Here is a 72,089-nt window from a genome sequence, read left to right as displayed (position 1 = left end):
ATATAATGGGGTCATTTGTACTATGTTGATCCCGTCAACAAAACAAACTTGAAGCTACTTCAAAATAAAAAGATTTTCTTTTAGAAGAAAATATGAGACCATCTTTATCACCTAAGGGTACAGAAACCTTTCTTAGACACAATTCAAAGGGTGATCATATAAAGGAAAATATTGACAAAATAAATTAGATTAAAATAACTACTGTTCATTAAAAGATATAAAGAGAGTGAAAAATAAATACGTCATCAACTGAAAGAGAATATTTGCCATGCACAAAACTGACAAAGAATTAATATCATGAATATATAAAGAACTGCTAGAGTATAGTTCTTTATATATTCAAAAATACATTCATATTTCTTATGTGCTAAACTTTATTAAAATTAATAATGCAATAGAAAAACAGGCAAAAAATAATGAACATATATTTTACAAAAGAAGGAAATCAAATATTAATAAACATTCAAAGATGCTCAACTTATTTATAATAAAAAATGCTAATTAGGCCCTGGCCGGTTGGCTCAGCGGTAGAGCGTCGGCCTGGCGTGCAGGGGACCCGGGTTCAATTCCCGGCCAGGGTACATAGGAGAGGCGCCCATTTGCTTCTCTACCCTCACCCCCTCCTTCCTCTCTGTCTATCTCTTCCGCTCCCGCAGCCGGGGCTCCATTGGAGCAAGGATGGCCCGGGCGCTGGGGATGGTTCCTTGGCCTCTGCCCCAGGCGCTGGAGTGGCTCTGGTCGCGACTGAGCGACGCCTCAAAGGGGCAGAGCATCGCCCCCTGGTGGGCAGAGCGTCGCCCCTGGTGGGTGTGCCGGGTGGATCTCGGTCAGGCGCATGCGGGAGTCTGTCTGGCTGTCTCTCCCCGTTTCCAGCTTCAGAAAAAGAAAAATAAATAAATAAATAAATAAATAAAAATGCTAATTAAAACCCCAATGAGAAACAATTTTAGATCCACATAATTGGCAAATATTAAAAATTCTGATATTATCATAAAGATGTGGAACACAGGATGTCACCTATTGGCCGTGCTGGAGAAATCAGGACATCCTTCAGGACCACCTGTTAGAGCTGACTCATCAATTCTGTTTCTAGATACTTAGAGACGCTAGCAAAATTCTTGTACATGTAGACCAGGAGACCAGTGTAAGATTATTTACAACAGCATTGTTTGTAATAAATTAAAAAGTACTTAGAATTTCCACCAATAGTGAAATCAATAAACAAAATATACATTCATAGAATGAAATAACATAATACATAGAGCAGTAGGAATATTTTCAATCACATTGGGGTGGGAGGAGGAAGTCCTGAAAAAATATATCCAAGCAGTCATAAAAAGATGAGATTTTGAAAAATGAGGAAAGAACATCGCAGTCACAGAGACAAGGAACAGCAGGACCCACTTAGGAACGGCAAATGCACAATGCCTCCTCCATCACACATGGAGCTCTGGTATACATGAATTCATGTCTGGTTACTTCTTTATGAACCATGAGAAATTCTGTATAAAGTGAATTTCTTCTTAGGTATAGTTGCAGAAGGAGGCGAGTGAGGTCAGAAAGCCAGTAACAGAAGTAAAGTAGTTAGGAAAGAAATAGAAATGGTTGCAATTAATGTTTCTCTAGGAAGCCAGGTGGGGAAAAATGAATTTCATGCTTCTGCTTGTCCTCCAGTGACATCTCCCAGGGGGAAGGGAGCTGAAATCAATGTAAGGCATGCTTCAATATGAATGTTACAAAGACGGAATGAAGACTATGTTAACCTGGATATTGGAAAGGGATTCTAAAAGTCAAAGACAATTAAACTAAGGGTTTTCCTGAGCTCTTTCCAACTCAGACACGAGTTACAAAATGGGAATGATCAACTGAGTTTTTAAAAAGTCAGAGTTTTTCTCTCCAGAAAGAAAGGCTTACTATAGCAGGTTCTTAAAATTAGTATTTAATTTATTAAAGCTATAAATTAAGGATCTCAGTTTTTATTAATGTTAAATTTCAGCTTGCAAATCTTGTTTCTTTTTTATTTAGAAATATAATAATTGCCTAAAACTAAGAAAAGCCATTTTCACAGTCCTTGATTCATGTTTAAATTAACATATAAGTTAAAAAAGACTATAAATTCTCCTATCTTAAATAACTAATAAAATTTCCTTGACAATTCATACTGTAATTATGTATTTAACACATCTTTACTTAGTACATTGTCAAATGCTTTCCAAGTAAATTTAACAAAGTTAATTAGTACATCTTTCTTAACATTTAATTAACTATTGTGACTTTAATAAACTAAAATATAATAAAGCTAATCATTTTAATCTCTTGTCTTAAAATCAGATAAAGCATACTCAAAGTAACATAATGACAAAATTTACTACATTGATATGATTCTTATATGTATGTAACCTATATAACAATATAAATTTTATATTAACTTTTTTATGCTAGATTTACAAAATTATCTAATGAACACTCCAAGGTAGAGCCCATTTATAGATCTTGACATTGGACTGGCCTGGACGATACTGCCCAAGCCACAGGCCAACAAAGGGAACCCTGGTTTAACCTGGGGCTCTGTCTGTTTACCCAGTCCATTACTGAAATGCTTTTATAATATTTTTCTGCATACCTACATTTCTCTCCAGTTCTTGGTCCCACCCAAATTGCAACAGTTTTTTAACTCAGCAAGAGATCATGGAGAATTTTCAGATCATTTATAATGAATTTTCTCAATCTTTTTAATGGCTGCATTGATTTTGATTGTATGGATATATTTACCACAACTTATTTATGCAATCTTTTATTAATAAATATTTATGTTATTTCTATTCTTTCACTATTACAACCCATGATGCAATATAAAGACTTGTACATATGTAATTTCTTCTTTGCTTGTTTGTTCCAGCTTTATAGAGATGTGATTGACAAATAACAATTGTATATATTTAAGGTCTACAATGTAATGATTTGATATATGTATACACTGTGAAATAATTATCATATTCAAGCTAATTAACACATCCATCGCCTCACATGTGACTATTGTGTGCATGTGTGTGTGTGTGTTTTGGGAACACTTGAGATCCACTTTCTTAGCAAATTCAAGCTTACATTACATCATTATTAACTATAATAACCATTTTTACATCAGGTCTTCAGAACTTATTTGTGTTTGGGGAAATAGTGACATGATTCTTTCAGCTCTTCTTTTTTTTTAATTTTTAAATTTTATTTAGAAAATTAACTTTCTCAGGGTGACATTGATCAATAAGAGTACATAGATTTCAGGTGAACATTTCTATAGCATTTGAACTGTTGATTATGTTGTATACACATCACCCAACATCAAATCATTTTCCATCACCTTATATTTGTCCCTCTTTACACCTTTCTCCCACCAGCTCCCCCCGTCTCCCTCCCCCACATCCCCTTCCTTCTGGTAATCACTTCACTTTTATCTATATCAGCTCTTCTTTTATCTCCTGAGGGATCCAACGAAGATGAGGTATTCCCAAGAAACCAGAACTAAGACACTACAGTGTTGGAATTTTGGAAGAAGTCTGAGAAGCAGAGGCGACAGTTTCTGCTTATGTCCTGGCCCTGGCCCTTGAGTCTTTCCTCCTAAAACAGGGGTAGTCAACCTTTTTATACCTACAGCCCACTTTTGTATCTCTGTTAGTAGTAAAATTTTCTAACCGCCCACCGGTTCCACAGTAATGGTGATTTATAAAGTAGGGAACTTTACTTTATAAAATTTATAAAGCAGAGTTACAGCAAGTTAAAGCATATAATGATAATTGCTTACCAAGTACTTTATGTCGGATTTTTGCTAAGTTTGGCAGAATAAATCTTTATAAAACAACTTACTATAGTTAAATCCATCTTTTTATTTATACTTCGGTTGCTCCGCTACCGCCCACCATGAAAGCTGGAACGCCCACTAGTGGGCGGTAGGGACCAGGTTGACTACCACTGTCCTAAAACAATTACACCATCTTCTTTTCATCTACACTTTGCCATTCCAAAATAAAAGCAAAAACCCAAAATTCCAGTCTCTCCAGAGTCTTGCTTTTGCTCCAGCCTGTATGAACATTATCCAGGTCGCAACAAGGGGAAGCCAACATCTTCCACAGTGTGCCTCAGCTGCCTGCCTCCAGGTTCACTGTCTTCTGTGCACGGATACCTTCTCAGGAAAGTGTGCGTACAAGAGAGCTTTGCTCTTCCTATTTTAACCTTCGACTATGTAGCAAGTACTTTTGAGCCCCCTGCTGGGTTAAAATCACACCAAACCAAAGAGTATGCATTTATTACAACTCTGTTCCCACTGGAGCAGCAGAAACAGCTAATATTATTATTTTAACTATATTGAAGCCAGGCTTTGGGGTTATTTTTTGTTAGTACAAGCCAATAAGACTAACTTGTTCTTTTTTTATCCATCAGAACAATTGGGAGGTGTTTGAGATTTTAGGTTATTTTGGTTTTTTTTTTAATCTCAGTTGACTCATTTGGTGGAAATAAATTCACATGTCAGCATGTGGTCTGACCAATATGACCTATTCACTACGAAAAATAATAATAATAATAACATTTTCAAATTAAGGTACATTTGACAGTTATACATTCTTGTTTTGTTTTATTTTATTTTATTACTCTTTAAAAATTATTCATCATAGAAGCAAAAAGCCCGTTCCTAAGATTGCCCTTGTAGGAAGATTGCTCAACATCAGTCTCATAGTTTGAGGAAAATTTAGTCATTTTAGTCAGCTTCAGTAAAGGGTTTATTACAAGAAGAGAGGATTATTTCATGAAGCTTGAGAATGTAAACCTAAGAAATCCACACTTGTTGGTAACTAACCATTTGCTTACTCTCTCTTTTTCACTTTATCCAATCCCATTCTGATGATTTCTCAGCTCTGCTTACCTCTGTGCTTTTGTCTCATCCTCTGGCTTCACTTGGCAGACTGATTCTCTCTGTTTACTCACCAGTATCATGGCGCAAAAACACTGCTTTTTTTGCAGTCCTGTAGTTGAAAGAATGCCCACGAGTTCTTCAAATAGAGTCAGATGTGCATAATCTACTATTATAAAAGTAGTTGCCCAACCCCACTCTCCAGCAAATCCTTTGAAGTTACTTGCAGGAGGAAGGCTAGTCTTTGCAATCATCCCAAACATGTATCCCACACTTCTTGCATTCATATTTGAACCTTTCAGCAAATCCAATGCTATTCCCCCTGGCAGATAGGGAAATGAGAGACAAACTGTCCATCTTACTGGACCTGTACATCATGTTTGCTTTTCATAGAGGTATCCAATAGAGATGAGACTAATAGTCTTAAATTCAAATATATAGTTTTTATTTTTTTTAATGAAAAGTAAGGTGAGGGGGGATTATTATAGTATTTATATCAGTAGAGGCACCATTTACCAAATATATATTAACTAAAAGCATGCAAATAATTCCTTCTACCTAAGAACTCCACTTCTCATAATGTATTCTAAGAAAATAATCATACCAGTACACAAAATGTTATAGATAAAAGTGCTTGTTTATAGACAGGTATAACTGGGGGGAAAGCCATTTATCTATCAATAGGAATTTCAATGACAAATTTATGTTCCATGCATGTGGTCAGTTATCATGCAGCCTTTAAAAATCATTTTGAAGACTATTTACTAACGTGAGAAAACATTCACAATATGCTAAAGGAAAAAATCCAAATACAAATTTATATGTATGCTCCTAATTTTATCTTAAATTATTTGCATGTAATTGATTTAAAGAAGATGAGAAGGAACTACACCAAAATTTTAACAGTGATTATTTCTGAATGGTGGGGACATGGGTAATTTCACATTTCGTCTTGATTGTTAATTTCTTTTCCTAATTGTCTAAGATGCAAGCATATTGTTTTTATAATATGCGTTTACAATACCTGTAAACATTCCTCGTTGCCCGAATTTTCTGATCGGTGATGTCAGCCTTTCCATCTCACAGCAGCGGGTTCAATAAAATGAACACTAAAGGGGAAAAAAGAAGGCATTCGTGAACTATCATGAAACATAACCAGAGTTGGCTTTGAGCTCATCTCTTTTTTATTTTGGAAGGGCCATCTGACTATAGCTGTTTATTTTCTTATTCTTTAGTATGAATTACAAATGCCCCTAATGAATGTCTGTGATCACCAGAACTCATTTGTGCACTTCTGCTTCCACTGACACACGAGGAAACTGATAGGATTTGTGAAAATGGTCACGTCCATCTTTTTTTTTTTAATAGATGGTTAAGTTTATTATTGCAGTAAAGTGTTGACAAGAATGGCAAAGATTTAAAATTTAGTTCCTTTTTGAAATAAATTATTCAGCATTTAGTCTGGCTGCAGATGTATTTGGCAGCAGTATCTTGGTTAAAATTCCCTGAGGTTTGTTTATATGGATACTTTGGTTCTTTATTTGAAGTAGATCAGCATTTTTCTACAACTTCAAGCTATTCTCATCTCAGCAGTAGGAAGTTAATAGGTAGCACAGAAGCTCATTATTTTAATTCCAGTAAAAACATAATTGGTTAAAGAAGCGAAGGTACTGACGCCATCATCCCTTCTGGTATCCTGACGGACTGACAAAGGTAGCCACAAACTCAGACTCCACATGACAATTGGGACCGTTGGTCCAGGTCACCAAAGGAATGGGCTCAGCCACACTCATTTCCAAATAATCCACAGACACTGCCTGTGGATATGAAATAAAGACCACTTGGAATTTTGTCCCATTTAAGGCAGTTGCCCACCTAGATTATACATCTCTAGTGGTACCACCATGCCTCAAAACATCTGTGGCATTCCTGCATGGAATTGTGCTCAGACACAGTTTACAATACACATCAGAAAATTAGTCTTGTTAGTTTCTAATCACATATGACTGAGATTAAAAAGTTAGATTACTCAATTTATTTACTAGACTGGGCTCCAGATGCCTTCTGCATTTTCCAAATAGCAGATGCTCTCACAACACCAAAGTTTGCCACCAATAAATCCTTCAAAACCACATTCCTCGGTTTAAAACAGGAATTCTAATAAGAGAATTCCAAAAGGGATTAGAAAATGGCAAAATCACTAGAATGAGCCTACAGCCTTCTTACATAACAATGCTGAACTGGGCATTTGGGTCTGTAAGATCAAGCACACTTTAATTAAAAAAAGAAATCTTAACATTCTTTCATTTAACGAATAGTGAGTACCAGGCACTATTGCACGGGTTGCAGCAGAAAACATGATGGGTTTAGCCTTAACTTTATGGCAATACCAATCTTGAGAGAACCAATTTTAAGTGATCTAAAATACTATTTTAGAATTATGTTAATTTTGAACTATTTCAACCAGATAACTATGTATAGAACAAGGTGCTTCAAAAGTTACAAAGCAAGGGGGATATTTTTGACAACCTGTAGGGAAGTGCAATTGTATTCAGCTCAATTTAATTTGAATGCCTACAGAGCCCCTGAGAATTTGGGAGGCTCCCTCAGCTGGAATGTACAATCAAAGCTATTTACCTACCTCACAGTGGTTGTTATGAAATAAAGAACCAAAACCTTAAAATACTGTCTAATTAAAGTATCTGCCATCATCTGCTGCAGCAGCTACTTTTCTTCTGGTTAAGGGGTATCCTGGATTTCATCCCTTTGACAAAAAAGCAAAAGTAGTTCAAAAAGATCCATTAAAGTTCATTGAATTTCAGTCAACAAACATAATTTAGCCACAAGGAATAGTGCCAAGACATGAGGATACAAAAATGAATGTTTTGATGCTCAGTTGCGATAATTTCATGCAAGTTACCTCAAGTTTGGGGGTCTTGCTGAGGATGTAATACAAATGCCCACTCTCCCAGTTCCCAGGTATGACCAGTTTCAGAAGCTCATACCCTTACTTCCACCTGTCAAGATATCTGGAGATTCCCCTAAGTTCAGTGACATGTTGAGGTAAAGCAAATAATCTTGCTCACGAGATGACAGTAGTTTGGCAGACAACATCTAGAAAGACAGGCCGTTTGATGTTCCCACCAGAAAATAACCAGAATTTTAGCAAAACAAAACTGCATTGCACTGCCAACATCAAAGCGCCTGTCATACCACAGAGCCTCGTCCCACGCTGGGCGGAGCCCTCGGTCTCTAGTGGGAATTCAAGGCTGCCACTCAGAGTGCTCCTCCCATTTTCAAACCGCCCCCAAATCTAAGAGTAAAGAACATTCAGCTGCTTCTCTAGAACCAGGTCCCCTTTTCTCTGCCCTATTTCCCATGCCCCACTCATCTCCTATAGATACTCAAGGACTGGTCCATATCCGAGAATAAATGTACCCAGTTTTGTTCATAGATAATGCCATCATTACAATGATATCCTGGCCTCCCCTGCTATAATCCTCCACCTCCCACCCACACATATCCTTGATTAGCAAGCAGTACAATATTGATACTGAATCTCGGACTAAGAAATGTTACTCATCCAACCCAAGGATTCTCTCTTTGTTAGAAACTATTAACCAATTATTCCCAACTCTAGAAAGATTGTTATACTCAATTGTCGAAAAGATCACTCCTAAAATTTCATCAATTCAAATTAATTCCTCCTTACTTACTTGAAAAATAAAGATGTTTTACCTCTTGCTGGAGGGACAGATCCCTTTTGACATATAGAAATGCCATTAGTATATCAATTTTCTTTTAAAGTTACCATTATAGGTCTGACCAGGCAGTGGCGCAGTGGATAGAGTGTCGGACTGGGATGCAGAAGACCTGGGTTCGAGACCCCGAGGTCGCCAGCTTGAGTGTGGGCTCATCTGGTTTGAGGAAAAGCCCACCAGCTTGAACCCAAGGCCCCTGGCTCCAGCAAGGGGTTACTCGGTCTGCTGAAGGCCCGCGGTCAAGGCACATATGAGAAAGCAATCAATGAACAACTAAGGTGTTGCAACGCGCAATGAAAAACTAATGATTGATGCTTCTCATCTCTCCGTTCCTGTCTCTGTCCCTGTCTATCCCTCTCTCTGACTCACTCTCTGTCTCTGTAAAAAATTAATTAATTAATTAATTAATTAATTAAAGTTACCATTATATAAATGAGTAGTGGGTATAATTTAGGGATATAATTGATACTGTTTCTTCTGTTCATTAAATTAATTTAGAATAAGAAATGTTCATTCAAGAAACTTAAATTGCTGGGACTAATGGTTCAAGTTGGGTAAGAATTCAAAATCATGTCTTCTCATTGATTTATGAACCACAAAAGAGAATTTAAATTGACCTGTGCCACTGGATTTTTTACTAATATCCTTAAGAACTTCAGGAATATATTTTTAAACCATGAAAACCTGTACTGCCTTTGATGTTCCAATGGCCTTAGTGGTTAGAAATTTAGAAAATAAATTACTGAAGTGAAAATTGCCCTGAATTTTGTTCAAATCTAGACAGTGGTGTATATTTTTCCTTTGCTATTCCAGGGAAAGTCCCCTGATGTATCCTGTCTTCTGATGTTCCATCACATGCCTGCCTTGAATCTGTGTGTGGTGAATAATATAGTTACTCTTTCAAAGGATTTTGTAACTACATGATCATCAGTAGGTAGACTTTAGCCATTGGCTTATACCTTTACTCTTTAGACATTATATAATGTCTAATATATATCAGGCATTTCATTTGGATTTGAGAATATAAAGATGAAGACAGTCTCTGTGCTCAAGGAACTTAAAGTCTATTTGGGAAGACTGAGGACTAAATGACTAATTATAACAGAATGTGATAAATACAATAGTGAAAAGTCAGACAAAGTGTTTTGGAAACATAGAGAGGGTAGTGAATAGTATGTTCTTGAAAAATTGAGAATTAGCCAAAGCTATCGCTACCACTTTTAAACTAGACTGGAATGGCAATTGTGAAGTAGATGAATTATGTACACCCACACACACAACTGTTAGAGTACAATTTCAGACTTCAACATAAAGTTGTATTATGTTCCTGTTTCACAACTGAGGAAACCAGGACTGTCTCGGTTTAGGGTTGACCTGCCATTGTCTGGCATGTTTATAAGTTTTTTCTGCCCTGTTTGCAAGAGAATATTTTGCAACAGTGAACCTTCGTGTTTTCTAAACACTCAGAAAAATGCTGTTTGACCACCGAACAAATTCTTCCTGATTGCTTTGGATTAAGAAGTGTTACTCTGCTGAAATTAAGCCAAAACAGCATTCAGGAAGCAAGGTATTTTGTCTGAGCAGAACATAAGTCAGAGCTGGAGGCGGGGGCTGCTTAGGTGCCCTGTTCGGACGCCTTATGACTGTGCATTCCACCAGCAAATCCTTGCCTCCAGACCTCGGGAACAAGGCTTCCCAGGTCGGTCCACTCCAAACTCACACTTCCCGTTTCTATTCTGTGACTCCAAGGCCTCTTCCAAGAATGCAATGCAAAACTATGATTTTTTTTAATAATTTTATTTTATTAATGGGGCGACATCAATAAATCAGGATACATATATTCAAAGATAACATGTCCAGGTTATCTTGTCGTTCAATTATGTTGCATACCCATCACCCAAAGTCAGATTGTCCTCTGTCACCTTCTATCTAGTTTTCTTTGTGCCCCTCCCCCTCCCCCTTTCCCTCTCCCTCTCCCCCCTCCCCCTGTAACCACCACACTCTTATCAATGTCTCTTAGTCTCACTTTTATGTCCCACCTACGTATGGAATAATGCAGTTCCTGGTTTTTTCTGATTTACTTATTTCACTTCGTATAATGTTATCAAGATCCCATCATTTTGCTGTAAATGATCCGATGTCATCATTTCTTTTGGCTGAGTAGTATTCCATAGTGTATATGTGCCACATCTTCTTTATCCAATCATCTATTGACGGGCTTTTTGGTTGTTTCCATGTCCTGGCCACTGTGAACAATGCTGCAATAAACATGGGGCTGCATGTGTCTTCACGTATCAATGTTTCTGAGTTTTGGGGGTATATACCCAGTAGAGGGATTGTTGGGTCATAAGGTAGTTCTATTTTCAGTTTTTTGAGGAACCACCATACTTTCTTCCATAATGGTTGTACTACTTTACATTCCCACCAACAGCGTATGAGGGTTCCTTTTTCTCCACAGCCTCTCCAACATTTGCTATTACCTGTCTTGTTAATAATAGCTAATCTAACAGGTGTGAGGTGGTATCTCATTGCAGTTTTGATTTGTATTTCTCTAATAACTAAAGAAGATGAGCATCTTTTCATATATCTGTTGGCCATTTGTATTTCTTCCTGGGAGAAGTGTCTGTTCATGTCCTCTTCCCATTTTTTTATTGGATTGTTTGTTTGTTGTTGAGCAAAACTATGATTTTATAGAATATTATGCAACTCTTTCTAATGAAAAGCCACTAAAACTGTCAAATATTATTAATTACCAAACTATGTAAATAACTGACCAATGGTTATAATTTGAATGGTCCATAAAGGTAAGATAAATGGAATGATTTCAAAGTAACGGGTCCCTTCGTGTTTCTTGATAAGGTTTTCCCTCTTGAGACAGACATAGAAAGACCTGAGCACTGACTGAGGAACGAGAAGCTCTGTAGCCTTTGTGATGTCTCTCAGGTGAACAACAACCCCCCCCCCCCCCCAGGTGACAGTAGTCAGTCAGGCCTTAAGGTTGCATCAACTCACTGTGGGATCTTGACTGAGCTATTTCAACTTCTTCCTAACTTAGATAACCCACCTATAAAAATAAACTAAGAAAAATACATAACAGTTTTAAGCACTTCAAGATAAGATGATATGAGTAGAGAAAACCTGTTTTCATTGCATTGAAATATAATTTTGTTCAAGTCTGAATGTTTGTGTGTCCCCGTCCCCCCCCCCCCCCATTGCTATGTTGAAGCCTAATGCAGTGGTATTCAGAGATGTGGTCTTTGAGAGGTAATTGGGTCATGAGAGTGGGATCTCCATGATGGGATTAGTGCCCTTGGGGAAGAGGGGGAGAGCCAGTTTTCTCTTTGTGTGAGGATAGACCAGAAGGTGTCATCTGCCACCAAGGGCTGCAGGGTCCTCACCAGACATCAGATCAGCTGGTGATCTGATCATCCCAGTCTCCAGACCTCTGAGAAATAACTGCTTGCTGTTTAAGCCAACCGGGCGATAGAAATTTGTTAAAAGTAGTCTGAACTAAAGCAAATCAATGATACATTAAGTCAGAGATTCTCACACTTTTGAAATTAGAAACTCTTTATTTCTTCATTTTGATTTTGTATCATCTTTGCATTTATCTCCTTTTTTCAAATATATATATATACATATATATAAATTTATATATATATATATAAGGTTCTGTCCGTTTGGGGAATAAAACAAAATACAAATTTTTCTTACCGTCAATAAACTTTATTAAATAATATAATTGCCATTATTATTAATGATTTCTTGCCAGCATGAGGGCAATTTGTATATCCCATTTTTGAAAAATGTTTTATCTTTTGATGTGAAAAATTGAACCAGTGCTTGTTTGATATCTTCTTCATTTTTTAATTTTTTGCCCTTCAAAAAATTTTGTAAGGACAAAAACAAGTGATAGTCGGAGGGTGCTAAGTCTGGGGAATATGGTGGATATGACAAACATGCTTCTGTAGCATTTCTTCCTTGATGAAATTCATAAAAATTACAGTGGCGTAAATGAACTTTATCAGTAGCCATGAGTACACTATGGCTTCACACATAAGACTAACGTGAATCAACTTTGTTTTAGTTAATTTGCTACATCAGAATGTATACATTAAGTGATAAAAATAGAGAGGCACACATGCGCCAAATAAACATGTGCTTATGTGTCGAAACTTGTGATAGAAACGGACAGAACTTTCCGGTAGACCACATATATATATATATATAAAGAGAGAGAGAGAGAGAGAGTAAACTTACATATAGAATATATAAGAAACCCCAGCAAACTCTCAGGGGAGCAACAAGGAAAACCTATAGAGAAGTGGGCTAAGGATACAAACAGATGATTCACAGAAAACCTGGATAGCTAACTAGTATATAAACAAACACTAAGACTAGCTAGTAACTTTGGAACATGCACATTTTTGAGGAGCTGGCTTCACTGGCCTTGCACCAGGACCTCCCAGACTTGTCTCCTGAAGAAGTACTGAGAGAGTGAATAGACACACTTTGACCAGGAAGACCATGGGTTGGCCACTCCGTCTCCCCTCTCCCAGTCCCAGACAAGGGGCACTGCGGAAGCTCAGGCCCCACATTGGCAGACTATCCCCCACCATAACATCTATAATTGGATATGATTTTGTTATCCTTTGAGCTCCCAAGGTTATTTGAAAACAAAGAAAAACGAAGAGAAAAAAATGATAAGGTTGAACTAGATCATAAGTTTCTGAAGTATGTGCCACAGAACACAAATCCTATAAAACCCACCTGAAGAAAGGTGGTGAAATAATCCTGGCTCAGATCATTATGGAGAGTACCACGTAATATACCCTCAGCCACCCAGCCCATTAGGAATCATTAGCAGCAGTGTGCTGGAGCCATTTTTTAGGAATGTTCTGGGCCAACTGGTAGATATGGGCATTATTAGATATTAAATTGTATAATTTAAAATTAAATAAATTATTTTAAAAACAAAGGTAATAATTACTCAAAATACTACTTATTACTATCCTAATTATTTTACTACCTTTCAGGTTTTTGCATGCTCTTGCAGTTTTGCATGTCTGTCGTAAGTATTGTGGAAGTACTCTTTAATGGCATCTCATCCCAGCTTCATATTCAGATGTGTTAGGAGCTTGAAATCAACCATGGTGGAAATATTTACACCACAGAAATCAGTAGATGCTATAAAGTAAGGTTTTTCTCCAGAGAACTGGTTGTTAAACATTTAGCAGCATGTTCCTGATCACAAACGTAATAGTGATCCCTACAGTGAACACACCCTTAAATCACTACTTAAATCACTGCTCTGAACTTTATTTGATTATGAAATTATTTTAATGCATACTGTTTATCAACATCCTGAAACACATACTTTGGGAAAAGCTGGACTCGATGATCACCAAGGCTTTCTCTATTTCTTACAACATGTAAGTGACAAGCCTCCACATGCAAACCTACTTCTTGGCTTTCCACTTTATTGAGGATAGGAATGAGGTTAAATAATGCTACCTTTAAAAAGAAAGTCTAGATCATTTAAAAGGACTCCTACTTCTGAGGAAATATTAATGAATCTATGATTCCTCAGTTCCAAACAATTTGGTTAAGGGCAGACAATTGTATAGAAAGATTTTGTGTGTATCCCATCTGTGAGCAGTGCCTCTAAATTTCGTTTTCTTCATCCATAAAATGAGGTACTATACAGGATTTTAGAAAAAAGATGACAAGATTACTTATGAGGAGTCACAAGGAAAGCCAGGCAGTTGTTATATATGAAAGGAAATATGATTTGGGTGTTTCTCTTTGAAAATGGTATGATAAATATGGTTTATGAACTATTTTTAGCTGTGTTTGCCAGATTTCAGAAGTCTTCTCCCAAATTCCCATCACAAAGTGAATAAAACCCTGGCTCAGACTCCAAAGTAACCTAACCACGCTCCGAGAGACAGCTCAAAGGTGATTGTGAAGACGCCTGCTGGCTTGATGGCCCAGCTTACAGGAAACTGCAGATATGTTTTCAAAAGACCTAATTGAAGCCAATTGTCTCCAGACTGATAGTAAATGTGAATGTGGCTGGGTGGTCCCAGGACAGATGGAATTCATGGCAGTGTTTTCCAGAAGTGGCCCTTATCATCATGAGCAGTTACAGTTCAGGGAGGCCACATGCGATCAGACTTAAGCCCAGAGAAAGGTAATTTTATCTCTCAGGTCAGATTAATGTCACGCAGATCCAATTTGGAGTAATATTTTCATAAACATGGACATTTTCAGTGTTTTGCTAAGGGTCTAAAAATGTTAACCTGCCCTTTAGAAGGTCACTTTCGAAGCTAAAGATGAGGAGAGTGGAGGAGAGGAAGGAGGGAAAACTGTGGCTTCCTCTTTTTCTCTTTGACCCCTAAACACATTAAAGGATGGCAAGATGCCCAGCACATGCTTCCAGCTCTGACTGTCCCTCCCCCCAAGGGATCTGGGGTCTTCGTCTGAGGGCCACAGCAAGCCCTTCTGCTGCTTTTTCTTGCAGTGATGATAGCCTAGATATTTAGCAACCAGGGCAGTATGGGCTCCGGGGGCACCAGCTGATGGGCACCAGCTCCTGTGCTGCGAGGAGCATTCCAGAGGCTCAGCCTGGGTGCTTGGAGAGACGGAGGCCATGATGGAGATTGAGTCTCAGCAAGATAGTTAATTACCAACCCAAATGAACATATTTCATATCTCAACCACTGTCATGAGCATACCAGGGCATACCGGTTAAATGTCAGCCCTCTCGCTTGGACCCTTCTTCAGAAGTAAGACTATGCTAAGGATATTTTTTCCCATATCTTGATTCTACCTCATATAGAATAAATGAGGTCTGAGCAATTATGGAATCACTGGTATGGAGCCATAGTGCAACGGCCAGCTGTGTCTTGTTTAAGAATGAAAGAGGCACAGATATTATCTGTTGCTTATTCATGTACCATAGTGTTCAGCACTTTCATGTTATGAGGATCATCTTATTTTATCCTAAGAACAACCTTATGGATAAGGACTATCCCTCTTATATTATAGGCAAACCCTTATAACATTCATCATCAAGTTACTAACAGCCACACAACTAATAATTGGTAGGGTCAAATTTATGCATGGGTCTGTCTGGCTCCCAAAAGGGGACTCTTTATACTATACGGATAGCCAAGTGGTTGAAAACATAGCCCCTGGAATCATAGTGCTTGGATTTGGAGCCCATCTCTGTCACTTAGCTGGCTATAGACTTATCTCCCACGTGCCTCACTCTTCTTCGTTTTAAAATGAAATTATAGCATTTTCTTCAGAGTTTAGTTGGAGTATTAAATGAGTCATAAAGTCGGCCCTGGCTGGTTGGCTCAGTGGTGGAGCATCGGCCTGGTGTGCAGAAGTCCCGGGTTCGATTCCCGGCCAGGGCACACAGGAGAAGCACCCATCTGCTTCTCCACCCCTCCCCCTCTCCTTCCTCTCTGTCTCTCTCTTCCCCTCCCGCAGCCGAGGCTCCATTGGAGCAAAGATGGCCCGGGCGCTGGGGATGGCTCCTTGGCCTCTGCCCCAGGCGCTGGAGTGGCTCTGGTCACAACAGAGCGACGCCCCGGAGGGGCAGAGCATCGCCCCCTGGTGGGCAGAGCGTCGCCCCTGGTGGGTGTGCCGGGTGGATCCCAGTCGGGCGCATGCGGGAGTCTGTCTGACTGTCTCTCCCTGTTTCCAGCTTCAGAAAAATTCCAAAAAAATAAAAATAAAAATAAAAATAAATGAGTCATAAAGTCTTTGGAATAGTCCTAGCACATGGTAATCACCCAATTATGCTTCACTTTTCTTGTCCTTTCATCTCTCAAAACTGCCACCCACGTCCAGCCCAACCATGGCTTGAATCTTTTTTTTTTCATATGGTCTATCCTTGAGAATGTTCCATGTACACTGGAAAAACTGTATAATCTGATGTTCTGGGATGAAATGTTCTGTAAGTGTCTATTGTGTCTATTTGGTCTGAAGTGTCATTTAAGGCCAATATTTATTTATCTTTTGTTTGGATGATCTATCTAAAGTTGTCAATGGTGTATTGAGCTTCCAACTATGATTGTGTTTTGTCTATTTCTATTTTTAGATCTTTCTAGGCTTGGATATTTCTAGGTCAATGGATCTAAATTCTACTTAATTTCACCCAGTTTCCACTCCCAGGCCATGCATTGCATATCTAAGAAAATAGATTCTGCCTGACCGGGCGGTGGCGCAGTGGATAGAGCATCAAACTAGGATGTGGAAGACCCAGGTTTGAGACCCTGAGGTCACAAGCTTGAGCACGGGCTCATCTGGTTTGAGCAAAAGCTCACCAGCTTGAGCCCAAGGTCGCTGGCTCGAGCAAGGAGTTACTCAGTCTGCTGAAGGCCCGCAGTCAAGGCACATATGAGAAAGCAATCAATGAACAATTAAGGTGTTGCAATGCGCAACGAAAAACTAATGATTGATGCTTCTAATCTCTCCGTTCCTGTCTGTCTGTCCCTGTCTATCCCTCTCTCTGACTCTCTCTCTGTCTCTGTAAAAAAAAGAAAAAAAGAAAGAAAGAAAAAAAATAGATTCTTTAGGCTTTACTTCAGTCTTAAATATATAATTTTAGGGATAATATTAGGCACTTTTGATGCTGGCTTAATTCTTTGTCACACTTTAATTTTTCACTTTGATTTCACTTAATGCCTTATTTATCAACTAGATGAAATCTCTAGTGCTAAGAGAAAGAGGAAAGCTGGACACAAGGGTGGTTTAGAAGTACGGGGATTTACAAAGCAAGCTGACTTGGGAAAGGCATCGGCTTGTGAAATTTTTTTGGAACTGAATGTTTTAATAGGTTGTATTATTATTTGGGTATAAGAACACCAACAAATTAAGAGATGATTGCCATGACAAGATAGTTTGTTAGTCACAGTTCCCAAGAGGAAAAAGGCACCTCATACCTGCCATGAGGGTCCACATGGGGAAGCACCAGGGTCGGTCAGGAAGAAGTGGGGGGCAGCTGCAGCAAGGACCTTTATAGTGGTTTCTGTAGAAATGATCAAGCAAGTCAGGATAAGCTAGTTAGGACTGTCTCGTTTGAATAATTTCTGGGGGCCTTGGGGCAGAGGAGTTGTCGCTAGCTGTCTGGTAGCTGGCCCTGATGGGATTAGGGTTGGTGGGTAGTAGCCCAGGGTTTGAGAGCCTGATAAAGGATGTATTGGGGTGTGGGCCCTGGATTGGTTGGTTTGTATTGAAAAGTGCACTTGTAGTTGAGTTGTTTACAATCTCTAGGAATTGACTAGCCCTGGGAGAGCCTATTCCTCCACGGTTAGCAAGACCCCATATGTCAAATCATCAGAAAATAAAAGACATGGTTAATATACCAAAGCACAGGGAAGTAGACCCCTTGTGGTAGAAGAAGGGAAGAAATTAGAAAAGAGAAGTAAAGGAGCCCAGCCCCATAGAAACACCTGTGCAGGCGCGCTCAGCCTGACTTGTCCCTCTCCCTCCGTCATCACCCCGTCTCCATCCAGTAGGGGCCCCTCTATACTAGTGCTTTATACTTACCTACCTTTTCTTCTCTGTGGTTTGTGTCTTGCTACTCCCACATACCCCTTCCTTCCCTCCTCCACAATTGCCTCATTGTCAAGACTCTAGACTCCTCTGTTTGGGCCCTGGAAAGCCTAGCTTCTCCATTCTTGCTGCTCCAGAATGCAGCAACTCTATCACACTTCAATCCTTTCCATTAGCATACACAAACAGGCTTTTTACAAAAGACCCATGGGCAGCAGAGATGCACACAGATCCACAATGGGGCATATTCATCCATAAAATATGAACTTCTGGGTATGGGCTTACATTTCAATGGACTTGGTCAAACAGTGATCTGTGCCCTCCAGAAAGGGCAAAGCCAGGGCAGAGCTCTGAAGCTGACCAGGCTCAGTTTTGGGGCAAATAACCTAAATGCCATCCAGGGATGGTGGGAGCCCACTGAGTCATCTCTGTGCTGTATCAGCATAGGCAGGAGCTCCAGAACACCATGGCCTTACCCCAGAGGTGCCATTTGCATGCTTCACTTTGTGGTGCTGGGAAGCTCAATGCAAATCATCTGCAAAGTTAACTGGACAATACCTTAGGGTCAGGATGGCAAGCAGTTTCTGTGGATTCTGGGCCCCTTATGAGTGCTGTCTGCTAGAAGCCAGTTCAACATGGAGCCATGCTTCACTCCCATAGCCCTTTGTAAACCGAAATAAAGCCCTGCATCAAAAACCTTCCATTCCCCTTCCTTTTGGTATCATTCTGAAGTTCTGCCCTAGGGTTGGCGAGATTTCGGGAAGTTCCCTCAGCTAGAAGCATTTCTTCCAGTAGAGTCAAGTGTACAGAAGTGAGGCAAACATGAGCATGCTTACATAATTGTTTTCTCGTTAAGAAACCTTTCCATATGAGATGTTTCAAGCTACTTTGGACAAGGTAACACTTCCTTCAGTGTCTTAAAAAGAAAAAATAAATGAAAAGACCTGACACAAAAAGTCCTAGCTGTGATTCTGTATAAGAATTGGTCTTTAAAATTCTGGTTTTAATAGCCTATATCTCAGTATTGCTGCATACACTATGACTTTGTGGTTTTCTGATAAACATGCATTTCAACACCTCTGCCATAAGTAAGCCCCAGTTATCCGCAGTTTTCATAGAACCCAGACTTTGTAGAATGTTTTTTTCTTCCCATTTCTCTCTGAGTACTTGTGAAGAGTAAAACTCAAATGCCTGAGTTTTCCCAACATCCCTTCACAGTTTCTGCTGCTTCTGAGCATATCTGTCAACTTCCCCTCTTTGCTCTCTGCCTACTCATTCGGCCCAGCTGGAGCGAGCCCCCTCTGTTAACCTCCTACCCACTGCGTGGTTGAGCTCCACATCTCTGGCCATCATAGTCTGGAGTCATGGCTCTTTTTTCCAGTGCAGAACAGTGTCTATTGATAGGATGACGTTGGCATTTAGTCCAGAATTGCCATCGCTCTCTTTTAAAATGTCATTTAAACACTTCCATGCTATTTAATTTTTCCCCGAGTTACGTCATATCTCCCCAACTGGACTGTAAGTTCCTAGAGGGTCAGCAAGATGACTTATATTTTTTTTATGTCTCAGAGACCCCAGCAGAGTGGTCTTAGGAGGTCAGTTCATTGCTGTGGGGTCTTGTTTTTGCCATTAACTCTTTCCCGCCTGTTTCCTGTGAGTCCAGATAAACTTTCAGTCTGTGCCAGATGCTTTCTTTCTTTCTAGCAATCTGAAACTCCCAGTTCCGTTTGCTTTGGAACCTGGAACACGTGGAAACTGTACTTGATGAACTTTCTTTAAAATGGGAAGATTAGAAGATTTGAGTACACAAGTTCACCCCCATCAAAGACTTTTAAAGATTTATAGACCTATATATGCTGTAGCTTATTCAATGTTACTTCTCAAATATGTCTTAACTCATATTTCCGTATCCTGTTGTAATCAAGCTTTCTTGTGCAGCAAAGGGAGCTAAAACCTTCCCACAGCTGTGATCCCACGAAGGCAAGCAAGAAGCTATTGGGCTGGAGAGGCTGAATTACTCCTATTCATTTCATCTCCAGAAATATTAGAGGGGTCAGCTAACTACACTTACTTGAAATATACCAGAGAGACCCAACTATGAAATTGTGAGAAAGATTTTTGTTTTATTGCCAAACTTGAAACCAGAGCTGAGTGGTACTTAAAATTTCAGTTACATGAGCAAAGGGCTTTCTTTACACTTGAGGAGGGGCTGTTATTTCTTCAAGTTGGACTAAGTTCAATGGAGGAGATCTAGAAGCCATATGTTGGCTGCCTCAACTCATCGTGAAGCAGCGTATAAGCCTCAGCAGCTTAAAAAACAAAATAAAACAAACATGTATAAACTTACGGATCTGGCCTTGTCAATTAGGGGCAGAGCTGCAGTGGGTGTCTAAGATCTATTATTGAATAGTATATTCTCCCTCCATAGATGCACCAACCCTGCCTGTCAGGGCATAACTCTCTCTGCACCAGGACAGACTGCACATCTAACAGCACCAGAGTTGCCTGTAAGAATGCGGACAATGCCTCTGAGTTCTCCTAGGTTCTTAACCTGGTGGCGCTCAGTCCTAGCAGGACCAGAGGCAGCCTCTTCGCTGTGTTTTGAGAACACTTGGGGTGTCTCAGCAGTCTAGATTCAAATGCCACCATAATGGAAGAGGCCCTTTGGGTTAGACCACCACCTTTTATTAAAGTGCAATGTATGCACGCACACACACATGCATACATGACCCTGAGACCTGACGAGATTAACACACAGAGCTGACATCCCAGGCCTGGCCTTCAAAAGGCCTGCCCTGGAGCCTGCCTCAGACAGAGAGCCTGCGTCATGCACAATCTCTTCACAAGGCATGTGCCTCAGTCAGCTCAGGTTGCTATGACAAAATACAGGCTAGGGGCTTCAACAACAGACATTTATTGCTCACAGGTCTAGAAACTGAGAAGTCCAAGATCAGTACAGAAGATTTGGTTCCTAGTAAGAATAGTCATCCCATGGATACCTTCTCATTGTGTCTTCACGTGGCAGGGAGGGGCAGAGAGAGAGAAGGCAGAGGGCCATGCTCTGGTGTCTCTTTATCTTCTTATAAGGGCACTTATCTGATGATGAGGGCCCTACCCTCATGACCTCACTTAAACCTTATCACTTCCCAAAGGCCTCATCTCCAAATACCACCACATTCAGGGTTAGGGCTTTAGTTAGCATGTAAATGGGGGGGGGGGGGGGGCGGTATACACACAAACGTACAAACACATGGTCCATAACAGCAGGAGGACTGAGAAACAAGACAAAAACCTGTCAGACTTCTGGCTGTAAAGGATCAAGTTCGGTTGTTTTAAGCCACCCTGAGTTGTTAACTGGTTACAGCAGTCCTAGGAAATTAACACAGGTGTTCCTAGAGAGGGAGTTCAAAAAAGTCCCAGAATCCTTGGTTTTGCCCGGAGAAGGGCAGGTGTGAACAGGCACTACAGCAGGATACTCTGCATCCAGCATGGTACAAATGCCGTCGGTCTGCCTGCTTGAGGCGGAGAGGGCAAGAGGAGGCCGCGGGTGCAGAGCAGGCCCCTCCCCCCAGCAGCACGCACGGAAATGCCAGCGTCCAGTGAGGGACTGCATGCAGGCTGCGAGCAAAGCAAACAAGGAGGAGGAGGAAGGCGAGGAGGGGTCAGGGAGGGAGGAGAAAGAGTGGAGAGGAAGAAGAGAGGGAAGGAGGAGGAAGAAGAAAGGATTGGGGAGGGAGAGGACAGAGGTGGAAGGGAAGAAAGGGAGAGGGGAAGGGAAAAGGGAGGGGAAGACAGAGAAAAGGATAAGGAGGACCTGTGCCTTGTGAGGCAGCACCTTCCCTGGTGCCTGGGATGAGAATTTAGATGGCTTTGGCGGCTGTTGTTCAGCTTATCACTGAGGGTTTAAGTAAGTACACATTACACAGATACATAGATGTGTCTTTCTCTACAACTCAAAGAAGGAATTGCCTTGAAATTGCTGAGACCAGATGTTGGGCGGATAAAATGTATTATGCTCTGTTGGTCAAATAAGTTTGTAAATATGATATATATGTTTGCTCGCTTGTGACTTATATTGGGTGTGGGGGACAGGCTATAAGCAGGCCAGGTCGTTGTAGCCTAAGGTTTGGTTTTAGGACTAAGCTTTTCCCCACACCCTTGACTGATTGTATGATCTGGGTGGTGCACTCTCATGAGGAATCCAATTATGCCTTGGATAAGTGACTTTGTATCAGAGACTTCCTTGTTTGTATATTGGATTAAGGGATTTTGGTTTTCTACACTATAAAGTGGGACAGACCAGGAGCTTGGACACACAGTTCCTGCTATCACAATTGCAGGGGCTTCCCTGATCCCTTGCCCTTCATGGGAAAAGCTGGTTTTCTGCTTTTCCCTTGTCTTCTTTTGTGGTTTGCCTGTCTTGGTGAGACACCAATAAATAGGATGGCCCCCCATCCTCTGACTCCGCCATTTCTTTATCGTCTGCCCGAATCCAATGGGAACCTGCATGTGAATGGCCACGATGGTGGTTCCTGGCCTTACATGCTCACTTTGTTAAAGATGGTGCTGCCCACGAGGAGGCTGTCGCCCAGGTGATATTAATGTGTGTCGGGGCGGGCTGTAGGCAGGCAGGATCGTTGTAGCCTGGGGCTTGGTTTTGGGATTAAGCCTTTCCCACCCTTTTTGATGTGGGGTAGTACAATCCCATCATACCTCAGAGAAGTAACTTTGTATTAGAGACTTCCCTATTTTGTATATTGGATTAAAGGTTTGGATTTCTACACTATAAAATAGGGGCAGAACGGGAGCTTGCTCTCTTGGTTCCTGAGATTAACATTAGAGAGCAGATCAGAGAGCAGAGAAGGAGGCCACATGGAGGAGGCATGGAGAAGCAGCCAAGATGGCGGAGTGTTGAGTGAGAAGCCAGTTTGTGCAGAGTTTGTACAGGGAAAAGGAAGGAGATGGGGAACAGAGGTGAATAAGTCTGGTGAGCTAGAAACCTTTGATGCTAGGAAACTCGGATAAGTCAGTAGCTTTGTGAGCACTGAATGTGAGTGGGTTTTGGAGCCCAGTGTATGTTTTTACTTGCCCACCGGGTGCAAGCTAGAATTAAAGGTGATGGCCCATCAGTTCTTGGCTCCGTTGTTTCTTTACCGACTGTCTGAATCCAATGAGAACCTGCATAGGCCAGGCAGCTGCTGTGATAGTGGCCCTGGCTTCTGGCTTTACACCAGAAAATGGAGCCTACTTTTCGCATTTATTCTATTCCTTTCTCCCTCCAACCACCGATATAACACCCTGGACGAAGAAACAGTCACCTGATACCTGGGTGATTAAGCAGCCTCCATCGCCGACTTGAACAAACGTGTGCTGAGCCAGCATCCTGGCCCCGCACCCTGACTTGACGTCACTGCCCACACAGGAGCCTGCAGAACCCTGTAATCACTAGACGGGCGAGTGTGGCCTTGAACTGGCAGTTTGCACCACAGCGTTGCGTCACAAAACAAAAGGTCGATTCAGAAGAGGGGGAAAAAAATCAGTCAAATTGCTTATTTGACTTTCACATAGGCAACACAACCCTTTGATTGATGGACTCTTTCATTTTTCATACTTATTTTAGCACCTTATAACTATAAGTGTGCCATTTATATAACTGTACACTTGTGTATTTACAGGGTTATCAAATGCTTTAATTCATCTGTGAAATCAACATTAACCACTCCCAGCACTCATATTTGCCTATGGCACACCCAATCCTCACCCACCCCCACTTCTCACCTCCTGTTTTTCTCTTTTAGCCCGGGGCAGAGTTCTCCATCCATTTGGATCACTAATTTAAAAAGAAAAATGTTGCTTTTTTTTTCAAGTCAAGCAATATTCCCTGAATGCCTATTATGTTCCAAGCACTGAGCTGGGTCCAAGGGCAAGAAGCGTAGCAGGTATGTAATGCAACAGTTTGAACACTTTTTAGCAAGAAGGTTTGAAGGTCTCCTACCAGTCTGGGTGACCCCAGTTTGGAGAGGATGTGGAGAGGCTTTCTGGGAGTTCAGGGAGGAGTCGTGTGAGAGGCCTGCCCCCCGCCCCCCACCTCCCACCGTGTCCTTGGTTAGGCCGCCATAAGGATGGTAGGCACCGTTCATATGGGGGAATGCAGTACTAGATCTTTCTGCGGTTTGATCCAACTGCAGCTCACACAAACTTCCTGGGTATGTGAATGGGTAGATTTTCCAAAGTGTCTCAGATGCCTTCCCAGGCGTCCACGAGACAGGAAGTGTGACAAAGCAGCTACCGAAGGTCTGGACTCATGAACTAGTCTTGCTGTTGTATTTTCAAGCTCAGAAAGGTACAACTTTGACATAAGGGAAGAAAATGAGTCACACAGCCCGAGAAGAAAACCCAAAGAACCACCCAGAAATAAGATTCTACATGAAGACGCATGAGTAGTTAGGACGGGATGATAATTCATCAGTACTTTCAATCTGCAGGGTTAACACAACCTCAGGGGTTTGGGCTCAACTCATAGAATCAAAAGTCTTAGAGGAACCCACTCAACACAGGAGAGCCAAGTTATTATATAAGCATTTGCACGCATAAGCAAATCTATATGACAACTCTGTCTTCCATTCCCCCCTCACCTTTGGTTTTTAAAAAATGGTGGTTGATGTTTGAAATAATTTTTTAAAGAGTTGGGAGTGGTATAAAAAGTATATGTTATGAAAGTGACTTGAATATTCACATACTGTCTAATGCTCTTATTATATATGACAAGGCAAGACACAAAAGGATGGGCCCACAATTTCAAGATGTCCATTGGCTAGTTTTAAGTGATCTTCAGTCAAACAAAATATAAGATATAAAGCTTTCTTGAAGGAGTTCCATTGATTGTGCCATGATGTTAAACTGGTATATACAGAGTGCTGTGTTAAAATTAGGGAGTTTTGCGCCCAGATCTCTTATCAACCAGCTGTTATAGCTTGGGCCCTTGCCTTTATTTCTTTCTTCTCCCTCTCTAAAATAACAGGCTTGAACTAGATGAGTCCTTGAAAGTTCACAGATTTTGTGATTCTCTGCACTGCCAGGAAAACCCCCTTTTTGAGGTTCCATTTTATTGGGAAGTTTTATAATAGATCTGAAAACTCTTAACTAAGGTCTATTGGTAGCAAAGGAGCACTAGGGTCTGAAAGGGGAAACCAAAAGGAAGAAATGGGAGTTTGGACTAATAACCCAGACTCAACTCCTGTGCCAAATGAATGGGGAAAGGCAGGTGGAGGGAACAAGGAAGGCAGATGCTGCAAACTGTCCAGACATAGCCCTTTTTGCACAGAGATTGGGCTCTGGAATCATTTGGTTGGACACATGAGCATAAACTTCAAAAAATCTATACCAATGGTGTCATCAAGACCTGCGAGATCTAGAGGGCAAACAGTGTCCTTAAAGCATTGGATGAGACACACTGAAGTGTGTAGGTCCCTTTTCAACAGTGAAACCATGATAGGGCAAAAATGAATCATGGCAACCATTAAGTGAAGCCCACTACAGACTAATCAGACTTTCCAGTTCTTTACCTACTGGAAATCAGGGGCAGCACAGCCCCTTTGAACAGAACTAGCCTACAGGATACTTAAGTAACTGTGGGAGTAGGGATAGTTGAGGTCACAAGCAAGAAACAAACTTCCTGCTTAACGAGGAAAATGGTGGCTCCAGGGTGTCACTGGAGAAAAGAAATAAAAGACAAGGCCCTTGCTGGTTGGCTAAGTGGTAGAGCATCTTCCCAGCATGTGGATGTCCCAGGTTTGATTCTTGGTCAGGGCACACAGAAGAAGTGCCCATCTGCTTCTCCACCCCTCCTTCTCTTGCTTTTCTCTCTCTCTCTCTCTTTCTCTCTCTCTCTCTCTCTCTCTCTCTCTCTCTCTTTCTTCACCTCCTCCAGCCATAGCTCAATTGGAGTGAGTTGGCCCCAGGCACTGAGGATAGCTCCATGGCTTTTGCCTCAGGTGCTAACAAGAGCTCGGTTGCTGAGCAGCAGAGCAACACCCCAGATGGGTAGAGCATCTTCCCCTAGTGGGTTTGCCATGGATCCTGGTCAGGGTGCATATGGAGTCTGCCTCCTCTCCTCTCACTGAATAAAAATAAATAAAGTGACGATATTTGTACCTGAAGATGGTAATGGGTAATTCCCATTTGGTCGTGAATATCCAAGCTGATTGACATCTAGACAATTATCAGGTTGATTGCTGTTGCTACCAGAATGTCTTAGGACCAGAAAAGAATGTGCCCTGAGTAAAGAAGGGAAAGCAACATGCAGGTGAGGCACACAGGGTAGAGAGAAGAGAGAGATGAGGATGGAGAGGGCAAGGCCACACCAGGAACACCTTCTACAGCTAGGATTGGCAGGATCCTCCTTTTATTGCCGTAAAGAGGGCCTGAAAGTGCTTTGGGGCCAGAACTGTGGGTTATAATCAGTATCCATTAAGGCAGCCAGTCTCTTTGTGGATAATTTGCATTTCTGGAGGACTCAGAGAGATGGGTATTTATCTCAAAGACCTTTAAGTGTCCATATGAGAAAAGTTACTGAAGGCACTAACTTTTTCAATTTACTAAAGGACTGTGATCCCAAATTTCTCTTAATAAAGATACGGTCACACAATTGGTTAAAGGGCAGTTAAAGTAAATCCTTTCAAAATGAGGACCAAAAATTTACATTAAATATAAAACCAGCTTGATAGAAACTTAATCTTAAATAACAATACTAAAATTTATAAAAGATAAATATATATTACATTGAACAAAATGTAAGTGAAATTGCAATTACGTCTTAGTTTATTTTAAAAAGATGAATTGCTTGTGAGTTTTTATTTGGAGGGTGGTATTGTTTTTCAAATAAATTGCATGATAGCCTAATAAAGCATAGTACATATTTATGTTTGGTTTTTCAATGTGGTCATAAAGAAAGTACTGTAATTAGGGGGGAAAAAATCTAGGACATCCTTAACTTCCCCCAGACTTCCCCTAATCCTTTTTTAAACAAATTATTGTCCGCCTAGGAATATATCTTGACCTTACCTAGACTAGATTTTTCTCATTCAATTGTTCATTGGGTTAACTCTGCTAGACTTTTATTGTTCAGAACTGTGAGTGTGATTCTAACAATTCTCCAACATTACTTTCATCAACTTTATGAATTCCTGAATATTCTGTATTTTTATTTTATTTTTGTATGCCAACAACATTTGAGCATCAGCGAGAAACAGGCCACAAAAGGCCTTGATGTGATGAGCTGAGAAATATTCCAGTGTTAAACTGAGACAGTTGTTTGTCTGAGGACCAATTTCCCAAGCGGTCAGATCATTAGTGAATATTTTCAGGCTTTGATGGTTTTTGCTTCCATCTGATTTTGGCTTCCTATGCACTCTGTAACCTCATAATTATAGAGACTCTTCTAATAAATACGGGGATAACAAGGACCGCCTAAAGGTTGAAACTCGTATTGTCTCAAACTGAGTTCCTCATCCAATAGAAAAAAACCATGTAGCCCCTAATACATGCAAACTGAGGTCCAATACTTTGTTTGCAATCTTACTCACTCTCATTTGTAAGTGATTTTTATGAAAAAATGAATCTGGGTTGTGATTATACCAGGAACATATCGTCCCTTCCAGCTACAAGGCAACAACAGCTATAATGGCAGCCTCCTGGGTAGCAGTACAATCATTAACTCTACTGTAAAGTGAACCAGAGCACTGATTATAAAGTCCCTCCTAGCACTAAAGTTTTATGGCAAGGTGGCTCTCCACATCAGCAGAAGACACCTTTCTAGTTGGGTCATTCCAAGTGTGCCACAGTGGGTAGCCCTGAGCACTGACAAGAACACTGACAGACCCTTTTTCTGGCCAGACTCTTATAAACTCATTGCTACCTGCATTTTATCTTTGTTTAGTCTCACTGCCAAATTTCTTCAGATGCATAATGGTTTGTTTTTAGGGGCTGGGAACATAGTCAATTAATTATTTATGGTTGGAACCTACTTTACTTTGATCATTTGGTAGGGATTATTTATGTGCACAAGATATTTAAAGCAAGCAAACCAGGTATGCAGAAAGAGAAAAGAAAAAGGAACAGAAATATCAATTTCCTTAACTAGTTTCTAGGTTGGTAGTTTTCATTCTAATTATAACTAAAGTGTGCTCCAATTTTTGTTCTTTGAGTTTTGGATTTATTATTGTAATAATTAAGCAAAATGTTTCTTCCATATTAATTTTGAAACTAGTATTATTCTTAACAAGGTGCAGAATGTCGTATATCTGAGAGTATTGGTAACCACTGAATTACAACTAAAATAGTTTTATGTTTTAAGCCATAAAAAATCAATGACCTTATTCGTATTAAGTGAAATTGATCCGTTTGTGGAAATCATATTTATATTTATGTTATTAAAATTTTTTTTTTGTATTTTTCTGAAGCTGGAAACAGAGAGACAGTCAGACAGACTCCCGCATGCGCCTGACCAGGATCCACCCGGCACGCCCACCAGGGGTGACGCTCTGCCCCTCCGGGGCGTCGCTCTGCCGCGACCAGAGCCACTCCAGCGCCTGGGGCAGAGGCCAAGGAGCCATCCCCAGCGCCCGGGCCATCTTTGCTCCAATGGAGCCCCAGCTGTGGGAGGGGAAGAGAGAGACAGAGAGGAAGGAAGGGGGGTGGAGAAGCAGATGGGCACTTCTCCTATGTGCCCTGGCCGGGAATCGAACCTGGGTCCCCCGCATGCCAGGCCGATACTCTACCGCTGAGCCAACCGACCAGGGCCAAAAAAATTTTGATCACAAAATAAATTTATAACACTAATGATGTTTACTTTACATACATTTTAAAAATAATAATAATATAAAAGTAGCCCAGGGAAGATCCAGAATTACTACCCAGTCATAAACAACTAGAAAACTGGCTGAAAGAAGGAAATGGCTATTTTCAGACATTGGACGACAAGCAGTCCAGGACTTTCTTCCTGAGAAAAGGAAAATAAATGAAGAGAGACCTACCATCAACAAGGCTTTCCACTTGGAAGAACTTTCTGGACTCCAATGTGCGGAAGTAAAATGCAAACAGAGCCTGGCTATCTCACCAAGTTGAGGAGACAAAATATTGAAGTCGGAGAGTCCAAGGCAACTGTGCGGGGCAAAATATATGACAGGAGGGACCCACGCAGAGAAAGAACTCAGAAATCTGCCTGGGGTCCTTGAGAGTCTTTACCTGAAGTCCAGTCTGCGCCTGTGTAGGGTGAAAACCCAAAGGCCAGGCAAGAGCAACGTCCAGGGAAAGAACCGTCACGAGGGAACCGTACACACAATCCCCAGAGTTCAGTTAAAGTATGTAATAGTTCAGGTTCTCATGAGACAAAGTAAAGAAACCTCACTGAATAGGCAGGACATTTAGTAGATATTCCAGGAAGGCCATGCCTTAAAAATACAACTAACTTTGATTGAAAGTAAAGACTAGTTTAGTTCCTATCCCAAAAGAAGTTTAAAAATAAAATATAAAGGGAAAGTAACTTAAGCTGCCTGCTACAGAAATTCCACAGTATTTAAAGGAAGACGATAAAAATCTAACCCTTAATAATGTAAAACGCATGATGCCGGTACTCAGTCTAAAGTACCAGTCATGGGGAAAAAAAAAGTCTATGCAATTAATAACCAAGAAAAACAATTAATCTATAGCAAGAAACCCAGAAATGACAGAAGTGGAATTAGTAGTCAAGGATTTTTAAACTGCTAAATCCTAGAAGCAAACAGTTCATTAATTGAAAATTGTGTGCTGTTTTGAGCAGCATGATGAAATGTCAGCCATCCCATCTGGGACTTGAGCTGCCCTTCTGTCCAGGATATCTACGCTGTCTATGCTATTCATCGGTTAGCCACTTAGTAATTGTCCCGGTTATCAGAACGACTATTGTGGTATTATACTACTTGTGTTCAAGTTAACCCTTACTCTACTTACTAATGGCAGCAGAGTACAGGAGTAGTGATGCTGGCAATTCAAATATTCCAAAGAGAAGCCATAAAGTGCTTCCTTTAAATGAAAGTTTGCTACTATCCATGATTTCAGGCACCCCCTGGAGGTTTGGAACACATTCCCTGTGGATAAGGGGAGAACTACTGTATAATGGTATGAAAAAGATACAAATGGAAATTCTAGAGATGAAAAATAATATATCTGAAATGAAAAAATATATACTGGTGAGGATAAAAAATATATAATACATAAGAGAAGTTTAATGAACTTGACCATAGCAACAGAAACTATCCAAAATGAAGCATAAAGGGAAAAAAGGGGTTTTTTTAATTGAGCAAGGTGATAGTGACCCATGAGACAATATACTTAATTTACATACATATGATCGTGGTCCCAGAAAAGGAAGGATAGATATAGAAAAAATTGTTTGAAGGGAAAAAATGACTAAAACGTATATTCCAGAAGCTCAATGACTACCAATCACAAGATCTGAATATTATAAAAAGTAGTACAAAGTTGAGGTAGAAGAATAAAGAAAAAAAAAAGGAAAACATTTTTAAAGAATAGGAATGGGAGAATGAGAGAGAGGGAGCTTGATGCTGTCAAATGTTACAATACAAAGCGGTGGTCATTTCCTCCAGGACCCATTCTCCTTTCCAGGACCCCTGCCCAGAGGTTGAATCCCTCCATTGTGCTTCTCCACCTCCCTCTTTCCCTACTGCACAGTAACTATCTGTTCATTTGATCTCCCCATTTTGATGTCTTTTAAGAAGACAATCTGTGTTTTTCAATATATATGATATATTCAGCACCTAGAACAGTACTTGCACAAAGTGTTGAATGAATGAATGAATGAATGAATGAATGAATGAATGAATCACTAAAAGGATTATAAAGCCAAGCACAAAACTAGCTACAGTGGAGCTTAGTTTATACCTTTCTTGGGGTTATACAGGAGCCATTGTTATTATAATCCAAGCTGATATTAATGCCATTATGTAGTATTACTTATCTCTGACAGATAGTTCTCATGTCTTCTGTACATTTAAAATAATACATGCATTTGTACACATGTTTGTATATGAACAATTAAAACTGCATGAATGATCATATTTTTAAGTCCTCTCAGCAATGGGGACCTTTAAATGCCAATGTCTCAGCCCCCTTTATGAGAAAGGATGCTTTAGCTGCTGTAGTTGAGAAATGAAAGTCAATGTGATGAGATCTGTTTTTCCCTTGGGAAAGTCAAGGAAGGGCACTGTATTTACACCAGGCTGTGTTGACAATGTCTAACTACATTGAATCTTATCTACATGAGCAGTAAGTCCCCTCACCCATCAAGCTGGTAAGAGGACAGTTTTGCTCCACTGTTGCTGCCTTCCAAGGTTTCAGCTCTTCCGCTACCTAGGAGGTTTCATTTGAAAATGGAGATGATAAAGTGTCCAAATAATACAACCCAAGTCCCAAGCAATTTGAACAATAACCCTCTTTGCAAAGCAGGGGAGAGAACACACTGTCTTACTGTAAACTTCCTGGACATCCACACAGTAATTTGACTACCTGTGCCCACACCCATTACCAGATGGCAGGACTCACCCAGTTAATGAAAGGTTAAAGCTCGACTTAAAGTTACACACACCCCAAAACACATTTCATTTTGAGTTGATTAATATCAGCCCAGTCTACCAACTGATTACTGGGTAGATTTTAAATTTCAGCTTTGATCAATGTATAGCTCAGAGTTGTGGAATGCCAATTGGACAAATGATTTAATGGAAACAGAATGGATGCACAGCCTCGAATACTACTAAAAGAGGCAGAGGGGATTTGCTTTTTAAGGAAGATATGTATGTTTGATGAAAGAAATTTTAGTTTCAAAAAATTGTGGTTTAGGCCCTGGCCGGTTGGCTCAGCGGTAGAGCGTCGGCCTGGCGTGCGGGGGACCTGGGTTCGATTCCCGGCCAGGGCACATAGGAGAAGCGCCCATTTGCTTCTCTACACCCCCCTCCCTCCTTCCCCTCCTTCCTCTCTGTCTCTCTCTTCCCCTCCTGCAGCCGAGGCTCCATTGGAGCAAAGATGGCCCAGGCGCTGGGGATGGCTCCTTGGCCTCTGCCCCAGGCGCTGGAGTGGCTCTGGTCGCAGCAGAGCAATGACCCGGAGGGGCAGAGCATCACCCCCTGGTGGGCAGATCTTCGCCCCTGGTGGGCCTGCCGGGTGGATTCCGGTCGGGCACATGCGGGAGTCTGTCTGACTGTCTCTCCCCGTTTCCAGCTTCAGAAAAAAAATACAAAAAAACACACAAAAAAAAAAAACAAAAAAAAATTGTGGTTTAGAGTGCCCCAACAATGAAATAACAAACTTCCAAGTTAGAAGTGTACACATTTGGGTCTCTCACAATCTAACGTTCACATCCTTGCAACTTTGGTTCCTGTGTACCCCTCTGCACTCCAGATGTGCTGGGCCACAGATTTGATCTGAACACTGCAATGAGGATTCAGTCTATGGTCCTAAAATTTGGAACTACACTTCCAAAGTCTGGATCTTCTAAGGAAAACATCCTGTTGGTGTTGATTTATGTTCCCTTAGACCCCAATAACCTCATAAAAGGGCTTGAAGAACATGCATAAAGCATGCATAGAAAAATGCATGACAAACAGGCATGAAAGATCTTGAAAAACATGCATATTGAAGAAAATCCATAGAATTCAAACAAGGCTGATGTCTTTTTTAATCTCCATAACAACTCTATCGGGGAGGTATTTTTATCACCGTAACAACCCTCAAGATCCAAAAATGAAATATTTGAGGAAAAGGGTTGGCTGAGGTATCCCAGAGAAGAAAAAAGTAAAAGTTCTCTGATTTCCCAGGGGGTGGAGGAAAGCATCACGTCTCCCAGGAATCTCTTTGAGTCTGAGATGTCTGGAAATAGCTGTATCTGCCTAAATACAATCAGGCTGAATCAAAAAGTAACACACCAATTCTAAATCCTCACAATTACATGTTGAGAGCTTGCCTAGATATTCTAGGTGTCACCTTGTTATAGGCCAGTTGTGTCGCTGACAGCTCAGGGCATATCAGGGAAAAGACACACTCTCAGTTGGTGCCTCCTCTAGCTGCATTAATCCACCTGAAGTATGGTTCTGGAACACAGCCAGTCTGCCACTGAGGCAAGGCTCAGTGGAACATCGGGCTAGAAGGAGGAATCTGATCAGCGCAGAGGATGCTGGATGGGGGAAGCAGGATTGTTAAAATATCTGAATGGTGAGTTTTTGGGTATCACTAGTATCAAAAAAACATGGAACCTCAGTATCTCATGGTATAACTGTGGAAGCAAAGGCAGTCACCTGACTCGGAAGGGCTGACAATGATCGGAAATAGGGTTCATTTTAAGCAGAAATAGTGTGGGTTTTGGTATAAAGATGTTCAATCATGAATTAGAATGTTCCTGGTTAACACAGAGTCATCAACCAAAAAAATTTTCACACTTCCATAACGGTCACAGCAGCAAACATGCATAGTCGAACTATCCCTCCCAGCCCGAAAAAAAAAACCATAAGACAAGTTCCAACAGTGTCTTTGTCTAGAGGAAGGATGTCTAGCTATAGAGTCAAGAGTAACACTCATCAAACCAGAAGGCATGGCACAGTCAGCATGTCTAAATTGGATAGCCCATATGATAAGTACCATAACAGTTCTTGAGATGAAAATATCCTTAAGGGTGAGCTGGGCTCTCAAGGGTAAGTGATTTAAATTGGAAGAGAGGCAAGAATCTTATGGAAACAACATATGCAGAGGCATATGAAAAAGAAAGAGAATGTTAGACATTGAAAATAATGAGAAAACCAAACTTTACAGTAAAGATTAAAGCCCCCAAACAAAAGATTAACACTTGATGATCAGATTAGTAATTTTTTAAATTTTTTTTTGTATTTTTCTGAAGCTGGAAATGGGGAGAGACAGTCAGACAGACTCCCGCATGCGCCCGACTGGGATCCACCCGGTACGCCCACCAGGGGCGACACTCTGCCCACCAGGGGATGATGCTCTGCCCCTCCGGGGGGTCGCTCTGCAGCGACCAGAGCCACTCTAGCACCTGGGGCAGAGGCCAAGGAGCCATCCCCAGCGCCCGGGCCATCTTTGCTCCAATGGAGCCTTGGCTGCGGGAGGGGAAGAGAGAGACAGAGAGGAAGGGGGGGGGGGTGGAGAAGCAAATGGGTGCTTCTCCTATGTGCCCTGGCCGGGAATCGAACCTGGGTCCCCCGCATGCCAGGCCGAAGCTCTACCGCTGAGCCAACCGGCCAGGGCCAGTAATTTTAAATTAACTTAAAATTTATTCTAAGTAGTCATTACAGAGAGTATTGTAAGAGCTTGTGAGGACACCCCCACCCCCACACCAAGTATGTTTTAACAGAAAAATTCAGCTTTGATTTGTTTTGTGCATTCAGGTTCCGTGTAAGATTTTGTTTTAAAATACGTTGTCTAAAAAAAGGTTTAAAACTATTATAGGGACCCTAACAATGAGAATAAGCAAGATAAGCTACAAAAATCATAGTTATTACAAAACCAAAACTAAATGAACTTAGTTTCAGAAAGTGACAAATTCTCTTCGGGAAAAATGAGACCTATAACAGCTTTCATACTTAGCAGAAGGGTAGGAGGAGTCTCATGGGCTCACATCATGGACTAGCGTCCTGAGTAGCATCAACCAAAAAGCCAACTCTTTCCCATAGGCCTTCATTAAGTTCACAAGAAAGTCCGCCCAAATCTGGAGGCAGAAAATGAGCTCAAAGAGAGATCCCTTCTGAGGTCAATGGGCCTTCTGCAAATAGGAGGCAATGGTGTGCTGAAGGCTAGAGGAAGGGCTGGTAAGTGAGGAGAAATCCCTGGATAGCACACTAGGCCTTTTCTGAGGACACAGCAACAGCCCTGAAAGTCTGGGAGTGGGGCAGGAAAGATGAGAGAAATACCTCGGACATATTCTTGACCTTCACTGAGTGCCCTGGAGTGACCCTCCAACGTAGAACAGAAAACATCTATCTCCCAAAGGCACAAGTCTGGGAGTGAGACTGGGAGCAAAGAGAACTTTGCAGAGTCCCAAAATGTTGGCCATCAGCTTGTGAAGAAGAAAACAATCCTGTGTGGTTTGGAAAGTTGGTGGCTGGATATTAAATTATAAAGACAACAATGGACTCTTACCAGTGTTCAGAGCCCAAGGTTTGCTGAAGGGAAAATTTTGTTTTTACCTTCAAAAGATTTGAAGCCTGTGGTAGAATGACTCTTACTAAGTGGTGACAAACTTAGTACCAGCTCAACTACAGATTAGCTCCCCTCACTAGCAGCCTAACAGAAACAGAGGCAAGCTACTCTTTTAGAGAAAATATATATACTATTTACTTCATTCTTTATTGTACCTTAATACACAATTTTTGTTTTTGTTGTTATTGTTTTGGGGGGGGGGGTTGTGGCATAGAACCATAAAGTCCAAAATCTTTAAAGAAGCAGCAACAACAAAAATGTGGTTTATGATCAAGAGAAAAAGTAGTCAATAGAAGTAGACCCAAAGATAGCCCAGATAGTGTGATTATCCACAATGAATTTAAAATGATTTTAATAAATATATTAGAGTATATAGTGGGAAAAATTAGACAATATGCCTGAAGAGATGAGAGATTTCAGCAGAATTAGAAACTATTAAGAAGAATCAAATAAAATGCTAGAAATAGAAATAAAATATAAGAAATAAAGAAACCATTCAATGGGTTCATCATCAGACTGCACAGAAAAGAACTAGTAAACTTTATAACAATTTAAAATATATTATGTAAACTAAAGAAAAAAGTAGGGAAAATAGGATAAATCATTCAATACATTTACTACAATGTGAAAGAGTATAATATAAATGTAATTGGAGTCTCTGGAAGAAAAGAGATCTAGAATGGGACAGAAGAAATATTTGAAGAGGAATTGGCCAGAATGTTTCCAAAATTGATGAAATGCATCAAGCCATCAAAGAATCTCAGAAAACTCAAAACAGTTAAAATAACAAAGAAAATCACATCTATCACATAATCAAACTGCTAAAACTCACAGATAAAGAGAAAATATTTAAGAAAAGAAACAAGATATATGACTGAAAGATAACATAAAAACAAATGAAAACTCACCATCAGAAACAATGGCAACCAGAGACTGTAGACAACATCTTTAAAATGCTGGGGGGAAAAAGAAATTAGAACTTTCCATCCAGCAAAGACGTCATTTTATAAAAATGCAAAACAAAGACATTTGCAGATCAACAGGTTGAAAGAATTCATGGCCAATAGGCCAGCACAACAAAGAAGTTCTTTAGTTCAAATGGAATTGACACCAGATGGAAAAATACAGATCTATTAGAAATAATAAAGGGTACTGGAAAGGTGTTTATAAAAATCAAATACCTAGCAAAAAATCGAAAACAATAGCCAAAAGTCCTCTACACTGAAAACTAAGACATTTTCTTTTTTTTTTCTTCTTTATCCAAGTGAGAGGAGGGAAGATAGAGAGACAGACTCCTACATGCACCCCAACCTGAATCCACCCAGTGACCCTGTCTGGGGCTGATCCTCTGCCCATCTGGGGCCATACTTGGAACAGAGCTATTTTTAGCTCCTGAGACAGAGGCTCCACAGAGCCATCCTCAGTGCCTGGGACGATATACTCCAGCCAATTGAGCCATGGCTGCAGGAGGAGAAGAGGGGGTGGGGAAGAGAAGGGGTGGAGAAGCAGATGGTCACTTCTTCTCTGTGCCCTGACCAGGAATCGAACCGGGGACTTCCACATGCCTGGCCAATGTTCTACTGCTGAGTCAATTGGCCAGGGCCCACCAAGTACTTTTTGATCTGTGTATTTTTTCAGTCTTTATAATAGACACCCTCCCAGAGAGTATAGTCTCCCAATCAGAATGAGGATTAGAAAATGGGAATGAAACTTTAAAAATATGTTTTAAGTAGCTGTATGTCAAACACTGTGCCAGATGCTTATTTCTTTCCCCCACTGACATTGTGAGATAAAGCTTTTTACAAGTAAGGCAACTGGGACTGCAGGAGTTAACCTGCTTGCATGTGGTCCCAGCAAGGTAAATGGGGGAGCTAGACTTTAACTTTTGGTCCATCTGACCTCAAACCTATGTTTCTTTCCACAGCAACAATCACTAGCAAGGCATTTTGGTTGTTTCCATTGTACCAGTATCAAATCACTTTATTTCTAATTTCATTTCATATACAGGGTAATTCTTTTGTGGCGGAAAAGAATTTGGATATTTTTCAATGTCACAAGATGAGTTCTTTCACAAATGGAAGTTGTTGGTCCAACCCAACTCCACCTTCCTTTTTCTACTGGGAGCACAAACCAGAGTTCTTAAAAAGGACAGGAGTTCTTTTAGCAAAAGGGAAGGAGGCAGACTGTGAACCTAAGTAGTAGCATCACTCAGATTACCCTTCCCCCCAGGCCCTGAGAACAGACCAATGAGAAAACCTCTTTTCCTCTTCTCTATCCTGCAGTATTCTGTGCCCCGTTGCTCAGAGGTGGGTCACTTGATTAATATAAAGAAGACAATGGAGAGCTGAAGAACATAGAGAACTTCACATAGAGAAGAGGTGGGACCCTGAGGGTAAGGGGTGCTAAGAGAAATTATTCTGACACTTCTTTCGTACAGCGAGAAAGACTTCATTCAAAACTACTGCCATAGGGAGAAAGACTGAACTTGACTCTGAATAATGGGAACATGTGGGAATTTTCAGCCAGTGGGCAGGGGCAAGGAGTGGAAGGAAAATTACTATCAGGGACTTGGTTAGGTACCACCAGTGGCTTGATTAGATATAAGGGTGAGGCGATTCTTGACAAACTGCCTTAGCAGGATTCTTAGCTAAAAGGGGACTCAGCCTGCCAAGGACAGGGTCAAGGATGAAGCCACTCAAGAAGAACACTCAGAAGTGCCTTACTAACGTAAGCTTCTGTCAGGAGGAAAGGAGATTCCAAGATCTGAGAGGCCGTGGGACAGGGACAAAACGCCTGGAGTAGGGCAGAGAGTCAAATGCATAATTCAAAATCAAAATGAAGGCCTGTTTTACACATTTTTCTTGTATTCTATGTGTACTTGACCTGCTGACAGTCACTTAGGGGACATCGGCTGCCTCTTCCCTTCCAGATTCAGGGTGCAATGCTGGGGTAATATGTTCAAAGGTTACTTTTCTCCCTCCCCTCCCCCCATTAATTGTACTTACTGACTTCTTTCCAGACCCGTCTCGTTAAAAGTCTGTGAGCTCTTTATAATTAATAGCTAGACAGTTTTTAAAGAGCATTTGTGATTTACAGGAGATAGCTAAACACAGAGGGAGCAAGCACACTTTCCAGTCTGCACTGTCACTGGGTCGTAATCAATGTGTCCAGTCCATGGTACCTGCCTGGCCAGAATCTAAAACTGAATAGCGGTAAGCTGGTATATTGTGTCTGTGCCAACTCTTCTATTCCTGTTGTTTTAACTCCATCCATTATTGACAATACCTTCCTAGAAAACTGTTAATGAATCAAATTCAGTGCTTTGTTGAGCCATTGTTGAGTGCTGGTATTGGAGTTAGTTGCGATAAATGCTAAGAAGTGCCCCACCCCACCTAACCAACAAGAGACGAGCTATTGAACAGCAAGTGGCACCTTGAAAGTTTCATTTTCCATCAAGTCGTTTAAAGTTTGTCGGTGAAGTAGATTATAGGGTTAAATCAGAAATCCCACAAGTTTCAAATTCATTTAAATGGATTTTTATTTATTAGCAATACCTAACTTTAGCGAGTTGGGAAAGAAACAGATTTAAGTGAGTGTTGAGTTGCTCTGAATTTAGTGGAGAGTTGTGGGGTTTTGGGGGGGTTTTTTTGGTTGATGTTTTTGTTTTTTTAAAAACCTTATCCCAAGCAATCCAGCTGAGGACCTGGTTCAAACAATTCCCCCCAAAATGCACTGGGTTCCTATTGTTTCCAGAGCTAAGCAGAGGAGCTCCAAGGGAATGAAATTTTCCTCCTTCCCACTGTTCTGTTGTCTTTCAAAACAGCCAAACTGCCAAGATCAGCAGTTTGAAAGCCTCCTTTGAGGCATTCCTTATGCCTCTTGCACTGCCTTGAGCAAAACAAGTGCCTGGACTGCATGCCCAGTTCCCAAGGGGACACCCCAGAGGCCGCACAACCAGTGTAGTGTAACAGACAATGGCACCGTGAAGACAGGGAGGCTGCCCGCTGCCAGGGGTCAGATCCAGGAACTCAGAAACACAGGCTTAAGTCACTATAAATACCTTTGAAAAAGTGACAGAGGGATGGGAGAGAACAGGAACAGGTGGTGGGGGGCCCCACAGGCAGGTCGCTGCCCTGGAACAATCACTCTGGCGACATGAGCCCTGTGCCCTGTATTCAAAGTCTCCATTTACCAAAAAACAGATTGAGACTGGGTGTACTTTTTCCTCACGCTAAGGATTAGTTTAAGTTCTCACAAACATCTAGCATGGTTTTCTTTATGCTGTGTTATGCGCACCTTTGCAATGGCTAATCCCAGAGAAAAAAGAAACTGCATCTTCCTCATAAACGTAAGGGGACTGTTTCAGAGCACAGTGAGGGAGGAAAAGGGTCTCTCTGATCATCTAGGAAATAGAAGAAAGGACTGTGGAAGTAAAGCAAAGACCAAGTAAATGAGAACCATCTAAGGTGTCTAACTGGAGGTGAGGTGTCCTGGTCGTCAGTGGTGGGGTGTATATTTGGCTTTCTCTGGTTGGTTCCAAGTTAGAAGCAGTGATAAAAATTAGGGAAACTGTCGGCTGTTAACCAAATTGCAGCCATTTGAGGTCAATGGTTGTAGAAGCCATTCTTAAGCTTCCTGGATTGTTACTAGCGATAGTAATCTGCAGGTCACTTACATCAGGCTGGCTTCTTGGGTTGTTTATTGTAGGTAAAAAGCTTAGTTTCCAAAGCAGTTTGGAGGTCAGAGTTCTATTTTCATCTGTGGTCTGGCCGTTGTCCACTTGTATATCCAGTCTCTCAAATATACCCTGAAACAAGGACACCAGCAGGTAGGAAAAGCAGCATATGAGTCAGTCCGTGTCATCTCTCTGTAAGGAAATCATGACTGAGATTTCATGAAGCTGCATTAAAGTTGAGAGGCATTTTGTTCTGTTTTATAGCTTTCCCAAATATTTGGTTTACTTGACCATGTGGCTTCTTATACTTGGTGCAGGAGAGCAGGACCCCACATCCTGCTGAATGGGAGGAAAGGGTGTTCTGTATTCTTCCCTGGAATTCAGGCTCTAGACAGCATTTCCTCTGAGACAAAGGTAACCTTGGTTCAGGAGCAATGGAAGAATGGAAATTCCATCTTTAAAAAATATTTTAACTTGGATTGAAATAACCCCTAGTATCCACACGTAGCATGAATATTTGACTCTGGACGCCAGCACTCAATTGAATGTTGCATTAGTTGGGCTCAGGCTGCCACAACGAAGCACCACAGATTGGGGGACTTAACGACAGACTTTTGTATTCTCACAGCTCTGGAGGCTGGAAGTTCATGATCAAGTTGTCTCCTTCTGAGGCCTCTTCCTTTGGCTTGTGGGTGGCCGCCATCTCCCTGTGTGCTTACACAGTCTTTCCTCTGTGCACGTGCTGAGAGACAGCGCCTGCTATCTGATGTCTCTTCTTCTGAATACACTAATTCCATTGGATTGAGACCCTACTCTGAGGACCTCATTTAACCTTAGTTGCTTCCAGAAAGGCCCTTTCTCCAAATGCAATCACATCAGAGGTAAGGGCTTCAGTGTGTGAATATGGAGGGAACAAACATTCAGTTCATAACAGATATGGAAGGTGTACACATCCTACTGTAAGGTGACATCCCAGCCTGTAGGGATGTGGTGAGAGCCAGGAGGATGACCCTCAATTATTCTTAGTTGAATTAGTAACACCTAGATCCCCACAAATGAAGACACAAAAAATTCAAGTTGTAAAGTTTTAAGGCCAAATATGTTTTTGATTATGAGACAAAATTCTTCACCTAAAATTAGATATGGATTGATAGAAATACTCACAATCTGACCAAATTACAGTAACTTTTCAAAGTTATTAGGTAGGAGAAGTGTTATCTTTTTTTTTTTTTTTTGAGATAAGATTTTTGAGACAAAAAATATGTCAATATAAATACAACATTTAGGGAACATGGGTCCTTTGAGAGAGAATTTTTAATTAAACATTGCTTTTCCTATACTACACTTCTGCTACCAATTTTTTCATCCCCTAAAGATCGAAGCTCAATCTTGATTCCTTCTAAAACTCACCTGACCTGTGGTGGCGCCGTGGATAAAGCGCTGATCTTGAACACTGGGGTTCGAAAGCCCAGGCTTGTCTGGTCAAGGCACATGTAGGAGTTGATACTTACTGCTCCTCCCCCTTCTCTCTCTCTCTCTCTCTCTCTCTCTCTCTCTCTCTCTCCTCTCTCTTAAAATGAAGAAATTAAATCTAAAGATTAAATTTAAAAATATATTTTAAAAATTCCTTCTAAAATTTTCTTTTATTTTTTCTGCACTAGCAACAATGGTTATCACTAGTGGAGTACTAAATGCTTTCCATGCATTTGTTGTTTTTTGTTAGTATCTCCACTAAACATATGAAATAGGTACTAGACTTCCTTTACAGAAGGGGAGATTGAGTAACTTGCCTAAAATCCCAGCAGTTTCTCACTCAGAACTTCCAGCGAAGAAATGGAACTCACACTCAGAACCATCTGACTCCCGTGCTCTCAACCACGACCTACTACGTGCTGTTTCCCACCTACAGCCTTGCCTCTGCAAATATTCCTTTACAGCTCTTGCTCTCTTTGAAACTCGTATGTCTCACACTGCAGGCCCTCAGAAGTGCATGTTCCTAAAATGTTGAACCAAGTTCAGAAAATAAATTCCTCAAAGTGGGGTAGACTCTTCTATGCAAGTCAGAAAAGAAAAACATATTTGATTATATTATTTCAAAACAAAATGTTTATGCCTTTTGTCATTTAAAAGACAAAGAGTAGACTGAAAAATTATTTGCTATACACTTGGCAGACATAGAGTAATGCCTCTAACATGTAAAAAAGTGCCGACAAGTCAATAAGAGAAAGAACAAACAATCATAAATGGACAAAGCCTATAAACAGGCAATTCGCTGACAAGGATCTCCAAATGGCCGATAAATCTATGATGAACAATTTCAAATGGATTTGAGGAAATTAAAATTTCCTAATGACCTCTTCTCATTTGTTCGCTTGGCAAAAACTGAAGAAAGAACTAACTCTCAGTGCTGATAAGGATATAGGAAAACAAGCACAGTGATTCAGAATATAATATAGAGCAGGGGTCCCCAAACTATGGCCTGCGGGCCGCATGCGGCCCCCTGAGGCCATTTATCTGGCCCCCGCTGCACTTCCGGAAGGGGCACCTCTTTCATTGGTGGTCAGTAAGAGGAGCATAGTTCCCACTGAAATACTGGTCAGTTTGTTGATTTAAATTTACTTGTTCTTTATTTTAAATATTGTATTTGTTCCCGTTTTGTTGTTTTACTTTAAAATAAGATATGTGCAGTGTGCATAGGGATTTGTTCATAGTTTTTTTTATAGTCTGGCCCTCCAACGGTCTGAGGGACAGTGAACTGGCCCCCTGTGAAAAAAGTTTGGGGACCCCTGATATAGAGAATGGGAACTGCTATATTTTTTAAAATTACCTGTCGATATTTTTTGAAATTTAAATACATATGTATTTTGCTCAGGTAACATAGCATTTGGGACTATATCTTAAATGAAATAAAGCACCAGTACCTAAAAATATATGAAAAGAAACATTTATTGCTGCATTGTTACATTGGGAAAAATAAGAAGTAACTACCACTTGGAGGGAAGTTGGGTAAATGTAGTACATACATACTATAAAATATCAGGCAAAATATTAAAAATATTGAGTTATCTATAGCTCTGATCTGGAAGGAATAGCTGAGATGCTGGCTCTGCTATCATTTTGTCTCAATTAAAAATGTCACGCGCCTGACCTGTGGTGGCGCAGTGGATAAAGCGTCGACCTGGAAATGCTGAGGTCGCTGGTTCGAAACCCTGGGCTTGCCTGGTCAAGGCACATATGGGAGTTGATGCTTCTAGCTCCTTCCCCCCTTCTCTTTCTCTGTCTCTCCTCTCTGTCTCTCCCTCTCCTCTCTAAAATGAATAAAAAAAAAAAAAAAGAAAAAAAATGTCACATAGCCACTGTTAGCAGCAAAGAGAGTAGGAGGACAAATACTTGGTTTTTCCAGTATCAAAAGTAGAGGAGCCTGACCTGTGGTGGCCCAGTAGATAAAGCGTCGACCTGGAAATGCTGAGGTTGCCGGTTCGAAACCCTGGGCTTGCCTGGTCAAGGCACATATGGAAGTTGATGCTTCCAGCTCCTCCCCGCTTCTCTCTCTCTCTCTGTCTCTCCTCTCTCTCTCTCTCTCTCTCTCTCTCTCTCTCTCTCTGTCTCTCCCTCTCCACTCTAAAATGAATAAATAAAAAATAAATAAAAAATAAAAGTAGAGGAAATGGGGACTTTGGAATGGGTATTGAATTAGCCAATCAATTGCGTATACAGGCACCATATCACCTATTGCTTGGTAACTCTCCCATGCTTTAGCAAAGGGTAAAGTTAAACACTTTCTAAATTTTTATTATGTGGCTAATTCAGGAAACTTAGAGCAAAAGGTGAGACACCCTGAGCATATTGGCATGGAAGGTTATGAGAAAGTGTCATAGAGAAACACCCAGGGTCCAATGAACTAAAGCCCAGGTGACTGTCATCAGCATTTATACAGGCAGGGGGGTGAACCGGGAGCCCTGGCAGATGGACATGCTTCTCCAGTAAGCTAACAGCCTGCACGTGGGCATGAACTGGGATGTGGAACTGGAGATGACCATGACAACACTTGGGAGCATGCCATCGGGAACTGAGCCTCTGCTCTTCCAGGAGCTAGAAAGTGACCCCAGCAATACTGGGAGCCATCTTCTGCTTGCGGGCTCCCGGAAGCCAAGTGTTCTCAGACCTCTCATCCACAGAGTATTACAGGTCTTCAGGTGCAGACACTGCAGAAGCCAGAAAACAGTTCCCATCCCATGGGACACACAAGGATTGCAAAGATCATAACTTTCAAATAAAATTGAGCAAATATAACCAGCACAAGCCTTAGAAACAAGTCCGATTTTTATCACCCAACCAAATGCATTCTGCACGAAGCCAGGAAAATGAGCAAATATGTGCAGAACTCTCTGGGATCACAACACAGACAGTCTTGTTGAGAGAATCCTTAAAATAAGTCTCTGCTTTCTCCTCACTCAAGCGAGAAAGCAAAATGTAGCTTTTTAAGGAGTGCTTCCACTGGGGACCATTTTACTGCCATGGAGGTGGAGGAAAAATAATTTAAAACAGCTAAGACAGTGAATCTGGATAACTCTCTCTTTTATTTTTTTCTTTTAGATCTTAAAAACCATACACTTTAATTCCATGAGCCTGGTAAAAATGCCATTTAAAATAATGGTTTTATATTCTCTAAATCCTTGGTATTAGTCATTTTGCGGGAAGATCGTATATCAGAAAGCTACTTTTTTTCCCCCCATCAGACAAGAATAGTCTAAGCAAGTACCAAATAGCTGATTCAGTGTCCATGATAAGAACATATGGGAGTTTTAGAAGCTGTGGTTCCATGGCCCCATTAAACCTGGAGTGTCTGTAAGCACATAACTAGTAATTATTCTTGGTGCCAGTGGTCAGTCATGTTTCAGGAAGTTGGTACCACATGGGTTTGAATTTATTGTTGCTGTTCGCTTTCTAAGAACTCCTCGCAGTTTCAGAAACACAGAATTTGATTACCTCTGAGAAGAAGCAGAATCTATTATAAGGAACATTAAATAATATCGTTCACGAAAACATTAAGAATGAACCATGATAAAGTAATAATATATATCTTAAGGAAAGACATATCAGCTCTTTATAAATCAGATAGATATCTTTATAGATAAACTCCAGCATTTCAATTAATTTGATCATTTATATCAATCAGTAAATCCAAATTCAAATGTCCCATCTTTAGTAAAGAGGGTGTAATGATTCCTGTCATCTACAACCTTATTTTGTATTTGATAGGCCTCATAGTCACTGTACATGTGATTGGAAGACCCTATTGCAGAATGGGAGGAGGCTAGGGAGCCCTAAACATTAAACCTGACCCATGCTGGGCTGGAGGGGTCTGCTCTAGGATGGCAGAGCAAGTGCTTACATTCACTTCCTCTCCTTCATGGAATTCCTTTTAAATGACTCTTCCACAAACTGGAATAAATCCATAACAGTGCTAAGTTCAGGAAGTCAGCAATTTTGACATGTTTTCGAAAACCAAGAAGTACTTATATGGGATGACACTGATATAAAATCATTACTGAGACACTTGTAGCCAAGAGTACACATAACAGGTGAGCACACTCTCCCCAGAGAAACCCTGTGCCCATCTGTATCAATTTCCCAGGACTGCAATAGCAAACTGAGTGGCTTGCAACTACACAATAGTCCTGAAAGCTAGAAGACTGAAATCAAGATGTCCATAGGCCTGGTTCCCTCTGAGGGGTATGAGGGACAATGTTCCACACCTCTGGTGACAACCACCAGTCTTTGGTGTCCCTTGCCTTGTAGATACATGCCTCCAACCTCTGCCTCTGTTGTTACATGGTGTTCTTCCTCTGTATCTCTGTGTCTTTCTTCTACTTATAAGGACACCAGTCATACTAGATTAAAGACCCACCCTACCGCATTATGACTTCATCTTAGCCTAACTGAGAGCATCTTCAATGACCCTGTTTACAAATAGGGTCATATCTGAGGTACTGGAGGGTTAGAATGTCAACATATCACTTTGGGGGACACAACTCAACCCCGAACACCATCATCCACTTGTTGGCTCTCAGATCTATTTCAGCCCCTTCCCAGCTCTTTCTGTCACTCAGATAATTGAACTCTACAATCTACATTTTGCAAACTCCCTTGCCAAACTGGCTTCTGGCTAGTTTCAACCACTAGGAAGCACTGGCAAGAGCCCAGCAGATGAGAAGAAAGAAGAAGCCAGGCGATATTTCATCCTCTTTCTCAGCCTTGGGCAGCATCTCCAACAGTAGCTACATCTACCCCATGGTTCCGCTTCCTACGTGGATGCTTTGCTCTGGTTGGGTGACCCTGCTCTGGGTTTCCAGCACCTAGGAAGGGGAACCCTAAGTTGCTAAGCTCCGGGAACCTCACCCCTAACACTCCTCTGGTTCTAAACTCTGAGTTGCTTCATCCTGTTTGCTCTGTCAGCTCTTCCAAGACCTTCGTAATTAATTCCTCTATTAAATTCCCTCCATTGAACTCCCTGGCATGAGCTCTGTTTTCCTGACAGGACTCTTAACTGACACAAGCTTTAAGAGATGCCAAGCTGTAAGCTCCGAGTCAACCAGTTGAGGATATATAATAGGTGGGCCAGGTGCAGGCATCAGCGTAACTGTTGAAAAGACCACCAGTCTTCTCCTCTCCCTTCCCCCCACAGCAAATGCAATACAACTGTTAGGAAAAGGGCAACCCAAAGTTGAGAAATTAAGAAAAAAGGTATTAGCATATTTCTAATGCAGTGCTGGTAGCCACCGAAACAACGAAACATCCATAAATAAAAGTAGTTATTATTCCGGCCTTAGACTTGAGGTTGGGATGTATGGGCTCATTTTATTTTAACTCCTTCGATACTATTTTAATTTTGTAAAGTGTGTGCCTCTTACTTCTTTTATTTTTTAGGCAATAATTTCAAAGATTTGACCAGGTGTTTGAATAAGAAGTGATTTTTTTTTTATCAGTTCAATTTCTATCATCTGGTTGGACAGAGCAAAAGATTGGAAAGTAAAGAGCAAAAAAAAGTAAGAGAGTTTGAAAACAGGCACATGAAAAAAGAAGCTAATGACACTACTATTTAACTAAATATTTACTTTCCATCTACATTGTGGGTAGGAAAAATCCATGCAAAGGGTATTTTGAGCTGGGAAATGCATATCTTTCTGAACATGGATGTTACTGAAAATTATTCTTTTTATCTTAGGAGATGTGTGAGTATATTAGATCCAGTATGTTTGTTTTTAATTCTCCATTCCTACTCTTGCAGCCCAAGACCAGGAAGAATAAGAGGCAGAGACTGTGGAGGAGACCAAAACTGATGGGACTCAAGCCTACTCTGGCCTCCACAGTAACCCCAAGCATGGTTGCATAGGCTAGAAACATTCTTCTACAATAGCGTAGTCTGTTTTTTGAAGGAGTGGGAGATATAGGCTTTGGACAAAGTCAGGCTTACATTTCAGTCTCAGGGTTGTCATCTACTTCTATTGCCTTAAGCAGTTGAATTCTCTGAACTTTTATTCCCATTTCTGTCAAATGGAGAGACTACATGTAGCCCACAAGGTTGCCACAAAAAATAATGAGATAATATCTGCAAGGAATCTTATAGAACACTTTGCACAGAGGAGAACTGAGCTCAGTGCAATATATCCACTCCTGATGAGGAAATAAGTCAAATAAGGCTCTGCATATGTGTACATGAGCCAAAGTATCTTTTGGGGGGAGATTTTTAGATATTAATAGGTTTTTCAAAACACTGGCTTAGCCCCGGCCGGTTGGCTCAGCGGTAGAGCGTCGGCCTGGCGTGCGGGGGACCCAGGTTCGATTCCCGGCCAGGGCACATAGGAGAAGCACCCATTTGCTTCTCCCCCCCCCACTCCCCCTCCTTCCTCTCTGTCTCTCTCTTCCCCTCCCGCAGCCGAGGCTCCATTGGAGCAAAGATGGCCTGGGCGCTGGGGATGGCTCCTTGTCCTCTGCCCCAGGCGCTAGAGTGGCTCTGGTCGCGGCAGAGCGACGCCCCGGAGGGGCAGAGCATCGCCCCCTGGTGGGCAGAGCGTCGCCCCTGGTGGGCGTGCCCGGTGGATCCCGGTCGGGCGCATTCGGGAGTCTGTCTGACTGTCTCTCCCTGTTTCCAGCTTCAGAAAAATACAAAAACAAAAACAAAAACAAAACAAAACAAAAAAACACTGGCTTGCTTTTTAATCTTTGCAAAAATGTAATGACTGTTGTACTGAGTGTTTTAACTAGAAGGAAAAACCAGGGACAATCCCAAGCAGGGCCAGCCTTCTCAGACGAGCTTGTTGCTAGCGTTGGTTTCAGGAAGCAAGCGGCCTGAGGTAAGGCATACCTCATGGAGATGGGTCAGGAAAGACTGAAGACCCCAAGACAGAGCTCCCGATCCAGGCTGTGCCACTGAGTCTGGAGCGCTGGTTGCAGGAGGAACATAGTATGAAGATATTACCCAAACTGTGTTCCAGGATAGGGATCCAACATCCATAGATATCTGCTTCCTAATCCACATTGCTTCATCTTTCCTGAATCCAGGCAGGCAAAATGGAAGGAGCCAAAGACAAAGATAGGGAACAAAGAAAAATGGATTAGAATCTCCTGCTGTGGTTTGGTAATCTTCTAATACCAACATTTACAAAATGTTAAATGATGGATAACTATAGGTACCACAGAAGGCTCACAATTAGCCCTATAAAAAATGATAGGTTCCGTGAGTCTGGTGTACATCATGGCCCTTGTGTAAAATTTATTCTAAGAGTTAAGAGATTTAGAGACGAGCTAGACTTAGTGACTGAAGAAATGGTGACTCAGAGTACACTGTGTTCGCACTGTGCCCAGCAAAAACAGGAGTAACGCCCAACTACTGATGGTTCCTGATGACCTCAGACATACTCAGTAGCTACAGTGTCCAAGGTAGGCAGGAAGGAACACCTGGTGGAAATGGTAGGACACAATGGTGGCACCAAAGAAGAGAAAAAAGTGAGAAATGCTATTTGATAGCTACATGTCCAGACTTGTTCATAATTGCCCAGGGGGCTCCATCTTGGGACCCTCCAGTAACACCTGGAGAGATTTTTACAGGGACTGCACCATGGTAAAACATTGGAAGTTACTGTGATCACAGCTACAGGTTACTCTTGGTTAGTGTGTCTTTGGAAAACTCTAGCACTTGAGTGACTTGTACATAAAGAGTCATTATTTTTATTGCCATCAAGTTGTAGCCACAGCCTTGGTTTCATGTCAAAAGACCTCTGGAAATTTCTACAGTTAAATAGACTATGATCTTAAGGTCAAGGCAGACCTTTGCCTAGACTGCTCATTTCAATGTCTGCTACCTTGGAGGACTTATAAATGACCTTGCCTTTCCTGATAGGGTGATATCATCTGATTTGTGCATTAGTCAGGTTAGGATAAGCTTTTTACTACAATAACAATAAAACCCAGAAAAATCTATAACTTACATAATGGAAGTTTATTTCTTAGTCATATAATGCCCAATACAGATGAGGTGGCCCTCCCACATTTTAAATACATGCCAACTGAACATAATCACCATGGTCATCATAGAAAGAAAAAGAGAACCCGAGAATTCTGGGGGATGATTTTAAGTGTCAGGCCTAGAAATGGCCTAGATCACCTCTCCATCATTCTGTTGTCCAGTTAGTCCATGACCCTGCCTGGCCCATGAGAGCTGAGAAGTGTTGAGGAGAACTCACCATGGGTGAAGACTCAGAACCTCACCACATCTTTTCTTTAAACTATTCATTTCTCTAATTAGTTATCTTATTTAAATTGCTGTTATTAAATATATTTATTTGTGTCTCTTTTCTGGACTGAATTAGTCAAGAAAGGAGAAATTTATCAGATCATCACTTTGTACACTTTGATATATTACAATTTTAGTCGTTGATTCTACATCCATAGAGCTGAAAAAGGGCAGTAAGAAAAATGTATTAATCAATGTTACAAAAATTAAAAGCCAGTCCCAGACACCCCTTCTCCTGATCCATCTCATTGTGACTTATCTAGCAACAAGTGGAATAGTTGCTGTATTTTTACCGTAGAGAAAGACAGAGCAGCCTTTGTGTCCCCAGCAACAGCTCAGCAAGCTGCCATCGTTAGAACCTATTTGTTTTACTGAGAAGAGGGATTGTTGGCCAGAAAACAAGGGTTCCCCGTTGCTCTTTCTGGAAAAAGTAAAGGGAACTTTAACTTGTCTCTGAACAGCTACCAGCATCTATCAGGAGAAACACAAGTTTAGCATCTCTGTCTGAAGGTTAGCACTTAGAATCCTAACAACTCTCTCTGGCCTCCATTGGTGTCAGCAGTGGCTAAGGTTTCTAAATCCAAGCTCGTTTGTGTTTCATGGAAGTGCTAAAGCACATCAACTCTGCAAATTGAAAACAATCAACTGGCCTGACCTAGAATTCTAAATGAAACTGAAGTCTGATGGTGCTGAGTTAAGTAGCAAGAGCCAAGGCTACCCTCGTAAGATTAATTCTGACTCCTCACAGAAACTCATTCTGTGATCAGAAGTAGAAGAGCTCATGTCTCTGTCCTTCAGTTAACTCGAGTTCAAATGCAAGTCTCTTGAGCAAAGAGGTTTTTCCTTGAAGGATAATTCTAGAGGTCAGGATGAGAGAGAAAGGAATATCAGTCAATATCAGTCTTCTGTTTCTCAAAGTTGAGTTTTTAAAAACTCCTGTCTTTACAATTCACTGCTGATCTTAATTTTCCATGCAGTTTCCATTAGGCTCAGGACATTATCTGCCTCCTTCTGATTCACAGGGAAACTTGAGTGAGAAATCTCAATTCTCTGTCCACACTATTCACAAGATTTTTTTAGTAGAATATTTTCCACTTCCTGTCCTAACTGTTGTCCCTCCTTCCACCCCCACCTGACTTCCACCTTCACCACCTCCCTGAAACTGCTCCAGCTAACATTATTGCTGACACCCTCATCTGAAAAGCACCCTACTCTAAACTGCTCTGCGGACACCATTGCTGATGCCCTAATCTACAAACACCCTCACCTAAAGTCCTTATCTCATGTGAGCGTCCCCAAGCAGAGTACTGCCATTGACCATCTCTCACTCTCTACTCTGCTGGCTGCTGGTTCTCATGCTTTCCGGCTCTCCTGCCACCTGCTAAGCCCCCTTCACGCCGACCTCTCACCATATCATGTCCCTCTAGGTGCCACCATTAGCTCTCCTCTAATTCACTCAACAAGACATTGTTGAGTGAGGAAATACTTAGTGGAAATGTCGAAGCAAATCAGCTCCTCGGACTAAAAAGAGGCACAGAGTTGGTACAGAAAACACAGAATAGCACCACATCCACGCCACCCCCCAGGGACCTGTGCTCTGAGTCTCACTGAATGGCCCATCCAACCAGACACCCAGGCTAAAGAACCAAGTCAGTGAGGACTCCTCTCACTTTCACAGCCAAAAGATCCCCCAGTACAGTCTAATCTAGCTTTTGAAGATCTTCTGAACCTACTCTTTCTTCTCCTACAGGGTCGCTGGCTGAGTGCCAGCTTTCATCATCAACCTAGATGGTTAGCAAGAAATCTTCATAGCTTACCTGATGCCAGCTTCACTCCCCTTCAATCTTCCCTGCATAATGCTCCCACAATGTCTTCAAAAAGTTCTGCTTGACCACATCATTCTTCCATTCAAATCCCTTCAGTAGTTCCCATCATCTCTCCACGAGGCCTTTCATGAGCTGACCCCTGCCCGCTTCACCTCTTCATCTCTTGCCCCTCTTCTGCACAAATGTAAAGTTCTAAAATTGATAACCACCTTAAAGTTTCCTTTAATGTTCATACATTATCACACATCCAGAACACTCATCTTAAGAAATGCTTTCTGATCTCATGACTGTGCTTTTTCTGTATGCTATGTATGTAGTTAACCTTACATCCCATGAGCCTGGAACACAAAAGTATACAGACTTAAATGTCCAAAAGTTGTCTCGAACTTAGCAGGTCCAAAACAAAACTTCATGCGAAACCTGCTTTTCCCCAATCTTCTCTATCTCCATTGCTCAGGTCAAAAACCTAGGAGGAAAATATGATTCCTCTGCTTTTCCAACATGTCCAAATTATGTGTCAGCTTCACACACAGAATATATCCCAAAGCAATTCACTTCCCTCCCTTGCTGTGGTTGTCTCGATAGTCCATGTCACCAGACTCCAGGCCACTGTAAACACTTCCCGGCAGGTCTCCCTGCATCTAGACCTGCTCCATTAGGATTCTTCTCCACCCAGCAACCAGCTTGAACTTCTAAGAACATGGATCAGGTCGTGTCACTCCCCTGTTTAAAGCCTTCCAATGGCCAACGTCTGCTTGAGTCCATAGCACCCCATCTCACTTCCTGGTGAGATCAGCATCAGACCTGCTGGTGGCAGAGGCTGCTACTTGCCTCTCGATACCTGCTGTGCCCTTCTATAGTAACAGAACCCTCTCCCATTTTTAGTCTGCACAGGATTTCCTGGAATAAAAACTGCATTTCCCAGACTCTCTTGATGCTCCATGTAGCCATGTAACTGAAACCCGGCTAATGGGTTTTAATCTGAAGTGCTTTATGCAGTTTCTGGAAAGAATCTTTATAGGGATCCTCTTCCCACCTTCCTGATGCCTAGAATGCAAATGTGGAGTCTAACGCTGGAGCTGGAACAATGGTCTTAGACCAGGACGTGACCTTGAGAAAGGAGGCTGCTCATGGCAGAGACACAGGGCAGAGGGAGCCTGAGTCCTGGTCACTGTGGACGCGCATACTAACCTGGTGTGCACTGTCAGCTGTGTATTTGGGATTTTCCTCACTCAGTGCTGAAACTAACCCTTGCACATGCTAGCCATGAGCATTTAAAAGAATAGAAAGTGGCCCTGGCCGGTTGGCTCAGCGGTAGAGCGTCGGCCTGGCATGCGGGGGACCCGGGTTTGATTCCGGCCAGGGCACATAGGAGAAGCGCCCATTTGCTTCTCCACCCCCACCCCCTCCTTCCTCTCTGTCTCTCTCTTCCCCTCCCGCAGCCAAGGCTCCATTGGAGCAAAGATGGCCCGGGTGCTGGGGATGGCTCCTTGGCCTCTGCCCCAGGCGCTAGAGTGGCTCTGGTCGCGGTAGAGCGACGCCCCGGAGGGGCAGAGCATTGCCCCCTGGTGGGCAGAGCGTCGCCCCTGGTGGGCGTGCCAGGTGGATCCCGGTCGGGCGCATGCGGGAGTCTGTCTGACTGTCTCTCCCCATTTCCAGCTTCAGAAAAATACAAAAAAAAAAAAAAAAAAATAGAAAACTTATCTTTAGCCTTCAATGGCTCTCTTATTTCGTTCACCCCCTAAAACACTCCATAGTAAATTTGGTACTTGAATAAATTGGTTCTTAGCCACACAGAACACTTACTCTTGCAGAGTGCCAAGAGAACATTGCACACGTTTTATATTTATTCAGGAAAAAAGAAGTAATGCTCACTCAGGGGGTAAAAAGATTTATTAAAATGCTTACTTGAGGAAAAAAAATGATTAATTTGAAATCAAGGTTTCAAAGAAGATTTTGGAAGTGAAAAAAAAAGAGTGACATTAAGCCTGAAAAAAACCTAAGCCTTGTGCTTAACTCTAGTTCAAGTTGGGTTACCGGTTCTTGCAGCAAAAGAGGCTAAAGCAGGTCCACACCGCCACTCTCAGAAAGGGTTATCCCCTCAGATGCGAGCGATCCCCGGTGGTGGTTCGGGGAGGCGTGGGGACACTGCTTTCATTTTCTACAGATGAGAAGACTGAGGCTCGGGGAAGTTAGCTCATCCGGGGTCACACGGCTAGTGAAGATCTGAAACCCAGATACAACTCTTACCCACCATGCTCTGTGGGGCAGGGAGGACTTGGCCCTCAGTTTGCTTCTCCAGAGCAAGCTGATGAGATCCCACAGAAGGCAGAAAACAGTCAATGTTTCTGGAAAAAGAAGGATCTTCTGTGATCTTGTGTTCTCTGTTGGTAGAGAGGCCTGGGGAATGTACACTAATGAGCAGAGAAAGAAAACCTAGTGCTTTACAAATGTCATTAAAATCCCTGACTGTGGAAAAAAAAAGAGAGAGGGAAAGAGAGACCGCTAGTATACTGCCAGCAGAAACCAGATTTAGAAAAGAAAGGGCTGTGTCCAGGAAACTCACAAACTTTCTTTTTGGTTCACTCGTCTTTTCTTTATAAACCATCTTTTATTGTCACTTGCTGTGTTACTAATTACGGTAGTCTCCGGGGAGTGTCCGGAGAGGGGATGCCTCGGTGACAGCAGTGGGTAAAAAGGCCCATGGAACCCTTCCCGGGACCCAAACCACCAGGGCTCAGAAGCTTCGGTTAGAAAAATCTCTGTTTTAGATGAGTCAGGGCCACCACTTGCCAGAGTTGCACCAGATCTTTTTTTGATGTTAACTTTTGTTTTCCTAAGCATTTCATATTCTCCGTGTGTGTGTGTGTGTGTGTGTGTGTGTGTGTGTGTGTGTGTGTTTAACTGACCCTACTAATGTCTATTGAACACATACCATATGCCAGGCACTGGGTCAGGTACATAAAACTACAATGCCACACTTTGTACCTATCAATTCTACATGTTATCAACCCACTTTACAGAGAGGGAAACTGAGATCACCACAAAGATTTGCCTGGCTTATATAGCTAGCGAAGCAGCCTTGCTAAGATTCCAGCTGAGTTTCTATTCATTTAGAATCCACTGTTTTCATCTCTATTTTTTTTTTAAGATGGAGAGCTGGAAAAAGCTTTTAGGTCCAACAAAAAGATAGAGAACCCTGACCTGTGGTGGCACAGTGGATAAAGCGTCGACCTGGAATGCTGAGGTCGCCAGTTCAAAACCCTGGGCTTGCCTGGTCAAAGGCACATATGGGAGTTGATGCTTCCTGCTCCTCCCCCTGTTCTCTCTCTATCTCTCCCTCTCTCTCTCTAATAAAAATGAATAAATAAAATCTAAAAAAGTAAATAAATTAAAAAAAATTAAAAAAAAAAAAAAAAAAAGATAGAGAACCTCTTTAAAGTTACATATTACTTTATGTTACCATTGTTTTCAAACGGTGATCTGATACACTCCCTGAGCCTTAGGGGTTTGTGTTATCCTAGAAACAGTTCCCCTTGTTTCAGAGAAACCTCCCATCTCCCAAAGTCTTCTGTTACTTTTGATAGTTTCCCAGTGTATTTATAATAGACCTGAGAGCCCCAGGGAACCCTTACTATCACCTGTCCACTAGCAGTTACCAACTTTTCTTTCAACCTCAGGACCGCTTTACAGTCTTAAAACAGAGTGAGGGCCTCAAAGAACTTTTGTTTATGTGGGTCAGATCTATCGCTAGTTGCCATTGTAGGATTCAAAACTAGGGAATTGTTAAACTATTGATTATTTAAAAATAACAATAACCCCATTGCATGTTTACATAGATAACATTTTCACAAAGCATAACCATGATTTAAAGAATTAATGAGCATTGTACATTTTTACAAATCTCTTTAGTGATGGTCCCAGATGTGACCCAGTGATGGTCACATCTTCCTCTGTATTCATTCTCTTGTGATACGTTGTTTTTGTGTGAAATCCCCCTCGATACAAATATGTAGTTAGGAAAGGGAGGAATATATTTTTAGATAAGTGGATATCCTCTTTGATATAGTACCAAAACTCAACAAATGATAGCTTCAGAAAAAAAAAAGGTTAGCTGCAAATGAAATCTGAATCTATTACTAATGAACTTTTTGCACTCTCTTCCTATTGGACTAGATTTCACTATGTACCTGTGAATGATTTTATAACACCATGCAGTGGGCATTTGGAAACTCACTGAGTTTTTCATGTCTTCCAGATTTTGGCACATTTTATTTTACAGTATCCCCCCAAATTACATTTGTTAAAGTCACGACAAACCTCGTGAGAAAACTACTGGAGTATGGGTAGCTGTCAAGCCCACAGTGGAAGATACAAGTTTTTTTTGAACTTTTAATTTTCCCTTGAAAGCTTGACTTTTATCATTGGCAGCAAATACTGTCAGTTATTTTCTTTAAATGACAGCTTACTTAGTTCATTTTCAAGAACACATCTGCCATTTATCCAAGTCAGAATCATGGTTTGCCTGTCAGTCATTCTTTCAAGCAAAAATGGTGTTGCGTGAAAAAAGCAGCTAGGTAAGCTCATGACTCAAGCAAACTCCACAGATGTTTTTCCTCAAGAACACCCTGGGTCTTGGCCCTGGCCGGTTGGCTTAGCGGTAGAGCGTCGGCCTAGCGTGCGGAGGACCCGGGTTCGATTCCCGGCCAGGGCACACAGGAGAAGCGCCCATTTGCTTCTCCACCCCTCCGCCGCACCTTCCTCTCTGTCTCTCTCTTCCCCTCCCGCAGCCAAGGCTCCATTGGAGCAAAGATGGCCTGGGCGCTGGGGATGGCTCTGTGGCCTCTGCCTCAGGTGCTAGAGTGGCTCTGGTCACAACATGGCGATGCCCAGGAGGGGCAGAGCATCGCCCCCTGGAGGGCAGAGCGTCGCCCCTGGTGGGCGTGCCGGGTGGATCCCGGTCGGGCGCATGCGGGAGTCTGTCTGACTGTCTCTCCCTGTTTCCAGCTTCAGAAAAATGCAAAAAAAAAAAAAAAAAAAAAGAACACCCTGGGTCTCACGTATGCCGTGACATGCTACGTGTGTACTTCCCTTTTGTCAAAACGTGAAAAAGACCTGTAACGGAGGATCAAAATCAACACAATCAATACCTCAAATGCGTCTTTGTGGCATTCTTAGGTGAAATTAGCACAGCTGACAAGCTAGTGCGTGACAGTGAAGAACACAGTGACGGCCAGTCCAGTTTGGGGCCTCCGCCTTGACTGAAGGCATTGACAGTCTTACCGCCATCTTTATTGCATTATCAGGGCAAAAGTCAACCCGATGAAAAAGGCGAATCACCTCTCAGTTTATAAAAATAGTTGTGACTTCATAAATCTCCTTTAAAGGGATTGGGGACCCCCAAGGGTCCACAGGTCACACTTTGAGTGTCATTGCTACAGCAAGCCAGGGGAGAGCCCTTGGACACCAGATTGATTGGTCTCTGTCCCTCCACAGTGAAGGAATGAGCACACTCTCTAAGTGCAGCATTTAACTTACTGAGTCAAAGTCTATGTATTCTAGGGAGATGGTAGTTAAAAAGTTCTTTGTAAGGTTCCTAGGTAATCAGTCCTAGAAGGCAAATAAGCGAAGTGATTCCCTGATTATCTGAGCCTGACAGTTAGAAATGTCAGTATTCTGACTCTTGATTTCCATTCCCACGACCAGATCTGGGGAGAGTTACTCACCCATTCCCGACCGCATGAATACCACATGAATATGTAACAGCTACTGCCTTTGCAAATAGGGAACTCAAGGATGATTAGAAGAGTTACTCATACTTGTCTTGCTAATACCTGGCCACAGGTTGCAGTGCAATATTCTCTCTCTGTCTCTCTCTCTCTGTCTCTCTCTCACCTACGTGTGTGTGTGTGTGTGTGCGCGCGCGCGCGCGCGCATCTCAGGTTCTGTGCAGTTAGGAAAGCTATTTTTCTGGAATCATTTTTCTAGGTAATCCATATCACATCTATTCATTGCTAATTAAAAAGCAAAGCTGGCCTGACCAGGCGGTGGCGCAGTGGATAGAGCGTCAGACTGGGATGCGGAAGACCCAGGTTCGAGACCCCAAGGTCGCCAGCTTGAATGTGGGCTCATCTGGTTTGAGCAAAAATTCACCAGCTTGGACCCAAGGTCACTGGCTCAAGCAAGGGGTTACTCGATCCGCTGAAGGCCCATGGTCAAGGCACATATGAGAAAGCAATCAATGAACAACTAAGGTGTCGCAATGTGCAACGAAAAACTAATGACTGATGCTTCTCATCTCTCCATTCCTGTCTGTCTGTCCCTGTCTATCCCTCACTCTGACTCTCTGTCTCTGTAAAAAAAAAAGGAAAAGGAAAAAAAAAAAGCAAAGCTGCCTGACCAGGCTGTGGCACAGTGGATAGCGCATAGGTCTGGGATGCAGAGGACCTAGTTTCAAGACCCCGAGGTTACAGGCCTGAGCTCGGGCTCATCTGGCTTGAACACAGGTTCACCAGCTTGAGCACAAGCTCACTAGCTTGAGCCCAAAGATCACTGGCTTGAAGCCCAAGGTTGCTGGCTTGAAGTCCAAGGTCACCGGCTTGAGCCCAAGGTTGCTGGCTTGAGCAAGGGGTCCCTTGCTCAGCTGTAGCCCCGGTCATAGCACATTAGAGAAAGCAATCAATGAACAACTAAGGTGTCACAATGAAGAATTGATGCTTCTCATCTCTCTCCCTTCCTGTCTGTTTGTCCCTATCAGTCCCTCTCGCTATCTCTCTCACACACACAAAAAAAGTTAACAGGATCAAAAGTATTACAATCCATCCTTCTGTTAGACTGTGACCATTACCCCTTCTATTCATTGTTTTCTGCAACGCTCTCATTTTCTGAACCAATATCAAGTCTAATAAGAAAAAAGAAATCTTTTCTTCTGAGTAGCAACAACCGTGCAACATAAATTATAAATTAAAAAAAACTGTCTTATTAATGTGAAAAAGAATATTTCATCACAAAAAAAGGTTTTAGGTGAGAAGGTGGGGCTTCATCCACAGTTTCAGTACAGACAACAGAGCCTGTTCTGGGTTTCTGCTGCGAAGCTCAGTTCGCAGAATTGTCTGACCTAGCAATGAGGACTCCATCTCAGAATGTCTGTCCCTGCACCTCCTTCGTTTTAGTTTACAGAACAATGCAACTAAAGAGAAATGGAGACAACCGAGCTCAAAAGTCTCAGCCCACTCCAATAAGCCCCGGTTCTAGACCCCCCAATGGTTTCCGAATCGGAGCTTGTGTCTCCTGCTCCTCATTGGCTGGCCGTCTCATAAAGTGAGGTCCAGACTCCCGGCTGCATCCCAGCCCGTTGGGACTTATTTTCAATTTCGAATGCAAACTTGGATAGTTAGAAATGGCAATTTTCTCAACTCAGATCTCTATTATGCAGGTTTTCTGTGGCTTTGGGTGATTAAATGCCTGGAATGGAGTGACTGATCCTGTCGTTTTAGAGTTCTTCTGATGTTGTTTCAGCTGCTTATGTAAAAAAATGTTAAGCTATGTGATTATTTGAGAACTTGATTTAGTGATGTTTTAGATGAATGCTTTCCATCTTCTGGACACTTAATTCAGTTTCTTATATACCATACTTAGTTTAAACCTTCGAGGTTATGTTTTAAATGCATCAGTAGCTGAGACTGAATGCATTTAATGCACTTCTTATATGTGGCTGAGACTGCATATCTCCCCCTTTAAGGAAAGAAAAAAAAAGCTGTAGGGACTGTCATAAATAATTTTACTTAAGTGAATGCTGAAATTAGGCACCACATTGCCTGGCTCCTAGTAACCAATTTGCAGCCAGATATGTCGAGTACCCACTGGCCAAAGCCTCGCCTTTTCAGAAATGGAAAGCAGGAAAAACAATACGATCATCTTTTAAAGTGGCATGTTGGGCCCATCCCCAAAGTTAAATATACCTAGACAGTTCTCAGTGTAGTCACTACAGCTGACCTTGGAAGAAAATGATGTTCAGAGCGGCCCATGAGCTGGGGAAGGTGATAACGAACGAGATGTAGTCATGTGTTTCTGGCACACACTTCCAAGAGTACAAGGAGCTAATTGCATTTAAGTATTATCTTACAATATAGTGACCCAGTCATTTTGGAAGGTGACCAAAGTCTCTCTTTTTGGGGAAGGGATACTCTATTTTTAGCAAAAAAAAAAAAAAAGAATTTATTATCTCTCAACTTTAAAAAAAAAAAAATCTTTCCTAGAGCAAGCCCGGCTGCACTGGTTTTCCCGTAAATCTCCCTTTCTGTCCAGCCGGCGGCCGCCTGTTGTTTGGCGGTTCCTGGGCTGAACTCGGCAACGCTGGATCTTGTTGTCCTTTTGCTCCTGGTAATCCTCGGTCTAGTGTAACTCGCAGCGCCACTTACTGTGGTTCTCACTCAGATTACATGAAAGAAGCACTCATCTTGCTGGAGTCTGGTGCCCGTCCAGGGCCGCGTGCCAGCCCACAGCGCCATAGGGGTGAGGGAGGGCACACACGTCTCGAACAAAAGAGCAGCAGGAAGAAACTAGTCTGAAAATGGCAGGGTGAGAAGAGTCTTTGCTGTGTCTTTTAAAATCGTGGACAGGTTGATACAGAGATTAACACTGCCCTACATACCTTTATGTGGGAGTTAAGCTGACTCTTGAGAAGTGAAAGGAGAACTGACAAACGAATTAAGGTATTTTTCTCCTATGTACACTTTTTGTGTTTTTTTTAAGAAAATGTCGGTGTTTAATTGATAACATATGATATACTCTTTGGCCCCTTTTCAGTTCTTTGTAGATACAGGATATTGCGGTTAATTGGTCTCTTTCTGGAATTTGAGTTTTAATCGGTGCTTGTAATTTTTCTTAATGTTTTTTTTTTTCAGCTATCATTTTCAGCTAAAATAGATTTATATCCTTAATGTGCTATATGCAAACAGAGCAACAACAAAAAGACACGGTCCCTGGTCTCAAGAGTGTACGTGCCATGCGATGGAAACGGAAAGTTTGTAATTACTTGTAAACACAGGCCATGGGGACACGAATCTTTTGAAAAATCAGAAATACCAACTTGGGAAGTTGCTTGTAGGCCTGCAAAATTCCTCCATGTTTTAAAGCTTCACTGGAGCAAAATCCAATTTCCACATCAGGACACGGGAGTGGGGGAGGGGCAGGGGAGCATTGTAGATCAACTGATGAAAAGAAAAAAGTAGAACTCAATGTGTTAGGGAAACTGTTCAGAATTTGCCAGACTCCAAATGTAATCTAAAGTTCTTTGACGTGACCCAGAAGATACCAGGCAGAGCCAGCAACAAGGCAAATCTGTCCCCGACATTGGCAGCGGGCTCAGAGCCGGGCTGCAAGGTACCCTGGGGCCTCCCTCTGGGCTTCTCTCCCTCTTGTAAATCAATCGCCCTGTTTAAATAGTCATGGGAGTTTTATTTGTCCTGTAGCTGATGACAGGGGACACAAATTTTAAACTGGAAAGGGCTTACACATCCTCCCAATAAACTTTATCTGGTATTAAAGTCACCACCCGTCAGCAGACAGCGGGACATGCTCCCAGCAAAGGCCTGTGGATGAAAAAGCATGTTTTGGTGGTAGGTAGTCCCATTGTTTAGGAATGGCAACAAAAAAAATAAAAAAAATAGAAGCTAGCATTTCAAGTATTCCAAAAACAAGCAGAATTTGAGAAGCAGAATATTAACAGCTAAGAATCCAAGATCAAAGCATTCAGAGTTCAAGGAGGGTAAGCAAGGGAAACAGGCAGGCACCGGCCCCAGCAGCCTCGGAAGGGAAAGGAACCGGAATCTGCTGAGGACTTTCCTCACAGGAGCGCCAAAGCCAAAACGAGGTTCAGGCTGACAGAGTACAAAAACAGTTGATAAAAGCACAAAAGAGCAGCCACCAGGAAATTACAGGGTTCTAATTAAGTCAGGCTTAGAGTCAACAAAAAGATGAAGGGACCCCGCGTTCTAGCCGTCCAAGGTTGAGGCTATTGTTTGGGACAGCATGGGGTCCTGGCTTCGGAGCCTGGTGCATGCTTGCCCTTTCTTCGGGAACACAGGAAATACCTCCAGCGAAGGCCTGGCTGTGGGCTGGCTTGAAGCAAAAGGCAGCGTGTGAAGGGGAGTGTGAGGACCCATCTGCTTCCATTCCTCAGTGACTCTGAAGAATGTGGTCCCGTTAGTCCCCAGGGGCGTGTGTATGTCCCTGCATAAGCACTGTCACTGACGTTCACCACCCTTTCCAGTCCCCATGTCTGGGTTCAGTCCCCACTGGGTCAGATCTCTGCTCCGCGATGCTGACAAACCCTCTGCACTTAGGAGAATTTGCTGTTTTTGAAATATAATATTAGCTGCCTTTGTCAAGTGAAAACTGTTTTATCTTAAGGTTATCTTAATGGAGAAAGATATGGACACAGGAGACCCTTGACACTTCAAATCCCACCACAGAGCACTGTCTTCTCATGTAATACTTTTTTTTTGTAAGATAATAAGTATAACAACATATGGAAGGTATTTATCCCAATGTGATCGATGTCAGTTACTGTGTTCAATGAGTTCATCGTTTAGAAAAACAAAATGCCAACTTGATCAGCTAGATGTACCCAAACCCAAATTTATAAAATATGCAAGTCGACAAGGTCATTAGAGCTCAAAAGTGTATGAGGTATGAAAGAATGAATGAAAGGGAGTATTTAGTCATTTTAAAAAAGATTTTAGAGAGAAGAGAGAGAGGAAGAGAGAGAGAGAGAGAGAGGCGAGGAGGAGCAGGAAGCATCAACTCCCATATGTGCCTTGACCAGGGAAGACAAGGTTTTGAACTCGTGACCTCAGCATTCCAGGTCTATGTTTTATCCACTGCACCACTACAGGCCAGGCCTATTTAGTCATTTTTTAAAAGAGTTCTTTGCTCCTCAAATAGATTTATTTCAAAATCTGTTTGGAGGACATATTTAACAGAAATTGTTTAGCACTCCCTTCTCTCCAAACACCAAAATAAAACTGTATACATATATTTTTTCAGGAACATATATATTATAGAAAGCATGGCTCAACTCTTGTAAACAACATTTAATATTGACTTTAGAGAGGGTTTTTTCCCCTGCCATGTTCTCTGAATTACAGAAAATGGAAATGGTAAGCAAAGTCTTCAGTCTTTTCCTCTACAGAACTAAGTATTATGTCCATGGTTCGTGTCTTAAAATGACACTTGTTTCTTTGCTCCAGTAAGCTTTGATCATCCTAACTACAACTTTTATAACCTCCTTTGCATTGAAAATATGAAAATGAGTGAAAGCTGGCTTGGGAAAAATCTGGCTCCTTGATGTCCCAGCCGTAGGCTAATAGGAGAGACAAAAAAACTTGATACGGGCTCAGAGAGAAAGAGAATCAGGTTACCACCAACAAGCAGACAAGGCAAATTCCCATGATGCCAGGCCACTGCCGAGGGGTGGAGGGAAGAGGAGGCACTTCAGGGCATTCCTTCAAGGGATTGGTTTCCTCTGTGATGTCACATGTCACTGGGGGTGAGGCCGGGTTGCTACTTGCCCTCCACTTCCATGAAACTACAACTGTCTCTGCAGAGAGTATGCCACCAATGAGGAGTCTTCCTGAACCTTCGATACTATATGGGCCACTGGAGACATTCTTCCTGAAAGTCCAGAAGGACTGCTAACACGCTGACGTGTACTGGATGAAACAGATGAAATGACTTTTTTAAATGCAAAAGTTGCTTTAAAGTAGTCTATGGGGATTAAAGGAAGTGTCTTAATATATGTTTTTACTGGGTGATGGGTACATAGGGGGTCACTAAATACACTCTTCACTTTTTGTGAATGGTTGAAAACCTTTATAATAAAATGTTGTTGTTGTTGTTGTTGTTGTTTTTAAATCCACTAACGTAGTGGAGGCAGGAAGTAGGCATGGTCATGGGGAGAGAACAAATAGAATGTCTACACTAACCTCATTTCTCAGGACAAAAAAAAAAGCAACTCAGTACTTGTTATTGAGTGAAATATCCCAACCGTTAGCACTGCCCTATCTGATCTACACTGTGGCAAAACCATTAAGCCTAGCACCAATTCAGATAAAACAGCTGCAAAAATAGAGGCTGCTCCAACCTTGAAACCTAAGGAAAATAATAATTTAACATTTTTTTTAAATCTCTGAAATGAATCCATTTCCTCCACGTTTACAATAACAACTTTTCACTTGAATTATGCATCACTGTGACTATTTGAATTACAAATGTATGAATTATTCATGATCTGCAATGTGGCTGCGTGTTTTGGTCCCATGTGTTGAAAGCCAGTGCGAAGCTTGCCTGGGACCCGGCTGGCAAGGGGAGAGTGGCACCTCGGGACCCTGGGAGGCAGGCTGCCCTTCAGAACCCTCCACCCCTGAGGTGGAAGAATGGAAGGGTGCCTTCTACTGTACGGAATTGTCAACTCTGACCTCCTTGTCCCCACTGTCTCCTGGCTCCCCAGCCTGTAACAGCTGCTACCCACTGGCACCACCTACATTTTAAACCAGCTGGAGACAGAGTTGTACGTGATAAGCCTGTTATATTTGCAGAGTAAGCAGGAACACCTAATGGCTTGGCCCCCTAACGATTCCGGGACGGCCTCTGACAGGCTGCAGCAGCATGTACTGGCAAAGCAGAGGAAAGCATAATTAAAAGAGCCTTTGTCTAAGCTCTCTCTAAATCAACCTTTTAAATGTGCTCAGTTTAAGAGTCCCAAAATGCCAATTTAATCACACTGGCCTCTAAGAACCACAGAAAACCCCAGGACAGCGCTGGCCAATTAGTCAAGCAAGAGGGGTGTGTGCGCACGTGTGTGTGCGCGTGCGTGTGTGTGTGTGTGTGTGTGCGCGCGCGCGGTGCATGTGAGTGTGTGTGCTTTTGCAGGATGTGTTCAGAGAATCAACACAGACGCTGAAAGGCCCTATGGGGAGAGTGTAGAATGACCCCAAACAGAACTGAACTCACTCTGATAACGCAATAAATGGCAGGAGAAAGGTGGGCACACAGGGGACTGTACAGGAGTGAAACTAACACTCGTATCCTTAATGTAATCTCCAAAGAAGGCCAGCCAGCCAGCAAGCACCGGGGTGCATGCATTGTGAAGGATGAGGCTGGGGAGCAGGGAGAGACAGATAAAAAAAGAAAACACGGGACATGCCAAAACCAGGAAGAAAGAGAAAAGCATGTGGTGTCAGAAACCAAACAGGAGAGCAAGAATGAAATTCTCCATAGTGCAAAGTAAAACCCTGCAATGGCAATGTGTTTATGCTAACAAAGAAAACATGTGCTTTTTGGAGACAGCCCAGCAAGCCTAAATATATATATGGGGTTTTTTTGGGGGGGGAGGGGTGACAACAGTGGGCAGTCTTTGCCACCGCCCTGGCATGCAATCTTTCCTCCTGAGACCCACAGACCCGCCTGTGCAGCAGGAGACAGGCTGTGGGCACACGGAGATGTTGTTTGGTTGCTGGGGACGCCAGGAGCCACATCAACGCTGCACGGGCTTCGTTCCACGAGGGAAACTGGAGCCTGCAGAGTCAGCAAGGCACCGAAAGGAGACCTGGCAAGTGGGTGGCTGTCCAGAGGAGCAGGGATTGAGGACTCAGCGGGCACTGTGCACAGTCACACTGGCCGTCTCCTGCACAGCTGGCTCAGAAAGACTCTGGTCTGAGCCCTGGAAAGTTCTCATCTTCAGCTTCTTGTTTGCATTGCTGGGGGCCTAACATATAGTCCTTGACTTCAATGGTCTTTTTGTAGGTTACATTTTCAAACCATTGAGTGTAGCGACTTTGGTTGGTTTATTTGTTCTTTTCGTGGTCATGTTATTATTTGAACCCAAGTTTTAAACTTCCCTAATTTTAATTGCAGTTGCTCAGGACATTGGCTAGTTGCAAGTTCTGGAAATAGGTTTGAACACCTCTCCCAGAAGTGGGTGAGAAGTTAGAATAACAGAAAGGCTTGGCTCTGAATTCAGTCTAATGTCAAAAACCCACGTTTGGCTGAGTGGGTTCTGTACGATGAAATCCCACCTTCTCTCTCTGCTCTTCTAGGACCAATGCATCCTGGTTGAAACTGATGAAATGGATCAAAGCAGAAGGGTTTGGGGCATTCATTGCAATATCCTATTGATACAGAGTATTTGTAGCATTATGGTGTTGAAAAGCAAAAATGGATAACCCTTTGGTTTCATTCTGCATAAACATTTGCAATCATCCACTAATTCATCTACTCGCACACTCGATACGTTGAGCCCTTCCCATACGCTGGTCATGACAGAGAGGGTGGTGAACCTCATCGATGATGAACTTCCGTGCTCTCATCTTCAGAGTGCTGGCCTGGGGCAACCCCCAAAGCTTTGCAAACCTAAGAAGTTGTTCTGTTCTGCCCACACGGAGAGGGTATGCTTCTCAGTTTTCTCCTCCCCCAATTGTCAGGGAGGTTTGAGTTGTTCCACCAAAGGGACTAATAAATTGGTCTTTGATTCAACTTAGAACAATAATAGATATTTCCTAGGTCCAGTGCCTGGGGCAAGGAATAGAGTTTAAAAATAAATTTATTATGTTCTCTAGCTAGGGATCAGAGCAAAGCTCAATGATCCACGTGATGACTGATTCTATTTCCTTGATGATAAGCTAATCGACTGTTCCAGCCAGTCATAATCCATACAGCACAGGGAAACCTGCACATTGAATTGGCTGGGGCTTCTCACCAGTACACAAGCAAGCTGGCCTCGATGGCAGTCTCTTTGCCCTACAAGGCCATCCGGACAAGCTGTCGAGAACCAGAAGGTCTATTTTCGTCCTAGGAATCCGACCCCACTTTTGACACACTGGCATTCACCGTAAAGTTTAGGAAATTATATTAAGTGTTTTTTCTATGGTCATGTTGATTTTCTGGCATGTCAGGGGAACTGGAAACAGACCACTTAGCTCCCTGGAGCTTTTTTTGTGTATTCACAGCCTGTGGTTTTGCTGCAAGGGAGAGCAGTGCTCTGCGATAGAAATCAGGCAGGCCTGCTGGCTGAGCAGGTTGGGCCCCTTCCGAGGAGACACACCCAGAAGGGATGTGCCGTGAGAGGCAGAAGGCGGGGCTCTCCCTTCAGGTCACTTCCACTCCAATCCTAGCTGCCACGCTACACTTGCAGCCTCCATGTCATAGTTCAGTTCTTGTGCTTCTGAACTTTTTACACCAGTGCTTGGGGACCTTTCCAAAGGGGAGATGAAATGTTGGAGACAATGATTCCCTTTTATGACTTATGTGAAAAGGGCAATGGAGCCGATGATTAACTACCACGTTTTATGAACTTGAACAATCACCACTTTAATATCAAGACTATTTTCTGTTCTACAGAAAAAGCCGGAAGAAGTAGTAAGAAACAGGCATGCATCTGTGGTTATATATTAGACGCTTAATGGCAGTCTATAAATTGCATGTAGGTAGTTAGAGTTTAACAATTTTGTTTTGTTTGTTTGTTTTTGTAGTGTTTTCATTTTCCTACAAATTAAATTTCTAATTTGATTTGGGGATCATACTCAAAGTAAGTTTAATGTGCTTTAAACATATCTTTTCTATATTATATTGATGGTCTAAAACCAGTACTTAAAACAATGACTACATATGGGATACATAAATAAGTTTAATTTTTCTTGAAAAAAATTGTAATTAGTTTACTTAGAATGCCTATATGAAAATAATTAATATTAATCCAAGCATTTTCAAAAAACTATAAAATTCCCTTTTGAAACTGGACAACTGCCGAGAAATCTAGAGTGTGTCTCTAGTTCTTGGTGAGATGCTCTAACCTCTGGGAGGCTAGGAGGTCTTTACATCTATCTCTTCTTTCAGGTGAAATTTCATGGCTTTGGAACAGAAAAGGAGAAATGAGTGGACAGCTGGCTTTCACATGGTGTCAAAGAGCAGGGTTTGGCCTGACCTGTGGTGGCGCAGTGGGATAAAGCATCAACCTGGAACACTGAGGTCGCCAGTTCAAAACCCTGGGCTTGTCTAGTCAAGACACATATGGGAGTTGATGCTTCCTGCACCTCCTCCTTCTTTCTCTCTCTTTCTCTCTCCTCTCTAAAAATTGAATAAATAAAATCTTAAAAAAAAAAAAGAGCAGGGTTTGGTTTTCTGGACCAGGCCTCACCACATAGAACAAAGTGTCACTGACAAAGGATAGTGAGCAAGTCTCCAAACTCTGGTAAGAACGTGTGGGACAAGAAACTCACTCACCCCATCAGGAGGATCAGAAACAGAAACTCAAGGGCTAGGGAGAAAACTCCCCACACAACTGCGACCTTTACAGAAAACAAGAAGTATGCTAGAAAGAGAAGAGTAACTGAAGACGTTCCCATGAACTTCAGTAGAAAACAAGAAGGAAGAAGGTGAGATTCCAGATGAACCCCAAGGACTGTTAGCCAAGGACAGTCTGACATTTTAACACAAGGTGGAATTAAGACCTCATAGGCGTCACAGAGATATGGAACTAGGTCCGTGACAGGAATACAGTTCGGAGAGGTTATGCCTTGTTCACACAATAGATGCAGTGAAAAGGTATCATTATATTGTATAAAAAAAGAATTAAATGTATTTAGCTCTCACTGCATACCAAGCATTTTGCTCATTGCTTCCCATTAATTATTTCCTTTAATATAACAAAGTAGGGGTCCATTTTACAGATAAATAAACTGAGGCTTTGGAAGATCTTGTAGCCCAGGATTACTCAGTTAATAAACGTTGGAACCAAAGCCCTTGCTTTTAGCCGGTATACTGACTACCTTCGGAGAAAGCTTCCCAGAGCAGAACAAACTTCAGAATGCCTGTCCGTCCCACCAGTTCCTTGTGAGAGATGTTGCTGTGCATCTTCCACATGACCTGCGCTGGAGTGAAAGCTGGTCAGGACCCACAGCTGAGATCCCTGCAGGGAGCACCCACTCCCCTTCTGGTCCACAGGAAGTAGCTTTACAGTAAGCCCCGTGTACCCTGAGGCAACCCTAGATTACTCTCCACACCCTATGCCAGGAGATGGGTGCTCTATATGGAAATCTACGAATCAGAGGCAGAGGTGGCCAGGAGAGCTTGTGGGTGAGGATAAATGAAGAGAGAAACTAACCAATACAATAATGAATGCTACAGTGACTACCCGGTCAGGAGAGACTAAAACAGGGCTTTTCCTGCACAAATTATAATTGGGCCATTTAGTACAGTGACAGAATCTCAGTTATCTAAGTGTCCTTGGTAGTCTTGTTCACTTCTATGTCCCCTCAAGAGACCTTTATTGTACACCAAGGAAGACAACCCCAGGAGTTCTGCCCCCAGGGAGAAGCAAACTAGCCTTTCTTCCTACCTTGACCTAGGGCAGGGGTCTGGAACGTATGGCTCGCGAGCCAAATGTGGCTCTTTTGATGGCTGCATCTGGCTCACAGACAAATCTTTAATAAAAAAAAAATAACATTAAATATATAAAACATTCTCATGTATTACAATCCATTCATTTCCTACCGTTCATGTTCATGGTTCAGGTGGCTGGAGCCAATCACAGCTGTCCTCCGGGACAACACCAAATTTTTATTGGATAATGCATAACATATACGGGTCGTTGTATGGCTCTCACAAAATTGCATTTTACAGTATGTGGCATTCATGGCTCTCTCAGCCAAAAATGTTCCCGACCCCTGACCTAGGGCTTCCCAGTGCCCAGCAACCTGCTCTTATCTCTATGTCTGATTTGGCACACATAAATGTCATGGTTGAGTCACTTGTCTGTCTCCTCCACTATACTGTGACTCTCTTAAAGGCCAGAACTGGTTTCTCTCCCTGAGTCACCATTAGGGAATGTGCCCTAACACAGGTAAGCACTAATTTCATAATTGTTTACTGAATGACCTGTGGATATTACTTACTCTCCAACTGAAAATCCCTTCGGGGAGACTTTCCTGATTGATTAGTCCTGCCTTCCTGTGAACCACCAGAGTTTAGCTGTTTATTAGATGATCAGTTTCTCTACCTTGACCTATATCAAATGCCTGATCCATAACAAAAGGCCAAATACGATTCTTACATCTCTCAATCCTAGGCTTGCATAATTCATTTCTAGACATTTCAAAATCTAAAGTGGCACTTTTACATTTATCCCCATGAAATTCCAACCATTCATCACTTCAGTTTATGAAGCTTTTTTTATCTTGTTTTTGAATAGTAATAATCACTCACACTTTTGTTCTCTAAGTTTTTAATAAATGCATTGAACAGGACACCCATGACTCACCAACAGCCTCCGGCACAAAGCTTTTCCCTAAGAGGTTTTCGATAACATTTTTAAGAAAATAGAAGCATATACTAAGAGCAGACTATCTGATAAAATCTTGACTTCTGCTGACTCAAAGGCAGAGGAAGTAATAAAGGGAACTTGCTACTCATGGTGTTATAAATTAGAATGTTTTAACCCTGTAAGAAGGAGAGAGAATGAGGAGATTCTGGCTAAAGGGTGCTGGGGCCAATCACCGCCCACCCCATCCCCAGTTTACCCTGAGCTAATCTACTATTATCTTCTGTTTATTGAGGTTTTGCCTAAGGCTTTGCTTGGGGGGAACTGGTGCCATTATGGAAAAAAAAAGATGGAAAACCAACCTCTCATTTCAGATGCCCACCTCCCACGTGTACACACTGCGTGCAGAACTTTCAGCCAGACAGTCCACAGAGCCAGGGAAAATACAGTGTAATTAGGTTGGACTCTCAACAATCAATATGCTGTGCTGAAATGATAGTGAATTGATTTCTACCTGAAGGAGTCTCTGGAACCTACTATTGAATCAAGCAGCCCTTTCCCCAGTGACACAGAGGAAATGTCAAAGGCATGCTTACCAAATGAGTAGATGATAAAAAGATGTGGAAAATGTTAAGATTGGAAAGTGTCAAAAAAAATGTTTTAATGGCATTAGCCTAAGAATAGACTAAAAACAAAAAGCCCAACGTTTAACAAGAACACATGCTAAGTCCCACTTTTAGATTTTCAAAGTCAATTGCAAAAATAAGAGATGGTAGATCTGACTTCAGCACTTCTGATGAAAAAGCCAGGAGGTTTATTATTAATAATAACTCCATCTTTTTAAATGTTCACTGTGTGTTACTCAATCTGAATTTAAAGTGTAACATAAAATTAATAAAACATAATGCAAGTTGTGTTTGCCATCAAGTAAATGAGATTAAGGAAGGGAAACATCTGACCACAATCGGAACTGGTCAAAGTACCAAATGGAGATTATGGTTTCAATCCTGGATGACACACTGTAAGAGGAGCCTTGATAAACCGGGCGGCATGCCAAAGAAAACAGAATGGTGAAGGCTTCATAACCACAACAGGTGAGGAAGTATTCGAGGAAGTGGAGATGTTTATTTGAGAAAGAGAAATCTTAGGAGGGACGTGATAAATATCTTTAAAAATTTCAGAAGTTATATTGAAGGGAAGTCAGATGTGCTTTATCTAACCGCAGAGAGCAGAACGAGAATCAATAGGGTAAAGTTAGAGGTGGTAGATAATGTCAGTGTTCTTTGGTTGTGAGCAGCAGAAATCACCTGACTTAGATAGAGGGCTTCACCAGTTCCTGGAAAGCCCGATGTGGAACCAGAACATTTTGGTATCAGGAACTTCTGGACCATCTTGCCTGGCACTACTGCTAGACTAAAAGAATTCTAACCCTTGACTTGGTCTTTGTGCCACTCTGGTCAGTTCCCATAAGAATGAGATTTATCAGACACTGCTTGAGTCACATGCCTGCCCATTGACTGTCCCAGAGAAGTAACAAGAAGTCTAACAGAAGGAACTTCCAGAGATCCTTTGACTTCTATGGATGGAGGACATCTTGATTTATCTGTCCAGCCTAGGCAGCTCCAGTGGAAGGCAGGTTCTGCCCTAAAAGAAATTCATGGTGCTTTTTTGGAAGGGTGAATGGATTTAAGGCATCCAAAAAATGAAAAATGGCTATGACATCAAGCTCGAAATGAAGAAATACTTTCTAAATATTAAAGGGTCCAAAATGTAACATCCAATGAAGTCATTCTTATTCAAGGTATTTATAAGCCAGTAGCCACAGCCACCATCACAGCCACCTGGCCCGTGCAAGTTTGAATTTGATTCGGACAGACGGTAATGAAACAATGAAGCCAAGAACTGGTGACCCTTTACATTTAATCCTAGCTCGCATCTGGCAGGTGAGAGATAAACACAGTAGGAAAACACTTCCCTTTCCAT

Source organism: Saccopteryx leptura, chromosome 3 (genome assembly GCF_036850995.1).
Source record: "Saccopteryx leptura isolate mSacLep1 chromosome 3, mSacLep1_pri_phased_curated, whole genome shotgun sequence".
In the NCBI taxonomy this organism is placed as follows: domain Eukaryota; kingdom Metazoa; phylum Chordata; class Mammalia; order Chiroptera; family Emballonuridae; genus Saccopteryx; species Saccopteryx leptura.
The sequence above is the reverse complement of the archived record's forward strand: the minus strand, read 5'-3'. Positions refer to the sequence as shown.